Raw genomic sequence first — 72089 nt, 5'->3', positions numbered from 1 at the left:
CAGGTTGCCTTTCATTCAGAAAGAGCTGACTGGAAGGGCTGGTGTTGGCTGTGTGAGTGCGTGGGTGGGAAATGACAGGGGGCTGCCTGTTTTTAATCACGAGCATGGTTTTAAGGCCTATTTTAACCACTTGCATTTTGACGCGCGGTCGCAGATCATCTAAAGAAGCGAGTGGGGATTTTTTGGAGTTCTATGGAATTTCTTAATTGTTCCACTTCCCACACGGAGATTATATGTGCCATACATGAGAAGTAATAGTTTTTCTAGGGAAATTGAGTGAAAGCAAGGGTTTCCCTCTCTGCTTTCAGACTTAATTCAGCAGAAAGGGCTTTTAATTCCCAGTGGGAGGGTTATATTCTCTGTGAAAACAGAAAAGGGACTGTTATAAAGGTGCATCGGTGGGAACATGAGGACGGGAGGGAGCTGTAAAGTCTCCTCCCCTCCCCCTTCCTGTACTCAACCCCCTATCCTCCTTTCTTCGGGGTTTGATGTCACTCAAAATAAGCCAATCGCATCTCATGGACTTCCTAGTTCTCCGGACCTTGCTCCTCCCATCCCCTCTGTTGTTTAAATATATTCCCAGGCACTACTATGTGCAGAGTGTACAATGTGCAGTCGAAGAGCCAGCAGCCCGTGTAGAGCGATACCGCCAGAGAGGAAAGAAGAGAGGAGGGAGCGCGTGAGTGGATTTCAGGGCTCACTGGAAGCCTTTATATGACATGTTCCCGCGATTACAGCTCAAGTAATCTCCTCCGTCTCACACAGACCTTCTTCTTACCGTTTTTCTGCCTCTCTTAATCTCCTTCTTCTCCAGGCTGGTGCCTAAGATCAGCGCTTCTGATTCAGTCGGGATCGGCTTACTCCCGCAGTCAGGATGGGCTGTACAGCGGGACAATTTGCCTGCCAACCGCAGCCCCAGATAAACTCTGGCCAGGAGAGTCTGTCCCTGGAGGCGGGTGGCGCTAAGGTCCCCGAAGTTCTCTCCTCCCTGGAGCGTCTGTCGCAAGCTACGGGAGGCATGGAGAAGTCGTGGTACCGGTGCATCTTTCCCTTTGGCATCATCTCTTTGGTCATAGGGATTGCTGGAACGGGGGTGACCTACACTTACAACGACCTGCCACAGACTAAAGTTGTGTCGGTGGTGCTACTTGTCATGGGCCTTGTGCTGCTGTTCATGGCCACTGCTTGCTGGACTCTCCACAAAAAGAAGAGACGGAAAAAGAAGGAGGGAGAGTCTCTGACGTCTGAGCAGTGTCCCCTGTGAAGCACACGGAGGGAAGCAGTTAGAAGAGACTGAAACAGAGTCAGGTTAAGGGTTTGCCTGCGCTCAAGGTCCGGCTGATAAAAGCCCCCCCTCATTACCTTCAACCAAAACCAAATCCCCTTTGTTATTTATCACGGAGCTGAGACACAGTTTAGGTCAAGAAATTAGAGTCAAAGGACAAGTTCGAGTCTACCGAAGGTTTTGGGATCCCAATTCCTCGAACGCTTTGGTTTTCCGACAGCAGGTGTGTCTCGTGTCAAAACAATAACGGCGGAGATGCACAAAAGCACGCATAGCACACAGCTTGCATATATTTACAAGCACAGAGGTACCCTTAGAGTTGCAGCGCTGACACCCAACACGCTATCCAGGACCGCCCGCTGGAGTCACTGCTGCCGTCACCACCGGGAACGTCAGTCGCAGCATTCCTCTCACCGGGGCAGGTGACTCTCCGAGAGGCCAGAAGTGGGCCAAAGACTGCAACCCGATTCCCGGCCGAAAGAGCAGGGCACCCGCGTCACCCGCCAACGTCACGCGCTCGTCCTGTGACACTGCAGCAATGTGCGAGGGGCTTTTTATACGCAACAGGAGAGTGGAACACGAGTCCGGCAGGAGCTTTGCTGGCATGTGCAGCCGTTGACGAGCCCAGAGGGTAGAGCAACCCGCTGGGATGAGATCAATGTTGGTGGTGTGAGAGATTTCTTTGGAAGCCGGACCTAAATCCTGAGGAGAAATGAAGTTTTGCACGTATGTCCACGTCCAAGAAAGAACAAGAAAGAAGGCATACTTACAGCAGCCTTTGTGTAGCTTGGGGGGGGGGGGGGGGGTCCATTGACTTTTGGTCTGACTGATTGCCTTTCTGTCAATGTGGGGGTATTCACGCCCAGCCTTATGTCTATGTGAGGTACTTATTGAAGGACACTGCCTTGGGGGGGCCATGTCGCTGCAGGGACACTTTGACTCATCCTGCTCCTCCATCACCCCTCCCTCTCGGTGCCTTGAGTGCTTATGGTGAAAGAAGCTCTGTCACATTCCCCTATTTCCATCTGAACTTACCCAACTAATGTCTCTCCCACAGTTGAAGGGAGTAGCGTACAAAGCTGCTCTCTGGCGATCACTGACTAATGTTTGGGTTCTGATCATCTCCTGGGTTTCCCCTTCCCCACGTATTTTCTTTCAGAGACGAACTGCTCGTGAATGGGGGCATTCAGTGAATGCGCGAGACACGCAAGGCTGTTTTATCTGTGCCTCCAGCACTCCTCCTTGTGACCGAATGTAATGTGAGCTAAAAAAAACAACAACAACAACAACCAAGTGATATCATAGATGGATTGGCGTGCAACGTACACAGAGTGAAAAGATTAAGCGCCGCTTGTCTCTGTGTGAATGACTGAACTAGCCCTGCAGGATCTCTTAAGAACCTTTTATTGATCAGAAATGCATTGATCCTGGCTTGGAGGATGCCGGGGGAAAACGTGTCTATACATGCAGGTTGAGCAGAGGGCGTTAAAAAAAAGGCACAGACCATCTCAAGCTTCAACTTACCTATCGCAAACCGGCTTTTTCCCCTTGCCGCCTGCCTTCCTAGATGGTCAGTCCTCCTGTTTTGGAGCTTCTTTGTGCGTTAGCTGCTCATTTTGCTTTGTATACTGATGTTTACCATACTCTGGTTGTGTAACCAGCAGCAGCGAAGGGTTGAACAATAGTGGTAGTAAACAACAGGATGTTGGAAGTCATTGCTTTGGAGATTTATGTGGGAACAAGGAGGTACGCCCCCCTAGATTAGGATCACTCATCTTTAAAAGAAAGTAATTATTTAACAGCCGATACGTTGCACCACTGGAGGTTACAGGGAAGATCTCTGCTGAACCGGAGCGGTGTAGCTCTACTCCGACTCTGCTCTCACTGCCGCATGTGAGATATAACAATTTCCAAAAATACTCCAACAGCAAACCCCTGATATCTTTCATTGGACGTGTCAGTTTTTTTTTTCGTATGCGCGCAGAGCAGCGGCGTCCTTTAAAACACCGAGGCAAAGCAGAAGCCCTGAAATGACATTACGTCGGATGATAAAATAACAAGCTGTCTGCCTTTGCAGTCTGTGTGTGAACTATCTTCAGATTTGTTTCACTCAGGGGATGCCCTTAGAAAAGCATGGTATTTGGAGCCTTTGTTCTCTTTCATACATAGCAACTCTGTGTTTATAATAGGGTAAACAAAAATGTGATTCATAAAGACCCCCTGCCTTATATTAACATTGATTGTAGTTAAAGCTGTTCACTCAGAGGAGCAGAAGCATAGAGTAAGATCATTGATGGGTAATTGTCTTGGGGGGAGGTGGTGGCATCACAAAAAATAGAGACAAATGAGGTACACAGTGTTATATTCCTGACTTGGCTTGTATATCACTGCAGTTTTCCCATGTACAGTACACACTGACTATATTTTTTTGCATCATTATACTTAAATTTTAATTCTTAAGCTATATTGTGCCAGTATAAGTTGGTGGGCCAGATATTGTTTGTCTGAGACATAAAGTGATTTCCCTTCTGCCTTCTGAATTTTTAAAGAGAAAGTCTACCTCTCTCTGCTGCAGGGACTAATGTCCCTCTCCTACTAGACAGCAAAGCTGTCAGTCTGTTTGCTGTTCCTCACTTGACTTTATATATTGCTTACTGTGCCCTCATTTGGTGCTGTAAATAGATTTTTTTTATTTTATTTGAATTATGTATTTCTACTAATGTGTTAATTTTCACTCTTTCTGTTTGTATCGCATTAAATAAATGTCAGTGGTTTGTGTCTTGAAGAAAACCCTCCTGGCATTTCATTGAAAGATGAAGTCGTTTACTTTGTGAACAAACTGGGCATGGCTTTAAACACTGAAGCCTTGAAGGCGGCGGACACGTAACAGATCACATTTGTTCTTGTATCTTTTTTGTCAAACACATATGTGTGTGTATGGCGGAACCACCTCGGCCTCCTATTTAGTTGCGATACCTGTGCTAAACTGACACTCTGTCACGTGCTGCCTTTGTTAGACTGGATTAATTGCAGAGAGATGCGGTCATTAAGTAGGAAATTAGCCTGGCTGGTGTGAATAAATACCTCCTCTTACTGGCAGGCCACCCTCACAGAGCTATTTCAAATGCTACTCTGTAAACGTATACAGAGTCAGAAGTTTACATACACTCCCCATGGCTATGAAAATGTGAGGTATTTGCTTTTTAATGATGCTTTTAAACCTGTTTTCATGGTGGATTTAATAAACAACTTACTGTACTGCAAGGATTTTTAAAATCAGGCCCATGTTGCACAGGTTAGGATTTCTTGTGGAATTTCAGAGTCTAAATTATACACACAGACTCCAAATACATACTTAAACCCCCTCTAATACTGGGTTAAAAGTCCCTTAGTGAGTTGCACTTGTGCTTTTTATAGACTCCAGCAAGATTCAGGCACCATTTTGACTGGATGTTTGACCATTTGTCTTTGCAGAACTGGTAGAGTTGATTCGGACTATTTTGTTTCCCGGCATATACTTGGTTTTTAAGCATTGCCCACGAATAATATTTTGCTGATAACGTGGGAAAACTATGCGGATGTGGAAGGGAACCGTGTTTGGATCTGTCTACAGGGTGGAGTGGCCAAACGGGGCATAGTGCAGACAGGGCTGGAAGTGGTTATTTGGATTTTGACCGTCAGCACAGATCACAGGAAACCAGTTGGGAGCAACTCATCCGCCTCTGAAACCGCAGGACTTTGGCCTCCAACCAGAACATTCAGCACCATTTGCCCTCTATCAAACTTTGAATTATACAAAACTGACATTTTGGATAAGCGAGATGCAACATGCAGCTCATTGTGACGTTATTAAATCTGGATTGGAGCCATCTGCTGCCTGATGGCTTTATTTATTCTTTATTCAAATGCAAAATCAACAGCATCTGTGCAAAATAAAATCTGTATCTAATTAGTCACCGCCTGCAGCCAGCTCCGAATGATACCTTTGTAGAGCGGACGGGATTACGTTTCAATTCTGAGTCTGCTCAGATGTGATGACGGCTGTTTTGTAGACAGGTGTAGACAGAGATTACACACGCAAGGCCAGACAGTCAAACTGAATCATAGGCGAAACGATGTTAAAACGCCATCTCAATTATTGTTATTCAGATGTGATGAGACATATTAGATCTAATGAGACTGGGCAATAACTGATGAGCACTGTCACACAAACTCAATTTGGATCATCTTTAAATATTTTTATATCCACGAAGAAAGTTTTGCTCTTGAATGAATACGTCATGGCTTCCACATCAAACGACTCAGGAGGAAGAAGGTCAGACTATCATTCTTCTTCCATGACACCTCTTCATGTATGATACTTTACAGACTATGTAGTTTTAGTCCTTTAATTATTTGGTTTAGATGCAACAAGTAATTGCTTGTCCCTTGCCATTCAACCTATGGTTTTTACTGAGAAAGTGCTTAAAATGGGTTGCCGTTGCTACGGAAACAGGGTATTTAGTTGACGATGTCAGAGCCCTTTGCCTGACTGAGGTCACTCCGGCGATCTACTCAGATAATTTGATCACTCTGTACCTCTAGTGTGGAGTGAAAGAAGAGTTAGGTTCCGCAGTGAGCCTAAAGATAAATAAGAAAATGTTTTAAACTTGCCAGGAGCTTCTTTGTACCATTCTGTTGAGTGCTACTTATGCTAAGCCCTTGGTCTCATCTGTGATGAGGAGATTGGTTGAGCAGGTGATGTGCAGATCAATAGAGAGCCTGAAAGGAGCAAATGATTGTCATCAGTGTACTCCGCTTGTTTATGACCCCTTTTAAAAGACCAGCAATCAAGAGGACACTACTCGGCTGAGAGATAAGGGATGCAACACAAAGGTCTTAATTATGTCAGTCCCTCTATGACTGCTGCTTCAAAGAATGTCCCAATCAATCTGTTAGCCCATTTTTTATCTATCTATCTATCTATCTATCTATCTATCTATCTATCTATCTATCTATCTATCTATCTATCTATCTATCTATCTATCTATCTATCTATCTATCTATCTATCTATCTATCTATCTATCTATCTATCTATCTATCTATCTATCTATCTATCTATCTATCTATCTATCTATCTATCTATCTATCTAGTCTATCTATCTATCTATCTATCTAGTCTATGCTTTGAGTTGGTGCAGGGTGACCTTAAATATGCTACTTATACCATAAACACTCTAGTGTGTCTAAATTAAAACAAATTTTCAAGGAGAAGTGGGTCAAAATTCTTCCGCAAGGATATAAAAGACCCGTTGCCAGTTACCGCAGCTGCCTGATGGCAATTCAGCCTTTTGTTGAACAACAGTTATTAAGATGATGGGGAGTTACTTTCCTCTTTGGTCCAACATTGTTTGAGAACTTTTTTTTGTCAATAAATGGGATCATCAACCCAAAACTAAAAAAAAAACACCTAACTGTATTGTCCAAAATAGAATCATATTGGTCTATGTTTTAAATACTCAGTTACACATTATAATTTTTAGCAACAACAAAAAAGAAAGCAAAACCTGTGTGAGGACTCATTGCAAAATAATGTGTTATCCGTATGAATTTATCCGTTAAAATTCATAAATGCAGTAAATTTAAACTATAAATGTGGTACAAGAGCAGGTTCAATGCGATTTGCTCCGAAACTGAAGTATTAAACACGTAGCTGCGTGTCCCTTTAAATAAGGTACCTTTAAACAGTGTTATTGAGCCCAACTACATTTCCCAAAGTACTCCGCAAAAATGTGGAAGTGCGTCATAATCAGGTCAACCAATCATATGTTCCCACACGCGAGCGCGTACTTCGAAATGGCGTTCCCTCGTCCAATGACCTTTCGCCATTTTACAATTTATATGATCTAGCCAACCGGTGCTGTCGTTCTTCACGGTGACCAATCAGCGGGACGCTTTGTTGCGTAGAGACGTCTTCGTTCTCCGCTAATCAAACTCAACGCAGTGTTTAAACCTAGTGCGCGGGCGGTCCTAGGACGCTTTAGAGGCGGGTCCAAACGAGGACGCATGCTTCGATTTGAATTCAGGAAAGCTGCTAGTTACTTGTTTAGATACTCGTCAGCCACAGTAACTCAACATTAGCTGTAACGCTTTTCTAAACTTTAATCCGCCTAAAAAATAGTATCGTCCATGTTTTACGTGTGAGTAATATTAGCTTGTACAAATCGCAACGTCTAAACAAGCTGCTTAGTTTTCGCATCTACATCCTGCTGAAGGAGAGATCAGTCTACTTGCAATGAAAGCGGACGGTAAGTAACTCGTCTTATCTTTTCCTGTCTCATTTAACATCAAATGAAAAATAACCCGTAAAACGAATGTTTAAAGACAGCTTTTGGTCGTTGTAGCTTCCGAGAATTGATTCGTTTCCTGCTCAAATGTTTCATGAATTAGTGATGGATTCGTCTGGAGTTTACTGTCACTTTAGGGCAAATTGTCAAAATGTTAAAGAATCAAACCGCTGCACCGTTTTAGAAATGTGCTTTTTTTTAAATTATTATTTGTGGCAGCCACTGCAAACTGAATCCGAGGTTTAAACTTTGTGAAACCGGGCAACGATTGAACCCAACTTTTACTTGACGACGGGAGGGAAATTTGGGCGCTCACTTGATTCGGCTTCTCACAGACTGCAACTTAGTTCACCCTCGTCAGACTTGTTCCAAAACGCAATAGAGACATAAAAAGGGTTTGTTTTAAAATCATAATTAGATAAGCACCTGTAGTTTCATTTCATACTGTAAGTTTAAACAATTTTGCATGTGTTAAGAGGACCCTGCATGTGTCTTACCAGGGAGCTGTTAACAGTCTTGAGATAGAAAGTAGTGATTATCAGGAAACGCATACTTGTATTAAAACGCAAAAATGGGATTATATACAATATAAAAAAATAGAACTACTGATCAAATATTTCACTGTAATTATTTCAACTAAAGAACGGATATTTTTTTTTCAGCTTCTGGTATTTAGTGCATCTATAATTTTGCCTCAACACATGCTGAATGTCCTAACTAAATATCTTGTGTTGTAAAGTGAAAACATTGCCTTTTCTCTCTGAAACGTTCAACAGTAAAACTGACATCAAATTTGTACAACGTGTACTCTGGAACACTGTTCGTTTTAAATAGAAGTCCATAGTAGGCATGGACCAGCATGAAGTCTCATTATAACTTTGGGTAAAGATACCAATGTATCATGGTATTTGCACACATTTTTACGAAACTACACTGCAAGGTGATAAAGTTACAAGTAAAAAAAAAGTACTGTTGGTATAAATTGTAATCTATTAGAGGACAATGATGATGCTGATGATAATAGAGGTTCAATTGTAGTAATAACAAGATAATAACCCTCTTTCAGCCATCCATACCTTTATCTGGTACCTCTTAAGGGACTTGGACTTGCACAATTGAATATATATATATATATATATATATATATATATATATATATATATATATATATATATATATATATATATATATATATATATATATATATATATATAAATAAATAAATAAATAAATAAATAAATAAATAAATAAATAAATAAATACATTTTGTCAGAATGTGTAAATGTGGAGTGAAATTTAGCTTTAAAATTATCATCATATTTGTATGTATGAATTCAGTCAACTTCAATTTATTTATATAGCACCAACTGACAATAAATGTGACCTTTTGCAAACTGATCTGAACATATTTCAGATCAGTTTTCATTAGATTTGTACAGAATGGCACCGTGTAGCACTCCAGCATCGGCCATTTTCAATGTCTGTCCACAGTTTGCTAACATCCTGCAGGAGAAGGCTGCAGACTGGCTTTTTAATTAAGTGTAAATATTGATTTGGCATTAACGTGGGAATTGCTGTGCCAACTTTGCTCTAAGACGTGAAGTGTTGTTTTGTTTTGCTCACACTGTGAAGTAAAGTGTTTGCCGGCTTTTGGATGGGAAATAAGGAGTCCTACATGGTAAAAGTTAAATTGTGTGACTTTTAATTGTTCTTTTTTTACTTGCAGTCATCCACTGCCGTTGTTCAAAATGCTACTCTGTTCCGGCTCGGAAGCGGGTCCGTAAGCGATCGTCTACCCTAACTCTGCTGTCGCTGCCTGAGGAAATTCTTCTCTATGTGCTCCAGTGTCTGTCTGCGGAGGACCTCCTGTCTGTCAGAGCGGTAGGCCAAACAACTGCGTGCGCTGCGTCGTTGTAGGGCTGGGCGATAAATCGATTTAATCGATTAATTCGAATTTACAATTCTTTAAGATTTCATTTTTGGAAAATCTGGATTTTATTTTGCCATTGGGTTTCCATGAAGAGAACAGCATGTGATGCTGAATATATGTTTAGGCAAATGTATTGTCAAAATATTGTTAAGTGGAAACTTTTTTTTTACCATAATACGAGGTACTTCATTTACTTATTTACTTTTTTTTTTTTACTTAGTCTGATGTTCACAAGTGCAGTGAAGTCTGTTCTTAGCTCAATGTGTAATACCACTAGCAGCAAATGTTTTGTTATATTTTCATTGTTTATAATGGCACGGCTGCCATCTTGTTTTACAAGCATGTTTCACAGCTTGTTTTTAGTTGCACTTTGAATTCAGGTCAACTCCCTGACGAAATACTTGACATAAAAAGCAAGGTTTTAAAATAATTTCTTTAATTTCTTTTTATGAAACAAAAAGGAGGAAAAAAATCGATTAATCGGATTTGGTATGATAAAATCTGAGATTTATTTTTTAATCCATATCGCCCAGCCCTGCGTCGTTGCGTGTTGGACAACTCTTGCTGATTCGTCTAACGCTTCGGTATCTGTTGCAGGTTCATTCACAGCTCCGGGACATTGTTGACAGCCACAACAGTGTATGGGCCCGGGTCAGTTTCAGAGACACGTGGCCGTCTCCTAAAATTTTATGGCTGTTTGAAAGGTACAGATCCTTTTTTTTTTTCTGGAGAAAAACGAAACATAATTGCTTCCCCTAATCGATTTTATTTTTTTACTTTAATTCTTTCGCTTATATCAGGGCTGCTGAAAAGGGGAACTTTGAAGCTGCTGTGAAACTTGGCATTGCCTATTTGTACAATGAAGGACGTAAGTGACAGTAGATCTGCTTATCACATTGTGTTAGTTGACCGGATGTCAGCGACAGACGTGAATCTTCTCGATTTAAAAAAAATGACTGCAGCCCTGCACTCTCGCCTCCTCTCCCCTCCAGCTTTGCTGAGCGACGAAGGGCGAGCGGATGTATGCGGTCGGAAAGCCTCCCACTTCTTCAGCTTGGCGGAGAGCCTGCTCTCTCCCAAAGCGGATCCCTTCACTTGGGTTTTCATCCGTCCTCCGTGGTCGCCCACCGGCAGCTGCTGCAAGGCCGTGGTGTTCGATCACCTAAAGGCCGAGTGCGAAAGCAACATGGTAACTTCTGCTGCTGCCAGCTCAGCGGAAGCGAGCTCGAAATCTGACGATGAGCTAAAATGCGCAGAGCTTGATGTTGTTGTTGTTTTTCTTCCCCCCCGCCCTTTCTCTGTAGGAGAAGAAGGGCCTGCTGTTGCACTGTTTGGCCCGGGTTCTGCTCCTGTTCGAAGTAAGTGAAGGTGTTTTTCTGGGTGGGGTTCGCTTGTTATCGTCGAAGCACAATGGTAATGCGCCTGCTGTTGTTTGGGCGAGTCACCAGAAACAGGCCAAACGATCCCGCCTCTCGTCTCTTTATGCAACTGTTACATGAATGTCCCCCAGTGGGCTTCGCTGTTTGACAGCATGACACATCAGGAGGCCTTCGGTGTTAGCCAGGAACAATGCGTGTCAGGCACCGCCGAACAGCCGCTTTTTCTCAGAAGCGCCAGAACAAAAAACCTTCTCCTCCAAAAGACGTTTCACGAGCATCTGGAACTGTGCTGCACTGTTTTTTTTTCAGGGGGAAGAAAGGCGATCGGAGGCCGTAGCCATGCTGGAGGAGTCGTCGCAGGCCGGCTGTCTGCAGAGCTCGTACCTGCTGTGGGAGCACAGCCGTAAAGCAGCTGTGAGTTTGCTTCTTGTCTCCAGTAGAGCCTGGGCTGACCGCTTATGTTTACACTGCCAAGCAAAAGCATTCACAGCGCCTTTCACATCTTTAAACATGTTTTATTAGGAGTTTCCAACATGGGACAGGGATTTTAGAACGGTGAGGTATAAGGGAAATGATTAACGGCGTGGCTATCGCGAAGAAGCCGAAAGCAGAAAACAATATTGCTGCCTTTTCACTGCGAGTATTATTCAGATGCAGCAAAGGGACCCAAAGCTCAGATGGAAGACTCTGCTGTAAGGAAACCTATGGGGGTTTTGCGTTTCATTAAATCCCACTTTGCGTGTCAGTTTTTCACATAAAACACCAATGAAATGTATTGGAAGTTGGGCGTAAAGTGGCAAAATGTGCAAAAAGCTTTAGGTTTAGCAATGTTTTTCAAGGCATTGTAGCTCTATTTGTGACAGACTTTCTAATGAAGTTTTTTTTTTTTTTTTTAAGCATTTAAAGGCATAAATGATGTTAAATGTGTATAAGACGGTGATTTGTGTTTGTTTAAAATGCAGATTTCGGACCCAGGGAGGTACCTTCAGTGTGTGAGAACCCTCAGGGACTATGCTGGCAAAGGATGCTGGGAAGCTCAGGTGATCAAAAGCTGTTTAAATATGCCGTGATTTTTTTTTTTGTATTTTATTTTATTGTAAATCCTTTCTGTGTTGCTATGGATTTTTTTTCCCCTCCATTGCTCCTAAAACGACAAAGAACCAAGCCGTTAAAACGCTTTTCTGACACCATCTAATTTCTCCTTTTGTTGTTTGTTTTTTTCCCCCTCCATTTTGAAATTCTTATTGAAGCATTTATCATAATGTGTCAAAAAGGGCCTGACAGATGCTGACATGATTTTTTTTTTTTCCTTCTTCTTCTCCCCTCCCCCCCTCATCCCCATGAATCATAATAACATGACTCATCTAAATCACTCTTATTAGAGCAGTAAACTCAAACCAGATTGTTGTCATTATGGCGCAGCACGGTTCAACAAGCTGTCAAGATCTCTAAAGCTATTCTCAAACACATTTTTAACATTTGGGTCTCTTTATTCCCCCCCCAGTTGTCTCTGGCTAAAGTGTGCAGCAGTGGCAATCCGCTGGGTTTGGAGTCCAAGGCCTGTTCGGAGATGGTGGCCCAGGTTTTCAGTCCCTCCAACTCGGTACAGCAACGCAGCGCTCAGGCTCTGCTCAGACGAGGCATCAAGGACACTATGAGGTACAGGACAAAAACAAAACTTCACCATAATATTATAGAAATGTTGCATGTTGGGGGATGAATAAAATCCTCTTAGATTATCAAAGTTTCATGATAATTGCAGACATGCAGCGGCAGCTGTATAGTTATATAATTTTTTAAAGGTTAATCTGAAAAATACGGAGCCCTAGAGGGGTCATCGCAAAATGTTTTGCATGTTGAGAGAATATGCGCTCGTTTAACTATATTGTGCACTCGTTTTACTAAATCGTGTGCACAATTTACTATATTGTGCTCTCGTTTTACTATAGTGTGAGCTCATTTTACTAAATTGAGCATAGTAAAACGGGGGCACAATTTATTAAACGAGTGCACTATCTACTCAAACGAGGGCACAATTTAGTGAACATGGTTTTAGAATATTGTGTGCACGATCTACTTAAACGTGGCCACAAAATGTAAAACGTGCACTCAATATTGTCTTTACACATGTAAACATGAGCACGTTATAGTATATTTGAGATCTCGATCTACCAAAACGCACCCACAAATAATTAAAACGTGTGCTCGAATAAGTTTTATTAATTTGAGGACTCAATTAAAAGAAAACATGGTCACGTTTTATTAATTCGAGGGCTCAATTAAAAGAAACGTGCTCACAAATTATCACGACCTGAAAAAAAAAAAATCACTTAAAGTGAGCTCTCCCGGGCTCCGTAGAAAAATGCTGACGGCTACTAAGATTTTTCAGATTTTCGCTCCATTATGACAAGTGGCTTTCATCTGTTTTGAGTTGGATTTTTTTTTTGATGGCCCAACACAAAGTAAAGCGTCATTTTTAAAGTGGGGATAAATTCTACATAGTTTACATAAAATGTAAGAGTTAAACATCTGAAAAGTCTTTTTGGGCTATATGGCCATCTAGAGACTGAACCTTTGGCCATTTTATGTACAGTACAGCTCAACTTCATTCTGATTGGATGAAGGGCATCAGGAACTTCGGATTCAGGACTGGCCACAGATTCATGGCTTGCTTTAGGTCAGGACTTTGACTAGGCCATTATAACACATGAGTTTGCTTCTATAGAGGTTTTGGCTGTATGTTAAGTGTTTTAGTGCTCCGATCTCATGGGTTTTTGCTGAGTCTGGCAGGTTGCAGGTGTTTCCCTCTATGTTGCTCCAGTCATCTTCATATCAGCTCTGACCACCTTTATGCGCCACTTTGTGTTAGTCTGTAATATAAAATCCCAATAAATTGGGAAATTTATGATGGCCAGATGTGGTAATTCAAGGGACCTTACAAAAATACCTTTTGTAAGAAACTGTATTGTCTGTTTGTTTTTTTTTCACTGCACAGCTGGAATATTATAGTTATTGAATGGAACGTGGCACGTGTGCAGTATTCAGTTGTAGAATAAACGGTAAACCCTTTATTATTTTCCCTTCCTGTTGCTGCAGGTACATCCTGGTGGACTGGCTCGTGGAGGTGACCACCATGAAGGACTTCTCCAGCCAGACGCTGCACGTGACGGTGGGTTGCGTGGACCGATACCTGGCTCTGCGCTCCGTCCCAAAGGCCCGCCTCCAGCTGCTAGGCATCGCCTGCATGGTGGTTTGCACACGGTGAGGGCCTCCGCACTTCTTTCCAAGTTTTGTTTTTTTCGTAGCTTCCTGAATTACCGGCCGCGCGTTACGCTTCGTTTTTAAAAGCCCGCCCAACTGAAAAAAAAAATCAATTTTTCAGATACATAAGCAAAGAAATCCTGACCATCCGCGAGGCCGTTTGGCTGACGGACAACACCTACAAATACGAAGACTTGGTGCGGATGATGGGGGAGGTTGTGTCTGTGCTGGGGGGAAAGATAAGGGTGAGTGTTGCCGACTATCTAACTGCTGTTCTTTAGCTTTTAGTCTACGGTGAATGCTTTTAAACTTTTTTTTTTTTCTAATCCTCTGTACTCTCCATCAGAGCCCCACGCTGCTGGACTACGGGGACGTACTGCTGTTTCTGCTTCCCCTGGAGAGGCGGTCCACTCACCTGTTCAGCTACGTCTGCGAGCTGTCGCTGCTGTACTCGGCTCTCGCCACACTACCTCCCGCCAAGCTGGCCTGCGCCGCGCTGCTCCTCACCCGGGCGCTGCATCACTATGGTAATAAGGCCCTGCGTTAACACGCGCGCGCAATAAAACCGCCGCGACGTGAACGTTTTATGCTTAGCTTGATCTGTCTGCTGCTCTGCAGGTCCCGTCTGGCCCACTCTGTTGAAGGACTACACAGGATTTACAGAGGAGGACCTCGTTCCCCTCTCTGTGCTGCTTTATGTCAAATGGTGAGTGCGTCAGTGTGCTTTGATGGGATTAAACGCTCCTGCGCTCCTCTGTTTTTGATGACGCGTTCATTTTAGGGGTAGTTTGCATTATTGGTTTACTTTATCTTGCCTTCATGGCTTGGGAACAAACTTCTAGCGCTGCATGATATCAGAAAATGGCATGCGGTTGTGGTGCCGTTGAATGTAGAGATGATGACGATATCAATTCGGATCAAACCCACACTTTCTCCGCCCTTTTTGTTCTTTTCCATCATCACAATGTCTCCAACACCGCTTGAGCTGTAGCATCTCAGTCAGCGAAACGCTCGGGGGGAAAAGCCTGATGATTGATTTAAGTGTTTTCCAATGTTAGGAGTGTGGAGGAGCAAAATGATAACGGAAAAATATCTTTATTAGAGATTTGTCTGTCTGAATGATGTTTAGAGAAGCGCTTTAAAGTCTAGTAAGATATCAAATTTGCTTTGATCAATTTCCAAATCTAAAGTAAAATCTTTTTCTTTCATTCTTCCACTTTCTAAAGTACAATACATGCAGCAAAGCTTAATAGATACATTTTAATATAACCCTTTTTGACGTACATCAAATTTTGACTTTAACATTCTGCCCATTAGTGTTTTATTTTGCCTTTTTGACTCGCTCACTCATATTCAAATTCAGAAAAAAAGCCCATTTCCTACTAAGTCTAGACAACATTATTATCAGGTTGATCTGGAGCTTAAACTGGGTAAAAAAAACCCACTAAAGCTGCTGCTTTTGGTCATTTATAAGTTCGCAAACCGCTTTAAATTATCAACATTTAATGTTTGATACTCCAGTCAAATTGTTAGTCTTTATTTATTATTCTAATAAATGTAAATTAATCCAGATAAAAACAAAAAACTGTGGACTGGCCCAGTACCACTCAGAGCAGTATTGTGTTAATTCCTGATTTGTTGACCCAGCTACCATAGCAGGTTCATAGTTCATATCTTTAATGTCCAGAATGTTGCAAAAAGTGCAAAAAAAAAGTCTGTACATTTGAGTCTGTACATTTTTTACATATGGAAATGCACAACCAAAGAACTCATGGCGCTGTGCGCTGCTGATCAAGTGGCTGCAAAAAAGTTCCAACAAGAGACAAAATCAGGTTCTTCTGAAATACGTCTGCTTGTGGAAAAACAGAAAAAGGGCCATTATTTGGATCCTAATGGAGCGCCAGCAATCCCCCTTAGCAAGTTAACTCTTGGTAAAACTGCAAATATGAGCGACTTGTTACACTGCATGGTTAACTAGTTGTAGTTAACTAGCTAACCAGGTATTTAATATATTTGATACCTTACCAGCATGTGACACTATAAAAAGAAGCAAGAAATATATAACATCCAGCTCAAAGTGCATGTTTACTTGAAAGCTGCTGTATTTAAATTATTTTATCTACATTTTTGTTAAGTCTAGATAAGAAAATTAAAATAACAATAAACCCACATAATGCAATGTTAATTATAGCTGCATAATATATTGAATCCCAATAATTTTTGCATTATCACAATTGCAGAAATTGCTTTGATTGCATTTTTTTGGTAGGATATTAAATATAAAGTTGGCATCCAAGCAAATTCTTCACGCCAGTAATATATTTTAAAGGCTGGTTAGTGTTTCCCTGCCTTTACACTTGATGGATATTTTTAGTGGCCGAGACGCTAAAGCTCACAAAGTGGTTAGGACGTCGTAATGAAGTGAAGATAACAGACGGAGGAAATGAGGGTTGATTGTAAATTTAAACTTTATTTAAAAGGAAATAATGTACATTTCAAACACAAATGTCGCCATTTGATGCCCTGCACCAGATTGTAGCATAAGCTAATTTGCATCTTCCGTCCCTTAACAGATAACGAGAATTGATATACAATAATAAAATAAAGCAACACTACAAACTCTATTCTAATCACACTACATAAGCAGACACACATGCACGGACATAATCACTGGCACACACACAGTTATTCAATTAATGATTACATATCTGAGCAGTTTTTAACAACTTTTTTTATTATTTTTTTAATTAGGTTTGAAAACTCTCTCCTCACATCATCAGGCAGTGTGCTCCACTGATTAGTAGCTTTTACAGAAAAAGCAGATTGCCCGGTAACAGTGAGGCGAAATGGGGTGGTACAGTCTCTCACAGAAGATATTCTTGTAGATCAAACTGTCTCTAGGCGGCGAGTATACACAAAATCAGACAGCAGTGGGGGCAAACCATTTATGATTTTTATAGACAAGACACGAGTTACAAAATGATCTAAAATTGTCAAAGATCAAGTCTCTAGACTTCTAAAGTGGTGGTAGTGCACTGGCTCTTATCCAAGGCTTTTAGAGTCTGTTTATATAAGTATCACAGTAAAAAAATAAAATCATAGCATGCATACATGTCTTAGCTGCCTCAAGTGAGAGACAATGTCTAATATATGTTTAACATTTTATATTAAATGCAATGCCTTTAGCCATGTTCTTAACATGTTTCTCAAAATTCAAATTTGAATCAAGAATCACTCCTAGATATTTAAATTAAGTGACTGCTTCATTTCCCACCCCTTTTCATCGAAATATCAGCGCTAGGATGTTGTACCATGGTTTTAGAAAAAACATACATTTGGTCTTCTTTACATTTAGTCATACATGACGGATCCAGCCAATAGGTGATGTTTTGCAGAGCAGTTGTTAAATTAGCAGATGCTACATCAGTTTTTTCAGCATGCGCATAAATCACAGTATCATTAGCGTACATCTGCAAATTCACATCGACACATTGTTCTGCGAGATCATTTATATATAAGCTAAATAGTAAAGGACTTAATACTGATCCTTGTAGAACCCCCATGTCACACACCAAATTACTTGACCAACTTTTACACGTTGTTTCCTGTTTAATAAATTGGAAGAGAGCCACACCAAGGCTCCAGGAGAAAAGTTAAAATAGGAATGTTTTGATAGTAAAACACCACACCCCCGTTTATCAAGCCTAGATTTAATTTAATTTGATTTGGTTGGCTCTAAAACCAAATTGCCTACAATGTAAACCTAAATTGCTGCTGTTAAGGAATGCAGGAATCTGTTCAACTACAGATCACTGGAGAAAAAGGCCTAGTTTAAAAGACAAATTAATTAAATGAGCGATAGGTTCAGACAAAATATCTTTAAATGATTTTAGAAACTTAGAATGAAGATAAAAAGCGTCTTTAGATTTAGAGCCTTTCAGGGAGCTCATCATTTATTTTATTTTCAATGCATTTGTTTTCTCCAGCACAGAGATTGGACTTGTTGTATATAATGGAGAAAAATGTTGTATCCTTGTTGAGAAAGCTTTTTCCAGTTCATAAACAGACTCTGAAGTATTTATTGAGAGCACAGTCAACTGCACATTGATCTTCAACTAACTCTCCCTGGATTTTTAGAATGAGGTTTCCTGAGAGTTTTCCGGTCCTCGTAGTAAAAAATATATTTTTTCCCATATCAGTGTATTGCTGCCTTTTGCCTCACTCATAATAATAAAAAAGTGAGATTGAGCTAGCGTTTTTTCTCGTTTAACTTTGTTCCTTAAGCTTTTTTAAAGCATCATGCCATTTTCTCTTCCAGTTTTAATTGCTTTCCCCAATGCAGCGTCTCTGTTTTTCCACAGTTTTGTATTACACCATGGTAAATTATTTTTTGTTTTTAGGTTTACAGTCAACATTGACATAGAATCTATCCCTCAGTATGAATTTTTTTGGCAAGAACATTGCACCCGTTATCCAAATCATCAAAAATCAGTACATGATCGCAATTTGAATAAATAATTTCACGAATAAACTCCACCTGTTTGGCTCTAGGTATACATTGAGACATTTTCCTTTTTATTAATCAGAATCCTGAACCGAGACACAGGATTTCCATCATTACGGATTGCTCTGGTCAGGTGACACTTGAGATGCCACCGTTAAGAACAATACTCCAAAAAACACTCCATGGAACACATTACCAAGTGTCAAAAAATTGCTTAGCCCTTGTAATTATGGGCCTACAGGTTTTTAGATGCAATAAATAACCTGTTGGTGAGAAAAGATGCACAAGTCTACGGGACTTGACACACTGCAGCTGCGTGCTGCCGCCATATCCTTGAACTTTTATATTGTCATCGCAGTATTCTGTAGCGCAATGATGCCGATGTCATGCTACCCTCAAATTAATCAGCATTTGTAATATTAGCAGCAACATGCCAACCATTCTTCGGATTTTTCCCTTGAATTTTGTTCCACAGTCAGCAATTATTGGTGGCTCTGCATTTTAAGCCTGATTCCTGTAGAAATATTCAATAATTTTATGATGAGTTTTTGTTTTTGTACTTTAATGTACTTTAATGTTTAATGCTGCAAAATTGGAACATAAACCATGACTCTGCAAATCTGGAAAAAAAATTAAGATTGAATATAAAAATGTAATTGTAAGCATATAGTGGTTACAAGGGCTGAGCAAAAAATTAACTATCGATTAATTATAATTTGCAATTCTTAAAGGTTGAATTTTTTATAAAATCGAGTTTATTTATTGCCCAATGCACTATTAAGCTTCCATGAAACTTTGTATTATATCAGTCCCGAAAGGGGAAATTGTTTTACTGATAGCATTTAATGTTGAATATATGTTTAGGAAAATGTATCAAAGTATTCCAAAAAGGAAATTTTACCTTAAGACGAGAAACTTTATTAATATATTCATTTACTTATTTAAGTTCATTTAAAGCTATGCAAGTGAAATGAGGCCTGTTTTTAGATGTGCAATACCATTAGCAGCAAACATTTAGGGTTATATTTTCATTGTTTACTATGGTGGAGCCTACCATTTGGTTTTGGCATGTTTCAAAAGCTTATAATTAGTTGCACTTTGAATTCAGGTCAACTTCAAGATGTTATAAAAAAATATTACAGTATTTTTTTATGAAATGAAAGGTTAAAAACATTGATAAATTGGATTTGGTAATATAAAATTAGATTTTACTTTTAAGTCATATCACCTCACTTTTTACATGTGTGGCATCTAAAAAAATAAATAAATTCCTAAAGAGACAGAAGAGATGGGTTCATTAGGCGGATAAATCAAGTCAAGCTGATTTTGTTTAGCACATTTCTGCAGCAAGGCGGTTCAAAGTGCTTTACATCATAACTGTCATTATTCTCTCCATTCACTAGTATGTTAATATTTTTAACAACTTATCTCATTTCCATTAAACGTCACTGTATACTATAAGGGTGATAATGAAATGAGCATACTCGCTCTATTTAACTGTGTTTTTGTTGATTGCGAAACAGTCTGACAGAAACCCACGTCCTGAAACTGGAAATGGCTCCTAAAAAACACTGCTGGCCTGTGACTCACACATGACCATCACCCAACTCTTCTCCATACAGCGAGATAACAGGAATTGGTCAGTCGCGAGTCCGGCTGTTTCCTGCTTGCCCGCATTGATTATAGAAATAGGATGTCAAAAAAATATCTGCTTAGCAGGGAAATAGACGGCCATCGGGGCTTTAAAGCAAACAGGAACAGCGGAGCTTTAATGTCATAAAGACGGTGGGAGGCAGCGCCGGGTGTGGGTGAGAAACGTGCCTCGCTGTGAGTCACTGATAGGTCAGCGGCGCGTCGATGGGCCAATCCTCAAATGGACAACTAACAAGATTTGTCCTCAAGAGTTGATTATACTGTTGAAGAAAGCAAAGTGGTCCCAGCTTGGTTATTTTTTTTTTTTTTTTTGTCCTTTCTCTGATTTATTTCTTTTTTCTCCTCCTCTCACTCCCATCTGTCCTCAGTTTCAGTCAAGATGTGCCCAAAGACTACAGGCATGTGTCCCTGACTGGAGTCAAGCAGCGCTTTGAAGACGAGGCCTATCAGCAGATCAGCAAAGAAAATGTACGCCATTCTAAATGTTTTCTTAGTTTTCTAAATCTGAAGTGTTATAGATAGTTTTATAAATTCTATTTTTTTTTTATTAATCTCTTCTCCACAAGGTTATGGATTTTAAAGAGCTCTGTCAGATCTTGGAGATTCCTGAGGTGGAGCCTCAGATGGAGCCTCCTAGTCCAACTAGCGGTCAACCAGCAGACATCCACACCTTCCTGGCTTCTCCATCCAGCACTGGCAAGAGGTAAGGCAGGGACCAATCTCTTCCCCCCCGCCCCTCTCACACATGTTGCTTATTCTAATTCTGAGCTGGGAAAAGAGGAGAAAATGTACCGTTCCTACAGTTACATGATCAGGGGAGGATCTTAATGCGTGGATTAAAGATTCACTGCAAAAACAGAACTAAAAATAAGTAAAATATCCTTTAAAATTAGTGTATTTGTCCTTGATTTGAGCAAGTAAATAAGATTATCTGCCAATGGAATGAGTATTTTACCCCTAAAATAAGAAAATTAGACATCCTGCACTTGAAATAAGATGATGGAGATGAGTTGTTCCTATTTTAAATGCAAAAATCTTATTCCATTGGCAAATCGTCTTATTTACACGCTCAAATCAAGGACAAATACACTAATTTTAAAGAATATTTTACTTATTTTTATTTCGGTTTTGCAGTGTTGAAGGATTGATTAATTTTTAGATTTTATTAATTTCGGGGTTGGCACGTCACAACTGTTGTCTAACAAAACCTATCAAATTAATGAACACTCATCAAATTAAATTAACAGGGGAAAATGCAGTTTGGTGGTTTCGGCTTCTCAAACAAAATAAATGTATCGCGTATCATTACATATGCTTTAAAGAATCTCCGGTCCCTTTCACGTCGCTCCATAATGGATCCCTTTCAAAATCATATAAATCGATCCATGGAGCTCACGGAGCCTGTGAGCCTCTGCATAAGACCTGTGGGATATCCTCTAAGGGGTCTCTGTCACACACACGCCACATAAATGTGCTGTGGTCCTCATGCGGGTTCACTGTCCAAAGCAAAGCTGTTATGCAGCATCCATCGGGATGCAGATTCCTCTGATAAAGACGATGTCTGCTCACTGTGCAGCAGCAGACTCCAGCTACTGCAGCTGCTGTCTTGTTTTTGCGTTGTACTACTTCACGCTTTCTCCGCAATCCCTTGTTTCCTGTTTTAGTCCGTATTGGGGCCCTAATTTGGTGCGGTGGACTTCCAACGGCCCCCTCTATGTTGAAACCTTTCAGGTAATGGGTTTGTAATAAATCCGTGTTGATTTTGGGCCAAAAGGGGTTTATATTCAATATATGGTAATCCAGTACGGACTTAAAACTCCACGGATGACATTTTAAAATGAAAGCATTAAAAATGGGATCTCCCGCAACATTTTATGCAACAATCCGACATCTCTTTTTATTAGGGGTCCAGACAAATATCGATGATGCAGTCATTCTCTGTTGGCACGTTTGCAGGGTGAATAATTCTTATAAATGGTTAGCGACCGGGTGTTACAGTTGATGTAATGCCATGAGAAAGTATTCATAACCCCAGCCTCACCTGAGCCAGTCAATTCTGACCTGCTTTCCTGTCCATGCTGAGTGAGATCCCTCCCTTAGCGTGACGCAGCCACCACAGGAACTGCTGCATTTGTAATGAGGGTCTGTTTCACCCAGGTAAACTTCATCGACTAGTGAGAGGATGTCTTTAATCAGCGTGTTGCACTGGGGTTTGCTAACGTACCAAAAGGAAAACGACCACTGCTCCTCTGCCAGTTTTCCTGCTCATTTAGCGGTGCCGGTCGGCCCCTCGTGACAAACAGCCTCCCTGGACCGTCCAGACGGTGTTTTTCTTTGTGCCATCTGCGACAAGCTCCTGTGACTCACTGTGACCCCCGCCGCTCGTCCACTTTCTCTGTCCCAAGGAGACGCGACGACGGCGCGCAGGCTCACCGGAGCGGCCTGGTGGCCACGCCCACGGCGGAGCTGTCCAATCAGGAGGAGATGCTGCTGGGGGACATCCTGGACTGGAGTCTGGACTCTTCCTGCTCCGGTTACGAAGGGGACCGCGAGGAGGAGAGCGAGGCCGAGAAAGATGGGGACTGTGAGTATGGGAATGAGCTCACCGCCAGGCTCCTGTCTTAATGCATGTAAATGACCTACTCTATATGCAGAGGAGCAGAATAATGCATCAGCCCTTCCTTCAGTAGGACATTATTTCTCTGGAAGACACAGAATCGTCTGTCTTTATGTATTTTTGATAGTGAAAGCTAAATGGGGTCATGACTTTATAACATACCTTCGTTGTCTAAATAAGTTTTTAATTTGCTTTTATCATTCACTGAATCTGGATCTGACCAGATAAATTAAAATGTGATTTTATGACATTTTTATTTTCAGCTTTTATCATCTAGATGCTAATGAGTGTGTTCTTGGTTTGCCACACCAACTCATTGATCTGTTTGATTTTGAAGTTGCTGACTGATGAACATTCATTCAAAAACAATGTTAAAAAATGGCCTTTCATGGCTTTTCTTTTATTGCTTCTACATCGTTTTACTTATAGTGTTTAAGACGGACCCTAAGTACGTGAACCAGATTCAGTTTAGATTAGGGCTGAACGATTTTGCAAAAATAATCTAATTGCGATTTTTTTTTTTTTTCCTTAATATTGCGATTTAATGCGATTTCAAATCAATTTGTTTCCTCGCCATGCGGATTAGTTGCTAAAAGACCAACAGCATCTAAACTCTGTTCTGCCTACAATATATTTCAACCACAACTTATATTTAATTTTGACTTTTCTCTGCATTAACCACAAGCAACAAAAATGTTCTCTAACAAAAGATGTTTGTAAAGAAGGACTATTTAAAACAAGAACTTTTAATGTTTCTATTAATCAGAATATTATTCAAGAGAACAGCTTTTAGTTGATCAATCCTTGTTGGACATAAAGTGTAACCAGTCAATGTATTAAACTGATTGACCAGAACTTAATACTATGTATGATTATATAAACTCTAAAACAAGTAAAGTTAGATTATCTCACTGCTGCAACTGTCTTCCCTTCCATGTGGAGCAAACCCACTTTAAACATTTTACCGACACCTAATGGACGTGTCTAATTCACTAATTGTTACATAGCCAAAAATTGCAGACCTCTGCAATTTGGAAATTGCGTTTTTTTTTAAATCACGATTATGTTGAAAATGCGATTAATTGTTCAGCCCTAGTTTAGATGCCAAACAAAGCATTGAAATGCTTATTTTTAGTTTTTTCTTTAATGAAGGTATTATTGATCACAGACCTTGACTTAAAGGATTTGTATTTAATTTATGATGTTGAAGTCCAGATTATTTAAAAAAAAAATGATTGAACTTTTCCACGATATTCAGATTTTTCAGATGTACCTGCATGTTGGGGTTTACCTGACTTTTAAGTACGAAATGCTCCGTCCTATTCTGACATTTTCACACAAGAGGGTTTTTCATGCCCACATCGACTGCCTATGATTTAGACTAATTTATTAACAGATAATTAAACACAAGTGGCCGGATATTTTGTTTTTTTAAATGTCATAAAAACCCATGGCTTGTTGCAGCTCTGCACGTCTTTTTGATGGTATCTGTGCGTTGAGCCTGTTTTTTTTTTAACTCGTCTTTCGACAGCTTCCATGATCTCCATCAAGCTGCTCCCCGTGGCTGACAGAGACGACAGACCGGAGCACTGCCGAGCTCTGTCCAGCGACGACGACAGCTTCTGTGAAGCGGAGGGCGACGGGGGCCGGGGCCACGAAGCGCCCGCCTCGTCCGCAGACCCCCACAGCTCCGGGTACTCGTCCGTCCAGAGCGTCAGCCCCTCGTCCACGTGCTCCTCGTCCTCGCCCGTCACCCGCACGTTCCGCACCTTCACCGCCTCGCTCGGCGCCGCCTCTGCCAACGCCCAGCCGGGTTTCCGCCTCCTGGTGCCCATGCAGAGGCCCCGCGGCACGTCCAGCAGACAGGTGAAGAGGAAGAACGTCGCCACCCACAGCGGAGGCGAGCTGGAAAGGGAGGAGGAGGATTTGGAGGAGGGTTATCCGGCGAGCGCGGGCTTCCTGAGCCTGTGAGTTGTCGCGCCTGCCTGCCGTTCGGGCCGCTCAGTTTCTAACCCTTCAGCACTTTTCAAGTCCTCCCTCTTCAGCTGCGCCGCGAGTCTGAGCTGTTCCCTCAACCGCTAGAAGATCAAAGAGAGTTTAAAGATTAGACGGGGAATCTGAACCGCTTAGAAGCTTTCCTTTTTCTATCTGTTAGATGTTTACAGACACGGAGGAGTAGAAATGCCTCTCAGGAACCACGGTCGGCTCCGAAATCACTGGAATTACGGCTCGGCTTCCCTCAGGAGCCCCGGCGTTCTGGCTGCCACGTCTTTTGCGCAACAACCTATCTCAAGATGCCGTTTGAAAAGAAAAGGAGGAAAAAAAACGAAATGATTTATCGTTTTCAGGGGGAAGAAGTGTTTGTTTTTTTTAGTTTAAAAAAAAGCATAGCTGTCATGTTTATGTGGTCGTTTTGGTTGCATCACCTCTGTTATGCACTGTCTGTACTGTATTTGATGATTTAAAGGGGACTACTGTTACCCGTTTGTAATATCTGCATCCGAAGCCTTAACAAAAAAGGTCGTTTTCTTCTTACAATTCCTCAGTTTTGTTGTCTTGCAGCTTATCCAAAGGTACTGTGTTGTAATTTATGTTCAAATAACAGAGCTGTGAAATCAGTCACTTTGTAGCCTTTAAATGGCTTCAGCTCAGCTCCGCGCAAAGCTGTGTTGTTGATGAATCATTTTGTTTACCAGTGGCACACTAATCCCATCTGGAGCCCCATACAGATGTTATCTCACTCACTAACGGGCTGTGATGATGTAAATCAAGTCGCTTGGTGGAGCTTTACATTTTCAGAGCACAGATGAAATGCGAAAGGGAAGTTTCCTCCAAACTGAATCAAGTTAAGCACTTTTCTCATCACCTGTGTGCGTAGGAACGTACCATCCTTTCCGGATTGTCCTTTCAACATTCAGTATTGAATATTTTTTGACACACTAGAGGAAACCCAAAAGGGTTTTTGTGCCTCTTTCAGGATACAGAAGACATGACGTCTAAATGACTGTGACTGACTGTAAATACATTTTTAAACTGTTACTCCAGGCTGGTTGTATTTTTCTTTTATAAATGTCTGTTTTGTTTTATTATGTACATATTGTTATATGTATAAATGGGAATAAGACAAAGACAATGCCACTACTACTTGAAATCATATTTGCCTTATTTCCCAAAAAGTTGTTGTTCTACAGTTCTGTTTTCTGTCAGGTCTGTATGTATTTTTTGTACTAAGTTTGAATAAAAAAAAAATGTTTTTAGTCAACCTTTTTATTACTTTGCTGCTGTATTTTAATTTTAGAAAGATAAATAGTACTGTACATTGTAAATGTACAATAGGTCCTTCATAACCTCATAGTTTTCCACATTTTGTAACTGTCACAATGATCCCTTCTTTTTAATGGGATTTTGTGACTGCAGATCAGACAAACACAAATTAATGTTTGTCCAAACTCGAGGTGACACTACATCGGTTATAAACAATTTATTTTTTATTCTACAGATGAAAATCAACCCAATGCCATGATGCTGCTTACCGCCATGGTCCACCACAGCCAATTTCATTTCAAATTATTTAAGTCTGGAAAATTCTTTTCATTCATTATTAATATTCCACCCCAACACTAAAATATAAAACAGAAAAATGAAAACCAAACTACGTAAATCTGAAACGTGGGGGAACCAAAAGCATCACCACAGCATTAAGCTGCCACTGCCTTGCTTCGTTGTAGGGTTGATAATTCAAGAGTGACTTACAGTCTTGAGAAGTTTAGAAATTTAGTATTTCACTTAAATGATCAAGGTATAAATCATAAAATTAAAACTATTTTTTTTTATTTACCTTTTTAAGTGTGCTTCAGTATGGAGTAAATATTCATTCATAAAAGCACTAAACCCCAACCCAGACAGACAAACCAAAAAGAAAAAAAAACAGTTTTTCTTACTCTAAATCATATACTTGAACACAAAGTTTTACGGACATCTGGAAAGTTGGACGAAACTCCCATTTCACCTCTGCCAGGTAGTGTATTTAAAGAGATAAAAGTAGATTTATTTGTAATTGCATACGTTTTTCTTGTCCCCTATAGTTAAAAACATGTATCCATCAATCTTTAGTCTCTGGTTTTGCAAGTTCCTTTTTAAAGCCTGGCCACCATAAATATATCTGCTCTATATTAACAATAAACCTTTTTTTTAAACCATTGAGAAATTCTGAGAATTCTGCACTTTTAAGCCTGGAAACGAGGGAAATGTTCAGATGGAAAATGAATAGGATCCCTCATAAGATCACTTAATTTTCAATCAAACTGAAACGCTGACAAGAATTTTTTTGTAGCTAATTTTGGCGAAATTATAAATATCAAGCACATCCTGCCAATATCCTCACTGTCCATGTGAGAGCACCAAATAGCAATTATACTGGTAACGGATATGACATGCAGATTGCATAATTGGAGGCCAGCAATCAAGACGCATTATGGAAATCAACTGGATCTGGTCATTTGATAATGGGAACTAATGTATTAATGGCTCTCCCTCTGCTGCAGGGTTCTATTTTTTTTCCCCTTCCATATTTTTTGTATAATTTTTGCTGCAGCTATTCCCTTGTTATATATTTCAGCAATGGTAAGATCATAACCCTTTTGCTTAAATTGGGCATCATGGTTGGAACGTCATTTCTGTTTTTGCAGCCAATCACATTATGTGATCTCGTTCACCTGCTACAATGCAGGTTAGAAATTTACAGAGCAAAAACATCCTTGTAAATTTAACCTGGATCAATAACAGAAAGACAGGGGGAAAGGCTGAAGATAAAAGTTTCATTGTTATGGATGAAAAAGGAGGTTTTAAGACAGAGACAGCTCTGGTCAAGTATTTTGGAGACAAAGAGACTATTCGGAAGATGGAAAAGATAAATACCTTTATTGTCCAACAATGGGGAAATTCAGGCGTGGCAGTGGCGAAAACATGTAGACAAGTTACACAATGGGTCAGTGATGAAAAACAACCTAATCTAAAGCTCAATTCTAAAGCAACAGAAAGGTAAAAAAAATTAAAGTAAAAATTTCACAATTGTTGATACGGATAGTAGGTTTGCTTTACAAATAATGTTGAAAATGGATCATTCAGGGAAGAGGAAAAGCAGGTGACCAAACAGAAGGTTCATGGGTACGGAGTAAGACACGGGTGCAGTGAAAGAGGATATGCAGAGGGCAGCTGCTTCATCTAGGAACCACCGATCAGGGCTGAAATCTGGGTGTAGTAATGGACTTCAAAAGCATCTAAACACAATTACAAAGTTGGCCTTCTATCGCCTGAAGAACATTTCCGGGATTTGAAGGATTTATGTCTGAGCAGGATCTGGAAAAGCTAATCCATGCATTCATATTTAGTAGAATTGATTACTGCAACGGTGTCTTCACAGGTCTGTCTAAAAAGTGGATCAGACAGCTGCAGCTGATCCAGAACGCTGCTGCCCGCGTCCTCACTAAGACTAAGAAAGTAGAGCACATAACCCCAGTTCTAAAGTCCTTACACTGGCTCCCTGAATCTTAGAAAATAACTTCTGTTAGTCTATAAATCACTGAATGGCTTATTACCAAAAAAATAAAACCAATAACTAATTAATTTGAATCTAAGTTTTAACAACCTACTGCATATCAAATACCTTAAGCAATTTTACATCTCAAATTAATGTAACCCTAATTAATAATAAGGCTGTCTGCTGCTGACTGCAAACAGATCATTTTTCAGATGGTACAACACAAAACGAGGAAGAACAGAGAGGGCACAGAGATGACAAACCTGCCTTTTTGGGCAGTTTTGATTGAAAGGGCAAGTACTTTGATATTTTCCAAGCCTTTGTTTCTTGCAATTTTGATTCTTATAATTTTATTGCTTATAGCTTAAAGATAATAAAATCCAACATTCAGTGTCTCAGTAAAGTTTGAACAGTGTGCAAAAGTAAATCATCGCAAACTCATGCTGCCACGCCCTGATCAGCAAATCAATTAACTCAAAACACCTGCAAATTATTTTATTTCTTTCAGTCTTTTAATGGTCTAGCACTCTGGGTCAGTACACAACACAATCATGGGGAAGACTGTTGACTTGACAGATGTGTAAAAGACAGTCTTTGTCACCCTTCACAAGGAGGGCAAGGCAGAAAAGGTCATTGCTGAAGAAGCTGGTTGTTAACATACAGAGCATGTTAACAGAAAATTGAGTGGAAGGAAGAAGTGGGGTAGAAAACGTGCACAAGCAACAGGGAGAACTACAGCCTTGAGAAGTTTGGCAAGTGAAATCCATTTAAGATTTTGGGGGAGCTTCACAAGAAGTGGACTGAGGCTGGAGTCAGTGTCTCAAGAGCTAGTACACACAGACAAAAGCCAGACTTGGGCTACAAATGTCACATTCTTTAGGTTAAGCCACTCCTGAACCAGTGACAACGGCAGAAGTGTCTTACATGGGCTAAGGAAAAAAATGGGCTAAGGACCAAATTCCTGTTTTCAAATAAAAGTAAATTATGCAATTTATTTGGGAATCAAGGTCATAGAGCGTGGGAAGAGAGGTGAAGCACTTAATCCACATTGCCTGAAATCCAGTGTGAAGATTCCACAGTCAGTGATGGTTTGGGGTGCCTTGTCATCGGCTGGTGTTGGTCCTCTTTGTTCTCTGAAGTCTACAGTCAATGCAGACATCCAGCAGAAAATTCTGGAGCACTTCATGCTTCCCTCTGCTGACAAGCTGTATGGAGATCCTGATTCTATTTTCCAAGTTTTACGTCTTGGGCCAGTACATCAGGAGACAGGGAGGAGGCTGTAGGAGGGCAACAATCCTGCAGCAGGACCACTACCTCCGCCTTTGTGCAAGGAGGAACAGCAGGAGCACTGCCAGAGCCCTGCAAAATGATCTCCAGCAGGCCACAAATGTGCATGTGTCTGCTCAAACGATCAGAAACAGACTCCATGAGGGAGGTATGAGGGCCAGACGTCGACAGGTGGGAGTTATGCTTACAGCCCAACACCATGGAGGACGTTTGGTATTTGCCTGAGAACACCAAGATTGGCAAATTCACCCCTGGTGCCCTGTGGTCTTCACAGATGAAAGCAGGTTCACACTGAGCACATGTGACAGAGTCCGGAGACGCCGTGGAGAACATTCTGCTGCCTGCAACATCCTCCAGCATGACCTGTTTGGCAGTAGGTCAGTAATGGTGTGGGTGGCATTTCTTTGGGGGGCCACGCATCCCTCCATGTGTTCACCAGAGGTAGCATGCCATTAGGTACAGAGGTGAGATCCTCAGACCCATTGTGAGACCATGTGCTGGTGCGGTTGGCCCTGGGTTCCTCCTAATGCAAGACAACGTTAGACCTCATGTGGCTGGAGTGTGTCAGCAGTTCCTGCAAGACGAAGGCATTGATGCTATGGACTAGCCGCCCGTTCCCCAGACCTGAATCCAATTGAGCACATCTGGGACATCATGTCTCACTCCGTCCACCAACTTCATGTTGCATCACAGACTGTCCAGGAGGTGATCAGGAGCATGCCAAGGCGTTGTAGGGAGGTTATACAGGCACATGGAGGCCATATATGCTACCAAGCTTCATTTTGACTTGTTTTAAGGACATTACTTCAAAGTTGGATTTTGAGTGTGGCTCCAAATCCAGACCCCCATGGGCTAATAAATTTGATTACCAGCACATTCAACTAAGTATTTAATGGGACTAAATTAATTATTTTATATATATATATATATATATATATATATATATATATATATATATATATATATATATATATATATATATATATATATATATATATATAAAATATATATAAAATATATAAAATATATGTATATATAAAAAAAAAAATATATATATATATATATATATATATATATATATATATATATATATATATTTTATTTTTTTTATTTATTTTTTTTTTTTAATGCGGAGGAACTACATATGAAAAAATCCGAATCCCAGATGCTGAAATCACGTGACGCTCAAACTGTGATCACGTGTTTCGTGTTTTGTTGACGTTTGCTGGTCGGTGGCTTTTTGTGGATGAATTTACAGACCTCATCCAGCCTCTGGTGCAATGTCATTGGCCTCTCTGGAAGGCAGCAAACTGGAAGGGACACAGCCGGCCAGGCTTCGCTGCAAACGCGCTTAGCTCCTCCAGATGCAGCCGCACATCGACGGCGAGGGCGAAGGAAGAAGGCTCGCAGTGATGTTTGACGCTCCGGTGTGAGAAAATAAGCAGGAAATTGTTTTCACCTCGACTGGAGGGGAGGCAGACAGAGAGAAAGACCCCCGTTTTTATGTTCCGAACCCGCTCCATTTTAAGGTAAGCGTACATATTACTTTAATGAAACTCAAAAACATAATTTCCATTTCTATACCGGTGGATAAATGTAAAGATAAAACTTCAATATTTCGTTTTTTTTCCAAGGTTTCTACCTTAGCTCTATCGTTTGCAATCGCTAGATCCCATAGGACTTGATGAGCAGGTTTATTGTCCAATCAGATGAGCGAGAATTCGGCCTCTGGCCAATCAGAGAACAGAACAGCCGCTTTTTTTCTGTTCAGGAAAAGGTCCACGTCCTTCACGGCATTATTGTTTACAGGAACAGATAAACGGAGAAATCGTTGTTTTTCGAGACATAGCACACGGTCTTTTGAACTGAATTACACAGCGAATAGGTGAAATAATCCCATTTGTATCATTATAAATGGAATCAGTGTGAAAGTTAGATGAATGCTGCCATTGTCAGCGTTATTACACGTTCAGACTTAATTACGTGATCATAAATAGTCACAAATAAAGCCAAAAGTGCTGTTTAATAGTAGTTAATTTGTGAAAAATGATTTCAATCGGTTTTGTTTTATATTTCCCGATTACTTTGGTGTGTTTTTTTTTTTAACATCTAACGAATGCATCTCCATGGCCTGGTCACATTTGCATAGGTAATTTTCCATTGTGTGTGTAAAAAATATCGACAAAATGGTTGAAAATAACACTTTTCTGACCATTATTTCTGCTGTTCTGAATGTCACTTTTAAATATTCCTTGCTTGATGTATAGTTAAAAAAATATTCACAATCTTTTTTTCACATTAACCACAACTTGTCTATTCCACTGAGATTTCACAGGGAAGCCCAAAATTATTCATACACCTGATAGATTTACAGTATCTTTAATCTAACTTTTTTTTTTTAATTTTTTTATACATTTGTTTTTCTTTCTGACTGGAAATAATCTTGAGGGTTGGTTCAGCCAAAGTCCCGACTTCTGCTTTGAGAATCTGTGGAAGGAGCTAAAGATTGGGTTGATGGTAAAGAGGCCTTCCAAACTTACCACCAAAGATAATTCTTCAAAACACCAGTGGAAACATTACAAAGGCTGCTCAGAAATGATGAGAAGGATTTGATTCCTGTATGTGGTTGACCAGAATAACATAACACATAATTGTGACGTGGAAGGAAAACATTGCATGGTTTTCAGCCGTTTCCTGGGAAAGAAAGTGGTATGTTTAGGATAATTGTCCTGCTTGAAAGTGAACCTCCCCCCGCGTCTCAAGTATTTTGCGTTGTCAGACATGTTTTACTTCCATGATCCCCACAGCCTCATGCAACCATCACCATGCTTTCACAGTTGGGATGACCACACACTTTGCATGTAGGGTTAAAGACTAAAAATTGTATCTCGTCGTACCAGCTCTACACGAAGGGGACTTTTGTCGGCTTTCCTTTAACAATGCAGTAGCAACCACTTTTGGAACGCACCATATCTGCTAGAGATGACTAAGATGATTCGGTAATTTTAATACTGCCGATTGCTCAATTTCACTTCTCCTTTTCTGTTTTGTTTTCTTCGGTTATTGTGAAGTAGAAACTGAGCGATCAGAGGAATCTTTAAAAGATTTCAAGTCTCCCCCCCCCCCTCCCCTCCCAAATAAACAAATAAAAATAAAACCCCACTAAATGCCAATGTCTTTTGTTTTCCAGCCCCTATAGAGAGCCGCCTGGTTGCTGCCTTCTGTCTGTTTAGATATGGCCATCATAAGACAATTTGGACTGCTGGTGTGGAAAAACTATCTTCAGCAGGTGAGTTGGACATTCAGTCTGTTTTCTGTCCTTATTAGGTGCCGTGAGGGTTTACAGCTGCGTACTGTCACTTATTGGCTGAGTTCACAGAGGGAGCAGCTTGTATAACATTATTAAACTAATAGGCATTCGGAATACCATAAATAAAATAAAGTGGCTAACATTTAGCATCAACAATTTCAGGTATGTTCCAGCCACCTTAGAATAAATCTAGATTTTTTTTTTATGCCGCATCATGTCACCTGGTTTCCCCCTTCCTTATATAGCTTTCGCGAACACTCATCTTTTCTTTCATCATTAAAATTTTCTGAAAGTGTTATGACACAAATCATGAGGCCAAACCCAGTCAGATGTTTTCCCCAGAACACCATATCATCAGATTCATGGTTCTGACAGTGTACAGAAGATAGGAAGTCATTCCTTTATTTAACAATGTTTGATTTCTACCCACCCACAGAGAATACTGGCACAGAGCTCTTTTTGTCTATTGCTGATAGCAGCTGCTTGCATAAAGCTGAACATTAATATCAGGCAACGGTTTCACAATAACTTAGATTGTTGAGCAAAGGAAAAAAATTTGGTTGTGAAGCCTGCGTGCTTCAAAATCTTAACCCCTCATAGAACAATTGCTTTGAGATTTTTCATCTGATAGCAAATAAAATTACATTTAATCTAGAGGCGTTTTTTTTGGTCTGTTTTTTTTTTTTAATTCAACATCAAACACAGACATAAAACTGCCATTGGTTTCATTTTAACCCCAAAGGAACAAAAAAACAAAACTGTTCCTCTTTCCTTCTCTCTATATGAACCTCAAAGCAGAGCATTTCAACTATTTATACTCCATATATATATATACTGTCTCTATATATACTGTCTGTATATATACTGAGATAATGTCTCAATATCAAAGTTACAAAGACAATGGATTTGGCTTAACATAAATTATTGGTTTCAGAAGCCGGTTCAAGCATCATACTGCGTAGTGAAGTCTGATTTTATTGATTCTACATAAATGTGATCTAATGCTGATGTCATTTCTGGTTATGTCACTGGGGGGGCTTCGATAACGAGTATATAATGTCCTTAAACTGTCCAAGTCACCTCATGCTTCAAATAACAGACAGGAGGAGGTCAACAGTTTTTTTTCCCCTGAATACTAACAATAAATTGATAATGTAATCTGACGTGTTTTAAAATAGTTTGGACTGCTTGCGTTTTTAAATGCAAAGTCCAAAATTTCTTTTTTTGTACTTACGTTTCAAGTTTTCTGACTTTTGACACGTTTCAGCCTCAAACACAAGTTTATTTGTATTTCATGCGATAGACCAGCACAAAGAGAAGTTCGAATTGTAAATAAAGCAGATTATAGAGAGCATACAAACCAATTTTTTGTACATTTAAAAACATTAAAATTTAAAGATTTGGTTTACTTTAAGACTGCTCAATTTATGTACAAAGTAAAAAATAATTTGTTGCCAGCACACATTCAGGGTCTGTTTTCGATCAGGGACAGTGCTTATGATCTCAGAGGGTATAAAATGTTCAGAAAACCAAAAGCAAGACCAAATGTAAAACAACATTGTATTTCTTTTGTTGGGGTTGATGTATGGAACAAATTAGATCAGGAGCTAAAAGATTGTACAAGAGTAAAAAAGTTTAAAAACATATTTAAGAATAATACGATAAAAAATTATGAATCATGTGAATGCAGTTAAGAGCTTAGATACTGGGTGCGTTACCTTTTTTTTTTCTGGCAATATGTTATTATTGTAGAATAATACTTTTCCTAAAATCATACGTTGGTATGTATTATAAACGGTAGCCATCTTTTTATCTTTTTATTTTTTTTCTTTTGCTTTCTAGTCCAATGTAAATTTGCTTTGCAGGGTGGGCATTATAAGCTTATTGCTTCTGCCAATACACCCCTTTTTAGACTGTTTTAGTTTGTTAGATGGACATATACTGTCGTTATTATATACTTGTGCTTCTGAAATAAATAAATAAAAAAAAATAAGAGAAGTGGAAGTAAAACGATATGGGGTTTCCAGATTTGCTTCAAATAAATTATCAAAATACTTGCATTCTGGTTGTCTGTTCCCGCTGAAGAAAAAGACTCCCCACAGCGCGTTGCAGCTACCACCATGTTGCCACGCTGGGGGAACGGTATTCACATGTGCTGTGTTACCTTTTCTCACGCTCATAATGTGTTGCATGTTGGCTAAAAGGTTTAATTGTGGCCAGACCACCTTTGCAGTGACCCACGCATGGCTTTTTTTATAAAGCTTTCCTTCAAGAACGACTATTTCTTAAATGGCAGATTTGTTGGAGTCCACTACTAATGTTTGCGTTGCGCTGGTCTGTCACCTGAAATCCTAATAAAGTGGATTTAAGTTGCGTGCTACCTCAGCAGGGCACTTTATTTAGAGAATCTTTATTTCCATGTGTTTCTGTTTAAATCTGTATTTTAAGTCGCCTTCTTCTTTTCTCCACTCTAGAAACGTCAGATCCTTGTAACGCTGGTGGAGATCCTCCTGCCGCTGCTTTTCTCCGGCATCCTCATCGTGCTGCGCCAGAAGGTGCCTTTCCAGGACTACCCAAATGCCACCGTCTACAGGAGCTTTGCCGTCGACAGTTTGCCGCGAGGCTTCCTGCGAGAGCTGCAGCTGGGCTACGTGCCCGGCAACTCCAGCGTGGTGCGTCAGGTGGCGGAGGACGTGCGAGCCCGACTGTCCCTGGCCTCAGGTGGGTAATCATCAGACGGGGGGGGGGGGGACAGGCAGGGGGACCACCGCCGTAACCAGTTAGGCAAATACTTGCAAATGTTTGTAGATCAGGACAGAGCTGGGGATACCGGTTCCTCGGGAAACAGCTCTCGGGGGAGAAAACGGGCCACGCCCTATTCCTGTATCAGCTAGTGAGGAAGATAGGGACATAAAGGGAGCACAAACACTGTATTATGTCTGTCCACACCCTCAGGACAGCATAACTTCCCCCTGCTACACTGCAAAAACGGAACTTAAAATAAGTAAAATGTTCTTAAAATTAATGCATTTGTCCTTGATTTGAGCAGATAAATAAGGTAATTTGCCAATGGAATAAGATTTTTGCACTTAAAATAGGAACAACTCATCTCCATTGTTTTATTTCAAGTGCAGGATGTCTAATTATCTTATATTAGGGGTCAAAATACTCATTCCGTTGGCAAATAATCTTATTTACCTGCTCAAATCAAGTACAAATACACTAACTTTAAGAACATTTTACTTATTTTTAGATCTGTTTTTGCAGTGTACTCCTGTACTCACACACGACTCCTCTGCGTGCCTAGTTATCCAAACAACCACTCAGGGCATTTGACAGCTCCGCAAACAGGCTGACCTATTTGGCTTCGTTTTGACAGGAAAGGTGGACATAAACTGTGGCGCGAAGCCAAGATGGCTGGACGCACTCGCTTTTGCAACTGCAAGCTGTGCTGTGGTCAGTCATGTGAGAGCCCAGCTCAGCTATTAATGAATAATTTAAATGGGGGGGAAGTTGGAGAGGAATTATCTGGATTTGATTTTTCTTGCTGTCATGCGTGCCCGGGATCTCAGAACTTGAAGCCTAAAAATCAAAGGTTGTTTAAGGTGTGTCCCATAATGTTTAAAAACTGCCTAACTAATACAGCAGCCGCACAGTTAGGCAGTCAAGACTGAGTAATCTAGTTAGAAATGCGGCTAACGGACATGTAAACCATTAAACGGTGATGCAATGATTATTTCAGCCATAGCATTCTTTTGTTAGGGAATTGATCATAGGTGGCTTCTATTTTATTCATTTATTTAGTGTCACATTGCAGCCACAGACGTCTAAATATATTTTACAGAGAAGTTTTGTGAGAAACCAACACATTGTGGATAGTCGTTAAACAGAAGGAAGAGGATACATGATTTCCAATTTTTTTTAATTTCCTTTTTTTTTTTTTTTTTTTTTTGGCTGTGTAAACCAGAAATGGCTTGCATTTCTAATAATTTATATTCAGCCCCTTTGACTGTGATACCCCTAAAAAGAAAGCCACCTGCTGTGGGTAATTTATTTTTAGCACATATACAGCATAAAGAGCGAACATTATTGAACAAACAGCCTCCGATAGACCAACGTACATAACAGACGGGTCAGGGAGAAAATTTAAAGCAGGGTGAGGTCACAAAAAAACATCTCGCCTTTTTTTTTTTTTTTTTTTTTTAAGAAAAGTAACGTGAACATTGCCCTTTCTGATATAAAGCTGTAGGCAATTCTGTTTGCACTTGTCATAAGCCATATAAGGGGGGACATAAAATATGGTTAAGTATAAACGTTGACGTGACTTTCTCTTGACAACGAATTTTCTTTTATTTTCTAGCTATAGAAAAATACATTTGCTTCCTTTTTTTTCTGCCATAGCAAAAAAAAAAAAGCAATAATCTCCAGTTAAGCTTTACTGAAACAGCCTGCAACTGTTTCAGCAGCGACCTCCGTGATTATTGTTTAAGCTGGTGAGTTTGGCAGCTCCTTGCTTTCCTGGCCGTGCCCTCAGACTGTCTTTATGCAATGTTTGCTTTATGAGGCTGACCCAGATTCGACCTTGGCAACACAATGCTTAAAGTTTGCGCCGCACTCACAATGTCCGTGTATTCGTTGAGATGGAAGAATAGAAAATCAGCAATCCAGGAAATGGATCGATTTAATAAACTCTGCACAGAAAACTAAAAATAACAATGAGCTATTGTGGATCTCTCTGTTTGGGGACGTCCCTGTATTCAGAACGGCGGCCGCGTCTCGACCGTCAGAAACCAAGAGGCAGGCCTGGATACAGCTGAACAGGAGAGGAACGCCACGCCATCTAGTCTGACGGGCCTTTTGTGTGCTTGTTTTTGTCCCAGTGCGCGGCTTTGAGACAGAGGAGCAGTTTGAGAAGCACATCAGGACCGACCCCCAGTCGCACCAGCTGTTGGCGGGTGTCGTCTTTGAACACCCCTTCACCCACGACGACGAACCCCTGCCCCTGCAGGTAAAAAGGCATCACAAGCGCATGTTTTGTTGCACGTAAATGCCCCGACCAATGATCCTTTTACCGACGCGTGAGGAGATAAACCAGCCATGCTGGTTTAGGCCGTTTCGGGAAACTTCCTTAAAATGCTGTTAATTGACTGGTTCAGAGCCGGCAGTTTGAACAGAAGGAGAAATCCAGCCTGGTTTTCTTTGGCTTTGGTGTGAGTAGAAGTTGTGATGTAACATATTTTCCTGTTCAACCAGAAAAACTGGATGAAGATTAAAGCCCCATGCTGCAAAGAAAATAAACTGGCAGACTCACTGTCTCTATTCTACCGATGCTAACAGTAAAAGGAAATGAACCTCAACTACAGAGTAAATCACCGTTATAACCATTGTTCTTTTCAGTGTTATTGCATCTTCAACGTTTATTGTTTTCACTTCAGTTCACCTAATCACCATAAACTCACCATCAACAAATGCAAAAAGGAATAATGTAAAACAACTAATCCTTCACATGCAAGCCTTTGTTCCTTTCAGTAATTTTTGCTTTTGTTTAAAAAGTGTTACCTCCAGAGACTAATTAATTAAAGTACAAAAACGTAATGAGGTAAAAAAATGTTTTGATAAAACTCCAAACCTTGAACTATATGACAGTTCATGACTATTTGTACTGTATAATGTACAAATAGTCAAATGAGATAAAACCCTGAGCTGATAAGCTGTCTTAGTGATATAGCTGATTTTGCAGCTAAACATAAGAATATTGAAATTATTGTGCATTGTCATATTCAATTTTCCCCCCTATTTCTGTTTGCTAAGTGCCAGAATTATTGAGAAAGAATTTTGTAGATGTTTAAAAAAACAACAGATTTTTTTATTGATTTCCTTAGTATTTATTAGAATTGGGTTTAAAACTGTATGAAATGGGTCAAACGTTTTGGGTGTCCTTCCGGCCTTTTCACAATGGTTTGCTGGTTTTATGACCCGTTGTTCCTGAATGAAATGGTGTAACTGTGTCAGGTTTTCTAGGCCGTTCTGCTTGCAGCTGTGCCTCCAAATCTTCTGTGGAATCAGGGCTTTTGTAAATGCCACCCCATAACATTGATTTTGTTGCCCTTAAGCCACTTTGTAACTAATTTGGCAGTATGCTCTCGGTCATTGACTCCCTTGCACCTTCTAAATAAATGTCTTGGATTGTTGCTCTAATATTTCCACACGATGTTCTTTCCTTACGATGCCATCTGTTTCGCAAAAGTGCACCAATCCCTTCTGTAGCAAAACACTCCCGCGGCAAGTTGCGGATGCTGCCAGCCCTCTACTTCACAGCCGAGGTGGTGTTCTGGCACCTTGCTCAACCTGAGGGTGATTAGTGTTTTGCTATTTTTGTTTGATTTTTGCTCTCTTGACCCACAGGTGAGCTACCATCTCCGCTTTACCTTCACTCCACGCAACGCCCCGTCTAGGGAGAGGTCCGAACTGAGCCCGAACAGCGACCTGGACTGGCACACTCTCAGCCTCTTCCCCCTTTTTCAGCTGCCAGGCCCAAGGGAACAGCATGAGAAGGAGGGTGGTACGCCAGGTGAGATTCTGCGGTTTTGATCGATGAATTGTTTCTTCAGCCAATTTCAATGATAGAAGAGTCATATTATGAACTTTGTGTTGCCTAAATGTATATTTTTTATACCAAGGTTATTACCGCGAGGGCTTTCTGGCCGTCCAGCACGCAGTGGACCGAGCCATCATGCGATCCCACAACAGAACTGGAGCAGATCATCTGCTAGGACAGACCAGGGTGGTTGTGTCACGCTTTCCTTACCCTGACTTTATATATGACGTCTTCATCCTGGCCATTCAGAACCAGCTGCCTCTTCTCTTAGTGCTCAGCTTCACTTATACGTCCCTCAACATAGTGCGAGCTGTGGTGCAGGAGAAAGAGCGGAAGCTTAAGGTGTTGTTATGAGTCTCTGTTGGAGAATAGCTAAAATTATAAATTCTGCCATTAAACATATACATTACCTTTACCCTCTTTGTCCATTTTAGGAGTACATGAGAATGATGGGCCTCAGCAACTGGCTGCACTGGAGTGCATGGTTCCTGATGTTCTTCCTCTTCCTTTCCATTTCAGTGTTTTTCGTTACTCTGCTCCTCTGCATCCGGGTAAGTTGGTGACTGAAATGGTCTCTTCTATTGTAATGTAAAAGTAACATGATCTTGTAGTATACTGCTGTATCGTTTACCTAAACGTGTTGATCCAGTGTAAGATTAATTTGTACATTGAGCGTGAGTTTTCTGAAAAGTGCTCAAACATACAATGCATTATTATTAATGTAGAACTAAAAAAGCTAGGCCCTTTAACGGTGTGATTCAGTAACAAAGTCCTCAGTGAATAATTTACAAACATCTGATCCCCAGGAGAAAAAAAGGAATAAAGAGTCAGATTTGCCGAAATACAAATAATCAAATAATTTAATCAGATTATGTTTTATAATAATTAAAGTCTAAATTAATTGTTCATGCCGTAATCCACATTTTAATTTGCATTAAACTCAGCACCACTATGGCCTTGTTTGTTTCTTTTTGCCACAATCTTGGTATTGGATAATTATAATTATTATTTTAGAAGAAGATTTGAATATTGATTCTGTTTGAAGCCTATATTGAGTCTCTAGTCGGAATAAGTCTAGCTGTTTTTAAGTCACGTATACTTTATATGCTTTTCTAAAGTAGTTAAGAATGTTTTTAGAAAAAGATTGAACATTATCAAGGGAGCAGAATTGGAACAGTTTTTAAATGCGATGGAAAAGTTACCAGCTCTTATAACATTTTGGTTTCTGCAGTGGATTATTGGCCAGACAAGAAAAAAAGTCAACCTTCTCTGCTGGAAAATGATTTTACATTACTGGCCAGTTTTCTCACATTTTATGTTTATTACACAACACACCACAAATACATTATATAAAATTTGTATTTGTTTAACTTTATTAGCTTAGTTAAGTTTAGCTAGTTTAGCTAAGCTAGCATAGCTTAGCTAGCGTAGCTTACTTTAGCTTGGATAGTTTAACCTACAGTATATTATCTTAACTTTGACTTAGCACTCTTCAACTTAGTTTTTCTAAGGCTAATGTAGTGAAGATTGCTTTAGTTTATCTTAGTTTACTTTATTTAGGCTTGGGTTATGACGAGGCGGCCTCTCGATCTTCCTGTCTCATTCACTGAGGCCGGCCTCACTCGGTTCGTAAATTCGGCAGCAAAGGAAGAAAACAATCATCAGAGACAAAACACTTGGAATATACATATATTTAATTACAATTGGAATTCCAAGGGGAGACACACACTTGCAATTCTATCCTGAAGCCCCCATGTAGTAAAACACAGAGTCTGCCTCCTGGGTCAGGCTGCATGCGCGTGTCTGAGGAGCAGCCCTGGAGCGCATCTATTAATAGCCGGGCCCCTCACTGAGTAAGTGAATTAATGATCTCGGGCGGCTGCACAAACACCCACTCTATCTGTGTTTGTCTCCCCACAAACAAAATAGATCCGTATTCCAGTGTCAAATAAGGAGTTGGCTTCTTGATACATTTGCCAGATGTTTCTTGGAGTCTATCAAGATAAACATTCCAAAACAATGTAAAGCTTTTAAACCATAAACCTTCGTGAAGCGTACCGACCATAAAACATCATGTGACCCTTACTTGCCCTGGTATCCCACTAGAAAATTGGATGGATTTATAGCCTGTCAGTGACCCTGCAGATTCCATACTATGTGTACTGCCAGGCCACAAAGTTAAACATTAGTAGTTAAAACTTAGGTAATTTACTGCTTAATAAAAATACATGATTATTACAAAAACTGATTATATATTTCCATTACAGTTACCTATGCTAGTTAAGTTTTGCATGGCTTAGGTAACTTAGAGTTTAGAGTTCTTTATCTTGTCTTAGTTTAGTTTAATTTTATTTAGGCTTAGGATAGGTTACCTTAGATTTGTGGAGCTTATCTTGGTTTAAGGGTTAGGGTTAGTTTGGGCTTATTTGTCTTAACTAGTGTATCTTGTCTTAGTTTAGCATTGATTAGTTTAGCTTAGTTTAGTTGCGTAGATAAGCTAAGATGAACTAAACGTAGATCAAGTAAACAATCTCAGCTTAATTTTACTTTACTTGTTTACTCCAATTTAGTTTAGTTTAATATAATTTAACTTAGCTAATTTTAGTCGAACCAGCAGAGCCTCGATTTCTTTAGTTCAGTGGTTGAAAACAGAATTTGAGCAGCTTGGCATTCAAGTGAGCTCATAGAAAACAGGCATCTACCAATCACAGAAAAAGGAAAGAGCAACAAATGCAAACAGTAAATCTGATAAATTAAAACCTTGGCTGCCGATATTTTCACAGTAGTTGCATTTGGAAAGGACAGAAAACACGCAGATGAACACCTCCACACACTCCTGTGGGAAGGTGCTACATCTGTGGAGTTTATGTGAAATTTTACAGTTAATTATGAGCATAAAGTTAGACTTGGATAACAGTTTGTCTTGTTTGTTTTATATATATATATGTCTAAATTATGCAATAGACGGGACACATTTTAACAGTCCATATTATTGATGTAGGTGAGTCCAAATGGTGCAGTGCTAAACTACAGTGACCCCACACTGGTCTTTGTCTTCCTGCTCGCCTTCACTGTGGCCACCATCAACTACAGCTTCATGATCAGTGCCTTCTTCTCACGAGGTGGGTGCTTCTGTTGTTGTCTTATGGCTAATTAGGTTTCCTTTTAACCAGCTTTTTTTTATACTGTACGTGGATGCAAAAGATTTTTCATGACCCTCAATGTTTCTTAAAAGTACAGTTTGTACAACAGCTTTTGGTTTATCAGATTGTCTAGCTTTGTTCCAACCATGAAAGATAAAACACACCAGAGGTATAAGAACATCTATCCACAAAATAGGGGAGTGTAAAGGCAAAATGAATGTCTCATCATAATTTTGCTGAGCGTTTTCTTTGAGGTCACAATTTTTTGCTTACAGTAAATCTTTATCACTCTCCTTTTCTCCTCCCCTCTTTGCTTTTTCAATCATTCAAAGTCCATCCATTGAACCAGTATCCATTTTGTTTAATCCTTTTTTTCCCCAATAATGCAGTTAAAATTGTAAATGTTTTTTCAGACCAATTCTTGCAGAATTATTCAAGGACAGATGCACACAAGTTGTTTATTTAATAAAACTACCTTGACTATTTCACCCCGCAAGGATTTACAGGTGTACAGTCTCAGAAATCTTGAGCTTAATGACGTATACTGTTAAGACTCTGACATTTGTGCATTACTTCTTTGTTTTGAAAGCTGGTTTCACTGGAGTATTTGACCCGTTTCTCATTTTTCTTATCTCCTCTGCAAAAGGAAGTTTCACTTGTTCACCTTGACCTAATTTTCCTCTCCTACTTTTGTTTCCTGTCGTCATCTCTGCCTGCCCTGTCTATGTCCTGTGTATGCAGCTGTCTCAATTAACTTTATATGTTATAAAGAAAACATAGTTTCCCGTAGGTGTACAAATTGAAATTTTTTATTTTTTTTTTACCCTATAAAGTACGGCTAACAAGAGAAACAAGGCCTCCTTCTGTGACTTCCTTTGCCATTTTTTCCAACAAAGACTTGATCTTTTTTCTCGTCTTTGTGTTCGCAGCTGTCTGCGCCCCTCTAGCCCACCCACAGATGTACTTTTTGAGAACAGATAATGGCACTTGATCAATGCAATGTTCCAGCCGAGCTCAGAATGTCATATTGACTGCTACAAGTGGTCTTATAAGAGTTCATGTTGTGTTTCTTGGAAATGGAAACAGAAGCTGCTCTTAAAGTCTGTCGCTTTCGCTTCCTCCCCCATTTTTCCTCCCTTAATGTTTCTTCTCTTCCGAACCTCTGGGTAGATTCATGCTATCAATCAAGAAAACGACTTTTTGAAGAGCTCACAAAAAAAAAAACGTTTTCCTGTCATCTGTTTGCTTTTATTCACGTTATGTTGTTTTTTTATTAGCCAGCCGTGTGAACCTGCAATCTTTCCTTCACAAGATTCCTCCCATTTTTTTTTTTTAAAGATGAATTTTCAAATGTGTTTCTGATGTTTTTAGCCAATGTGGCGGCGGCAGCGGGCGGCTTCATCTACTTCCTCAGCTACCTGCCTTATTTGTTCCTGTGGCCTCGCTATGACTTACTGAGCCACGCTCAAAAGGTGTCGGCCTGCCTTATCTCCAACGTGGCCATGGCCATGGGAGCACAGCTTATTGGAATGTTTGAAGGCAAAGGTGAGCCTTGTGGTCAAACTCCGGCTCATAAATACCACAGTTTTCTGAGGCATTTATTGTAATTTTTCTTTACTCCTTAGGTACTGGAATCCAGTGGTCGAACTTGTTTGACTCTGTGACGGTGGACGATGACTTCTCCATGGCCCAGGTTCTGTGCTTGCTGCTGTTTGATTCGGTGCTTTACGGCCTGGTGGCCTGGTACATGGAGGCCGTGTTTCCCGGGGAGTATGGAGTGCCTCTTCCATCTTACTTCTTTTTACTGGTACGCCAACAGCCATGATGGCAAACACAGAAAAAAACTTGTGAGGCTTGTCAGAGACTGACAAGAGATGATATTTCAGTTATTTTTTTTACAATCATGTTTTTAATTTGTCTTTGTATTGTTTAAAAGAAGGCTTAAAGATATAGATCTAACTTTTGATAAAAAAAAACAACCTTTTCTCTTTAAAATGCATGACTATACACATTTGTGCTTGGTCTTCAGCAGAACATTTATCAACAGTTCTTCGTTCGACTAAAGTTGGACCCAAAGTTATTTATTTTATTGAAATACGCTTAATTACACCTGCTTTAACCTATTTAGGAGCTTGTGTGTTCGCCACTGACATTTGTCAGTGTGTCGAGAATATGAAATATACCAGCTGATAGAAATAATTCCTAAAAATTAAACGTAAGGTTATAATGACAAAAAGGATACATTTTCACAATAAAACTGAAATTTAGGAATTGTCATTAGTTTAAGTTTTTATTCAACAACAGTAAAGTAATTTATAGAGCAATTGGAAACCTTTAAAAGTAGTAGTGTGTAGGAAAGTGGAAATACCGTATGGATAATTTCAAATGGCGTCGCACCAATAAACAATCGTCTGCACCAATCTTTAGACTGGTGCAGGCGATTAAAGGGCAAAGCTAACACTGAAAGTAGCGTCAGCATTTTTAAAAATGTAGCATAAAATTTAAGATAATGTACTTTAGGGCTTAAAATCTTAAAGGAAGAAATCATTTATAAAACAATTCAAATGGTTGGCTGGTTTAAATTGAATTGCACCCTACGGAGTCTACTGTAACATAAAATATAATGCACCAGTAACATTTTGGTGGCTGCGAAATATAGTTATTCAACCCATTAAAGCAGAAGAAGAGAATATTTTCCGTTTTAAAAAAAATGTTATAAAGGTTAGTAGTGGCCTCATTAAAGTGAAGAACAGAAATAATAAAAAAAAATATAAATCAGAATTTCCTCTTCGTGTTTATTGTAAGCTTCTGCGCAGCTTGACTCTGACAGAACTTAGAAAGGCAACATTTCAAAACCCCTATTAAAGCTATTGCTTCAAATAGACATAACATGTATTTGTGTTTATTGATTTTTGCACTGCAACCACTTTTATGAGTGTCCATGTTTGGAGAGGCAGTTCTTTAGCATTTAGAGATTGCTGCATTAATGCTGGCCCTCAATAGCTAATATAAAAAAAGGTTCCTAGGGCAGTGACCGATAAGCTGCCAGTGTTTAGCTTACTGGGAGCTCTGCAGAAACAACGTGGGATCCATTACTCTTAGAAAGAGAGCATCCTTGCACACATGGAAAGAAGGAGAAGAGATAGAGTGTATGAATTTGTCAGCCGCCTCCCTGTGGGGAGAGCTGTTGTTGCACAGGGTTCGCTCTTCTCTACAATTTGGAGTTAAGCACTCTTTGACGGGTGTGGATTATGCAGACTTTAATGCAGATTGAGATTTGAGGTGATCGTTTTGGTATTTTTAAGTGCAGTTTTGCTTCTTCCAGACACCAGGAGGGGCTGCATAGGAGCCAAGAGAGACATCCGCTTTCAGTGAAAGTGGTTTTCATACAACGGGAGTGGAAGGGATTAAAAACAATTAAAAGATATCGGCCAGAAGGTCTTCAGGTTCAACTGGTTACAATAACAGGAAACTACAGAGTCCTTACCAGCCAACACAAACATGGTTTATCTTTACAACAACTTTGCTCGATCACGAAAAGGGTGAATTCTTTGCACATACGCACTCGTTCTTGCACAAATATAAATGGATTTGCGCTAATCCATTTCCCAGTCGTCAGGATTTCACGGGAGCGGCAGCAGGGTGAGGTTCAGACGCTGACGCACGTCCGTCCGAATCCATTGTGCGTAAGGATGCTGAGCAGAAAAGTAGATTTTATTATGGTTCTCAGGAAAAAAAAACTCTTCTTGAGTACAAAAAATATTAACCATGCTGGTCCGTTGCGTTCTTCTTTTTCGTCTGGTTCACCGCTATTATAGACTAGATACATTTCTGAGTGAAAATAAAATGTTTTGCTCTTTCAATCGGCAGCCTTCCTACTGGTGCAGCAGCCCTCGCATGGCTTCAGTAAGCGAGAAGGAGGAAGAGGAGGATGCAGAAAAAGCTATGAAGGGAGAGTTTATGGAGGAGGAGCCAGCTGGAGTAGTGTCTGGGGTAAAGATTAAACATCTTTCTAAGGTAAGAAGCAGAACACTGGCCCTCTGTTGGGTATAAAAGCGTCCTGGTGTCAGCTGTACAGATGTCATGGTAATGGTTGCACTGGTTCTGGGTGTCTCTCTCTCTCTCTCTACCAGGAGTTCAAAGTAGGGCACAAGACACGGCAGGCTGTGCGAGACCTGACGCTGAACATGTTCGAGGGGCAGATCACAGTGGTGCTGGGACACAACGGCGCTGGGAAGACCACCACGCTGTCCATGCTTACAGGTTCCCAGCCACAGACGCGACAGGAAGGCAAACGCTGCCCGTGCACGTTAAACCTGCCACCTGACCAGGTTCCTGTTCCCCTCTCTTTCACGTCGCAGGTCTGTTTCCGCCCAGCAGTGGCAGGGCCTACATCAACGGGTACGACATCTGTCAGGACATGGCTCTGATCCGCCGCAGCCTGGGTCTCTGTCCCCAGCACGACGTTTTGTTCGACAACCTCACAGTGAGAGAGCATCTGCTCTTCTATACGCAGGTATTCAACAAAAGCAGCAACGTGCAGAGGCACAAAGACGCCTAACTCGTTTTTAGGTGTGTAAATGTCCAGATTTTATGGTTGTTTTCCTCACACCAAAATATGAACCAGAAACTTGTGGACTAACCGTCAGAGACCAATTATCCCCTAGTGCCACCGCTGCCTAAATAACGGCTAGCTTAAAGTGTCAGCTGCTGACATATGGCAGCTTAAAACAGTGACCGGAGTTTAAAATTATTTTCTTGCCTGCTGGCTTAAAACATAAAAATGTGACGATACACTGTAAAAAGAAATCCGTTGTTTTTACGGAAAAAAACTGGCTGCTGTGGTTGCCAGAATAATCCTGTAGAAAATACTACAAAAATGTTAACAACATTACGGAACAACTTGTACATTTTACTGGGATTTAATGTACAATAAATGATGACTAAATGTACATTTTGCAGTTATTCAATGTACAATAAGCAGTTTTAGGACGAGAAATTTACAAGTTGTTTTGTAATGTTGTTTACATTTGTACTGTATTTTTAACGGGGTTATTCTGGCAACCACAGCTGCCAGTTTTTTTCCGTAAAAACATCTTTCTTTTTAAAGATGTTTACATTTGTACTGTATTTTTAACAAAATCATTCTGGAAAAACAACAGGATATATATATATATATATATATATATATATATATATATATATATATATATATATATATATATATATATATATATATATATTACAGTCTTACTATCTACATTGCTTCAAATTACTTCTAAATGAAAAGTCAGGCTGTAACAAACCACTCGTCAGACAATATACAATTCACAATAATGCAAATTTATTGTTGAAAAAATAATGAGAAAGCGATCATTAAAGTGTGTGTGTGTGTGTGTGGTCGCACTTGTGTTTGTGAGAGAGAGGGATTGTGAGTGAGGTGTGGTAGTGAGTGAGTGAATAAATGTGAACCTTGTTAATATCGAGCCACGAAAAAAGGTGATATAGGTGTTTATCGGCTCCATCACTTTGAAGGAACACCTAGGGGAATAGAGAAGAAAAACAAACACAATAATCTCCATTAGTTTCATTAGCAAAGTCAGCAATAATCAAAGATAACAGTAGCACACACACCTTTTTAAACAGCTCGCCATTCATGGAGAGCTAGCAAAACAGAAATTGATAATTTTTTTTCTTGTAATGTCCAGCTGAAAGGCTTCCCCAAGGAGCAAATCCCAGACGAGGTGGATCGGATCATCCGCATCTTGAATCTGGAGGACAAGCGACATTCCCGCTCCAAGACTCTCTCTGGCGGCATGAAGAGGAAGCTTTCTATCGGCATCGCCCTCATAGGAGACTCCAAGGTTATAGGAACTTTGAAAACACTTTCCACGTCATTTCAATTCGTCTCCTCCTCCTTCACTGAGTGTCTCCTCTTGCTCCTGCCTTCAGGTTGTCATGCTGGATGAGCCCACGTCGGGTATGGACCCATCAGCGCGACGGGCCACCTGGGACCTTCTCCAGGGAGAGAAACGAGGCCGCACCATCCTGCTCACAACTCATTTCATGGACGAGGCCGACCTGCTCGGCGACCGGATCGCCATCATGGCAGGAGGCGAGCTGCAGTGCTGCGGCTCGCCTCTCTTCCTGAAGAACAAATACGGTAAGTCAAGAAGGAGGTGCGAAGGGTTGCAGCAGACCTTCATCTCCAGGTTAAAAAAAAAAAAAGGATAATAATAAAAAATAGAACAAAAGAAATTATCAACTACTTCTACATCAGGGGTGTTAAATTTATTTTGGTTTAGGGGCCGCATACAGCTTAATCTGATCTCAAGAGGGCCACACGAGTAAACTCATTGCAAGATTAAATAGAACTAATAAAGTGGACTTGTTGTTAATTTTTATATTAAATGAATTTCACTTTTACACAATATATTATGAATAACCTCAGCGTTTTTAAGAAAAGTATGTGCGATTTCAACAATACTTTTACTCAGTTAAACATTTACTTAAGTGCATTATGCATAAGAACTGATCACAGTGATTATACAATGTTGAAAAACCTTTATTCACATTTTTTGGAACTTAAAAACACTGTCCTGTATGACAAAATACATCAAACTGATAAAAATTAAGAAATTATTTAAAATCAATTTTCCACATCTGAAGCTCAGTGCTACCATCTGCTGATTAAAACACAGCGCCCCTCGTGGACAATATAAGAATTGCAGATTTTCTATTAAACGAAGTACATGTTTTTTCAATAATTGTTTTATCATTCTCTTCCTTTTATCTCCTCTTTCTTTCACCTTTTTTTTTTCTTCTTGTTCTTCCTTTCCTCTCCATATCATTTGAGATATTCCCCGCATGAATCATAATTAAACTATTCAGATTCATAAATCAAGCGGAGCACTATGGCGAAAGCTGTACTGCTCCACTTGTGAAAGTCAAATCTGATGAGCTCTTTTTGGCATTAAGACAACAATTCTTATTGCCACGTTGCGAGACAGGACACTGTCTGTTTTTTTTTTTTATAATGATAATGCATTTAGCCACCGGGCCGGATTAAATTGTTCGGCAGGCTGTTTGACACCCCTGTTTTACATGCACAGTAATGGTCTTATCCATAAGTTTTAATATATAGATTCATTGATTTTAAGGATTTGGTTTGGTAACCTAATGGTTTTGGCCATGTGATGTTTTAACCTTTGTTAGTGAAAGAAATGTCTTCCTATGTTGTGTTTTACTGAGAATCATATTTAAGTAGCTGTAAGTTGCATGAATAATAGCATATTATGTTATGATTGCTTTTGTGTGCCAGGTGCTGGGTACCACATGGTGATCGTCAAGGATCCACTTTGCAATGTAACCGAGATCACACGCCTTGTTCACTTGTATGTTCCCAACGCCACACTGGAGAGCAGCGCTGGAGCCGAGCTCTCTTACATCCTGCCTAAAGAAAGCACCAGCAAGTGAGTTTTTCTAGCCTCAGATCACTCCTGCATATATAGTTACAGTGTTGTGTGTAGAGTATTAGTTCTGTATTTTTTTGCAAATCTAAGTGATAATTGCTCTTACCTGTTCCAGAGATGGATTTTGTCCAGAAATGCAGTATAAGAGTTAATTTTGGTTAATAAACAAAGCTGGTAATCAAAGATCCAATTCTTCTCTCATTACATGTAAAATTAACATTATTACTTTTTATTTTTGCTCTTTCTAATGCTAACTGTTTTGTACATCAGTCCTAATCAAGTGTGAGCTGCTATGAGACTCTGGTTGCGTTCACACCAGGAAAGTCCTTTAGTCCGTTTATTTGGTCCGGACCAAGTAAGCGGACTTCATTTTTATTCTCGTTTGGTGCAGTTTGCTTTCACATTGTACTTTTTACAAGTGAACTATAACTTGTAACGAAGCCACGCGTGTGACGATCGTAGTTTCCTTTGGACAGAAAGGACTTGAGGCGAGACAGAGCACAGACCTGGAAATGAAGGAACGCTGTTATGGGAATCCTGCGTGTGGCAGCCCTGTTTACATATCTGTGCTGTTATTACATAAATAGATGATAAATCATTGTGAGTGTCAACAGCAGCTCATTCAACGCAGGTTTCCAGGCATTTTATTTTTCTAATTTTGCTGCAGTCGCTGCTACGGTGGCGTGTTAAGTCCAAAGAGTCGTATGTTTTCTGTAGGTGGGTCAGATCAAGTCTGTTTGGTATTTACATCAGAAGTGAACTGCACCATAGTCCGTTTGGAAGCGCACCAACACCAGTTAAAAAAAAAAGGGTCTCGGCCTTGTTGTTTGGTCCGGACCAAGGTGTGTGTGTGTGGGGGGTGGGGGGGGGGGGGGCAGACCAAACGTGGCTGGTGTAAATACACCCTCTGAGTACAACTATCACAGTTTCACGATATTTAGAAAAAAAATTAAATATGTACAACATGATACTCATTATTTTTATTAAAAAGAGAAAATTAACAACAGCAGCAGCAGCTGTAATATTATCTAGAAGTAGTTTTGCTCTTTATAGAACAGCTCAAGTTTACCAAGCTAATATTAGTTTTAATTCCTGTCTGCTCAGGTACAACCTGCAGTCAGATACACAGCTTGTAGTTTGCCAGCTGTAGTTTTAGAGCAGTTTTGCTGTTTTTTTTGTGTAACTAGAAATTTCCAAACAACTTTCTTTTTTGTAAGCTGGGGTGATTCAGCCAGCTGACCAACAATTCATAGCAACATGTAGAGGAGGGGCTCCTTGGTTCTGGGCAAAGCTCTAGATATTCTGGTATTTTCTGTCCTCTCACCGTACCGCAGGGACGGCGTGGCAGAAACATTTAGTGGCTCTGAAGTGACTTTTTCTACCGTGGTATGCCTTGATCCTGGTAACCAGCTCATTCGGTCGGCATGTGAGAGACAGTGTAACACATCTCCTCTCTTGTTTTTTTCCCCCCCTTGCAGATTTGAGCTGCTGTTTGCCGAACTGGAGATGAATAAAGAAGAGCTGGGTATTGCAAGCTATGGAGCCTCAGTGACCACCATGGAAGAAGTCTTCCTCAGGTAGGACATTTCTCCGTGACTCTGTGCCACGGATAATGGAAATCATTGCAATAGAGACACACTCTAATGCATTATTGGTTTTATGCAAAATGATGATGTTAGCATCCCTTCTTTGTGGATATAACTCCAGTTCCTGCGGCTCGTTTACATCTTCTTTCTGCTTCCTCGCGGGATTGAGTCTGTATCTGTGGCAGCGAACACGCAGCCGCTTGCTCTGTTGAGAACGTACCTCTGTCCGCTGGTGAAACAGGCTATTTAGTAATAAATTTGCTGTTCCCAAAGCCTTGTTATTTACCAGTCACACTGAGACTCTTGCAGTGCCAAAAACATAAAAAAATGGTCAGAGACTAGCTTTTGGTTTGGAAATTACGGAAGTACTGCGTCATGATTGGGACTAAATTCAATTTTTAGCAATTAAACTGTATTTATACTTTGCATTGAGTGTTAGGAAGAAAGCTGGAGAACCCAATATCAGCCAGACAGAAAGTTTAGTTCTAAAAAGTTTATTGCAATAATAAGTAGTGGATGATGAGGCAGGCAGGCAGTAATGGTCTGGAGCCCAGAGGATGCAGGTGGGGTGACTGGCAGAACCAATGCTGAGCTGGAGAAACAGGAAGTGACAGACCAGAACAGAGATGCAGACCCCGACGGCTCACCAGAGCGGGCAGAGCAAGCAGCAGGAACTCACAGGAAACAGGGCAGATAAGCAGCGCACAGACACAGTGAGGGCTGATCATGAGCAGAAAGACCAACAGGACCTGGGAGCATCAAAGCGGCAGTGCATACGAGTCAAGACGAGACGTTCTGGCAGCGAGGCAGGTATATGTAGACAGGGGAACAGGGGAGCAGAGTTGGCAGTAATTAATTAATTAATTAAAAACAGGTGGATCTGGTCTGAGGCGATTGAATGGTGGCTGAGAGGTGACTGGTTCTAGAAAAGTCCAAAACAAATAAACAAAAAAAACCTAAATCATGACATTGAGGTGGTGAACGCCTTACACTAAGCAAAGCTGAACGTCTTTGTTGATTTGTAACTTCAAGGTCAGACAGCCAGAAGTGTCCTGATAAAGGATTAAAACATTGCATAGTGGCAAAATGTTTTAGTATCATTTTAGCAACACTCACTGTACTGAGGTCACAGTGTCTGCGATAAAAAATTTAATAAATATTGTGTAATTTCTTATTTTTCCATTATTCTATATCAGGGTTCTGCAACCTTTACAGTCTAAAGAGCCATTTTGCCCACAGTCCATTTGAATTAAACTTGTTTGGAGCCGCAAATGTTGCCTGGCATTTTGAAAAAAAAGACACGTTATAATTTGTGATAAACATCCACTATAGGAAATATGTTGGCATCGTTAAAGAAACGCCCTTTTATGTCTATTTTGAGGTTTTAAAAAAAAGAGGATGGACGGGATGTTGATATTTATGGATAATGATGTAAAATAAAATTCTTAGTTTCCAACAGAATGAAAAAATATTGATTTAAAATTCAATATTACTGGCACTTTTAGCATCGTTCTGTTGTGAAAATTAAAAGCAATTATTCCAAGAAAAAAGCCTGCATTAATTATCATTATTACATTTAAATACCATAATAAAAACACAATTTGTAGCCAAAGTTATTAAGAGCCACTAGTTGCAGACCGCTGCTCTATATAGATATAATGAGACTGTCTCTGGGGGGATTGAGTGTTGTGCTGGTGACGTTTATATTCACTGCCAACTGCTTTGGATTTGCCTTTGAAGTCAGAGCTGGGAATGACGGCACATGTGAGATGGACAGTTTCTAGTCCCTAGCGGGATTAGCTAATTGCTTTGCTCCCTCGCCAGGCTGCCCGCAAAAGCCAGGCAAGCGTATTTCTCTGTGTTCTGTGCGTTCAAACTGTAAAGAAACATGCTGTCTGATAGAGATTGTGCAGCATCGCTTGTGCACGTGAGAGAAACACTGTCAAAAGTGCAACTTTCCCTCTGTTTCAAACACATGTTGATTGTGAACTCAAGGATGACTGGGGGACCTCTGACTTTTCCAAGTCAAGATTTCGACTCTGTGAAGCATTTTGTTTGGAGTCTGAAAACTTTCTTTGCAGGGTGGTTCTCATCACTTTACCAAGCTCTTAAAAGCAGGGCTTTGAACCGATTTTTTTTCCCAATCGGTTCGTTCCGAACAGAAACGTAATTATAACGTTTCTGGTTATGAGTTCCACCAATAAATTGACGGTTAGAATAAAAAAATACTGTTCCCGGAATGGTTAATTTCGTTCCTTTCGTTTGACAAATATAGCTATTGATATTGTGTCTGGAATGAGCGTTTTACTTAACGATGGATCGTAATTTACCTCTTATTTAAGATGTGTAGCTCTAGTGGAGACACCGCTCTCTCTCCATTCAGTCAGCGAATGTGTGATGTGATGTCACACAGGAAAATAATTACTTTTTTTTTTTTAGTTAATTAGGCAACGAAAACTTTGAGGAACGAAATAAAACCGGTATTAACCGGTTACCATTATTTTTAAATAAGTGTTCCAGTTCCAGAACATAAAACATATTAACGTTGCCGGTTTCGTTTCTGTTCCCTGTAAAATACAAAAAGTTCCCGGTTTTCGTTTTCGTTCCTTAAACCGGTTCAAAGCCCTGCTTAAAAGTAACTATTTTGCTCTCGGACTAAATCCATATTTATTTTCCTGGCAGTAAAAGAAATCAAATCAAATCAAGACGAGACATTCTTTTGATCGATTTTGCAGAGTTGGAAAGCTGGTGGATTCTAGTTTGGACATTCAGGCGATCCAGCTGCCAGCCCTTCAGTACCAACACGAGAGGCGCTCCCATGACTGGACCACCGACGACGCCAGCAGCATCAGTGGCCTGACAGACGTCACCGACTTCACCGACAGCGGCACGCTCATCTCTGAGGACGGCTCCAACATCAAACTCAACACGGGGGTAAGGTGTCAGCGGGCTTTTGTTATGTTCAGCAAAATGACAGCTCTGTTTAGAGTTTCGCACGCTTTGCTCCCAACAGGTGAGACTCCACCTGCAGCAGTTTTATGCCATGTTTCTGAAGAGGGCGCTCTACAGCTGGAGGAACTGGAAGGTGATGGTGGCTCAGTTCTTGGTTCCTTTGATCTTCACCGTTGTGGCCTTAGTGGTGGCGCGCACCCTTCCCAACCACCAGGACGCTCCGCTGCTGAGGCTGGCCCTCAGCCGCTACGGCGCCACCAAGGTCCCCGTGGCCCTGCAGCCTGGGGCGGGCCCCCTCGCCTCTTCTTTAGCGAATGCGTACGCCTCCCAGCTCCTTGCCCAGCTGGGCGAGCTCAGAAATATCACAGGTGAGATACGCCGAAGAAAGAAAACGGCAATGTTTCAGTACTTAGCTAGCACAGCTGTTTCTTTCTTAAATGTGAATCAAACTACCAAAAAGTGGCACACAGGAACCTCAAAGACTCAAAGCAGAAACAGACTCTGAACAGTCTGAGCACAGGACGGACAGAGTTGTAAAACTGACCCAAAGACTTTACCAATGGCTGCAAATGTGGTCAGGTAGGTGCAAAATGTTAGAAAATAATATCAACAGGCCTCCCTGTGAGGATCAGAAGCAAATCCACAAGACTATGGAGAAATATCCAAAATAAAAAACATATAAATTGATGGAAAAAGACAAAAACACTATTTGGTTATAGAAGGCAGGTTTATTGTTCCTTCCAAAATAACTATAACCATTAAAATGTTAAGCATTTTCTTGTTAACACAAACTTTTTATTGAGATTTAATGTACTGTAATTGATTATCTCAGTGTAGTGGTAGGATAATAATCCACGGCTGAAGCACCTTTTGCTGCAAGTTTCTTGGGGGTATCTCTTCTAGCTTTGCACATCCAGAGACCTAAACCGCATTTTTCATTTCTTTTCTTTTTTTTTTTTTTGCAAAATTGCTCCAGCTCAGCCAGATGAGTTGGCGTAGTGTCTGCGAACATAAATTTATAGTCCTGACACTGATTCTCAATTGGATTAGGGTCTGGACTTTGACTGGGACATTCTCACACATTGAAATAGTTATATTTAAGCCCCGGATGTATGTTTAAGGTTTCTGTACAGCTGGAAAGAGAAACTCCACCTCATTCTAGAGCATTTCTGCGTGTAAGTGTTTTTTTCTTAAAGTATTCTTCAGCTATTAGTTCTTTCCATTTTCTCATTGACTGCATAAGAAATGCCTCCCCACATCCTGATGCTGCCACCATCATGTAAATGTATTTGTAAAAATGTAAAAAAACAAAACAGGTTCATAGTGTTAAATTCACTGTAAAGCATAAAGACAGAGGTGTACTTCAAATGAACAATCTTAAGCCGTATATCATGAACAAATTAAATCAGTCTGTTTTCTTTGTGTTTGACCCTTCAGACTTCACTCAGTACGTCCTGACCAATGCGAAAGCAGAGGGCGGCAGCTTCAACGAGCGCTGCGTGGTGGGTGCTGCCTTCCTGGGCAGGACCAGCCACTATTCAGAAGCAACAGCCTACTTCAACAACCAGGGTTACCACACACCTGCCACAGCCCTCATGATGGTGGACAATGCCCTGTTCAAGCTTTTAGCTGGGCCCAACGCCTCCATCCTGACGGGCAACTACCCCATGCCTAGAAACCTGTCTGAGGCTGCAAGGAGCCAGCTCACAGAGTGAGTAACAGGACAGGACATCCCCGACTCGATGAAACAGAAGCCTAAATAATACTCTCCCTAATAATATTTGCTTTTTTTCCTTCTTCTGTCTTCTGTAGGAGTAAGACCGGGTTTGCCATTGCCATCAACCTGATGTACGGCATGGCCTCCCTGTCCAGCACTTTCGCCCTGCTGCTTGTAACCGAGTCGTCCATCAAGTCGAAGCACGTGCAGCAGGTCAGCGGCGTCTACCTGTCCAACTTCTGGTTCTCCGCCCTGCTGTGGGACCTGGTCAACTTCCTGCTGCCGTGCCTCCTGATGCTGGTCAGTGTGTGAAATCCAGCCCCAGTTCACAGAAGAAGCACACTTGAGACTGCTTATGTTTCATAGTGGGCTTTTGAATTTCTACCCCCAGGTTGTATTTCAAGCGTTTGGAGTCGAGGCCTTTGTGGCGGATCACCACCTCATCGACGTCCTCCTGATGCTCCTCCTGTACGGCTGGGCCATCGTGCCTCTGATGTATCTGCTCAGCTTCTTCTTCTCCACCGCCGCCACCGCCTACACGCGCCTCACCATCTTCAACATGATCTCCGGCACCTCCACGTTTCTGGCAGTCACCATCATGACCATCCCAGGTGAAAAATGTTCACAAAACTCGTAAAAACATGCAATTTCTGACTGAACAGGTGGATTCGTGCGACAAGACTTGCCACCAGAAACGCTCGCTTGGTGGGCATCGTTAAAGCACGTTATTAGGAGCAGCCAACAACTGTCTGCAGTAGAGCATAGCTATACATTGCCTTGCAAAATTAGTCAGCGCTTTTCCAGATTTTGTCACAATAAACCACAAACTTTAATGTGTTCTTGAGACTTTCAATAGCAAACATAAGGAAGAGCTCTGGTCAGTAAAACCTCACTACACCTTGCATGCAGAATGTTTTGTGTTGTTGAAAATCACATCACTCTAAACCCACCTTTCCCACGGAGCAACATGGTGGAGGCAGCGTCATGCTGTGGGGATTAAGATAAGATAAGAAAAGATATGCTTTATTGATCTCACAATGGAGAAATTCACTTGCCACATCGGTTCATACAAGAAGGTGCAGAGTAGGAAAGGTGCATTCAGTTATATACAGTGAATCTTCATATATATACAATGGATCAAAAAGGATACAAAAAAAATACAAAAGAAATAGGGATGGGCATATGCTGTCTTATTTACATACATATTAATTTCAGCATGGACAACTTCATTATTAACTTCAGCACATGCTGAAGATTAATTTCTTCAGCATGGACAAATTGATGGGAAGATGGATGGAGGTTAATCCTAGAAGAAAATCTATTAGTAGCTGCAAAAGACTTGATACTGGGGCGTGGTTCTCCTTCCAGCAGGGCCGTAACCCTAAATATACGGGCAGAGATACAAAGGAAGAGTTTAGATTAAAGTATGTTATTGTGTTAAAAAATGGCCCAGTCAAAGTCCAGACCTAACGCAACTTGATATTGTGTGGCAGGACTAGAAGAGTTATATTTATGGACTCTCCGTCCAATCTGACTTGGCTTGATCTATTTTGCAAACCAGAATCTGTCTGTAAGTAGACAAATCTGGTAGAGACGTGATATTACCTTACAACACCGGTGTGGGAAATTGAACAAGAATGCCCTCTTAAATCTGAGTTTGCAAAGCAGCTTCATGTTTAGGATCCAATATGGCCACTGCATCTATAGATTGTAGTGAAAGTTGCAGATATAACTTTTTTTTTTGCACTTCTGAGGGTTTGTATCTTGCACCAGAGGCACACGGTGCTGTAGAAAATCTATTGCTAAACATTGTTTGAACATGTAAATGGAAGGGGGAGCCTTTTCTTTCCACTTCACTGTTAGGACCTATTTTCTGTTGGTGTATCACATAAAATCCCAATAAAAATGATTAAAATTAGTGGGTTTATCAAGACCAAATAAACTGTTCAAAAATATGACTATTAGAAAATATGTACACTATAATAATGTATTACATAGCGGATCTGCACTAATGAACTTTTCCTGCCTGTTACCAAATAGAATATTCTTTATTATCGTGTGGGAAGAGACTGAGGGATATTATTCAGAGTTGGCGCTTGGTTTGTTAAAGTGGGATGTGTGAAGCTTCTTGTCGTGGAAAGGTAAGAAACTGCAGGTGTGATTTCAACTGGATGAGGGAAGGTGTTTGTGTTTGCAAAAAAAAAAAAAGCCTTTAGTTTACCATTGAAAAAATATAATGAAAGTCAATGAGACGATTATACAAATTTCTCTTTACTGTCGTTCTTCGTTTTCCCTTGCAGAGTTAAACCTGGTGCACTTGTCACACTTGTTGGATAAGGTGTTCCTGATCTTCCCAAACTACTGCCTGGGCATGTCATTCAGCCAGTTCTACCAGAACTATGAATTCATCAAGTTTTGCACCTCAGGTCCCATCAGCAAAGGAATCTGCCAATACTTCAGTAAGTCCTGTCTCGGGAAAAAAGCAGAAGACGGTTGAAAAGAGAGATGATAAAAGCCATTTACTTACCCGAGTGTTTGTGCGTTTCCAGACATCACGTACCAGACAAACTACTTCTCAATGTCTGAGCCCGGTGTGGGACGCTTCCTGGTGGCCCTGTCCGTGCAGGGCGTCGTCTTCAACGCTCTGCTCTTCGTCATCGAGCTGCAGTGTGTCCGCACCGTCTGCAGGTTCTTCACCTCTCTGTGCAGGAGACGCAAACAGGTTGAGGCATTAAATAACACCTCCGCGTGACGCTTTTCTTGATTTAAAATGTCTTCAAACTGCACCTTATACTTGTTTTATGAGGTCAACTAATTGGAGCTAATGCGCCCAAATGGCTGCAGTCGGTGGGTTTTGTTAGGTTTGTCAAACCTTTAGACTACAAAGACAACCGTGTTGAGAAGATAAAAGTACATTTGATTATGCTATGGTTCATACATTTATGAACGTCATAACTTATCAAAATTTATCTGAAGGACATTTCTGTGTGCTTTTCAGAATTCTGAATGTAATCAAAATTAACATAACAGCTAAAACTTTAGTTACAAATGTTGAAGAAGATTATTAGACCTTCAATTAGCCAGCAGTTAATTGAAGGTCTAATTAAAAGGCTTTTATGGCCTAATTATTTGTTCTTGCAGCCAACTTGCAGTCCAAGATCAGAAAGGGGCCGGATTGCTTATATAAACTGTAACCCCCACCTAAACAAATGTACGTTCTTAAGATGAGCGTGAATGGAGGAAAATATAACCTTACAAAATCTTTACCCCCCCCCCCCCCCCCCCCAAAAAAAAAAAAGGTGCCATCTTGAAAGAAAGTGAATTATGGGATTTAGGCACCTGACTTCTTTCTTAGTGTCAGTGAAAAAGCTTCTTTTTTTTTTTTTAACCATTTGCTCGCCCATCCAAATGATAGCCTTCAACAGGACAACAGCCAAGCCACAAAGTGTTAGGCCATGTGTCTTGAGGAACCTTTAAGAAAAATTTATTAATATAGGAAAAAATTAGTTAGTGAACACTCTCCTAAACCTGTGCAAAGTCGCCATAGAAGAAATGAAGCTGTTATACATGCAAATATGCACATCATGACTGAGTTAATTTATTTAGTTAAAGCTAAAAAAAAGTAATCTAAATATGTAATTAATAAATGTTTTCTATTGTGTTTTGCAAGTTTTCCGTTTACTTTTGTAAGAATTGTTGGTATTAAATTGAAGAAAATGTGACTTAAGAATCAAATTTAAATAACACTGCAAAAAGGGAACTAAAAGTAAGTAAGATTTTCTTGAAATTACTGTAATTTTTGGACCATAAGGCACACCGGATTATAAGGCGCATTCATTATTCTTCCCAAGTGTAATATCACTCTACCCCTCCACGTACACCGCTCTCTCCTGAGAGGGAGAGCTATCCGTCTCTGTCGGGAGGACAGAGTAGTCGGACTACACTGCCCTGTTTCTAACAAAAGGCCAGAATAAACATAACTTTTATATTGAATTAACTTACTAGGTTTATTGTTGCTAGCACGTACTCTGAGCGTGGGAGGCCTTTACATGAAAGCGCTACTCGTTTCGACATTACCGTCAGGCACTCTTGTAGACAGCTAAGGGGTCTGATCAGGTACTGACACAGTGAACCGTATTGCTCCGAATGTCCATGAGCGGAGCGGCTTCGTTGCTAACTAAAGTGGTACTTACACATTTTAACAGATCTCTGAGCGCATTGTACCACATAAAATCGGTCAGTAAGCACAATTATGGTAATCATATATAAAGCGCACCAGATTATAAGGGGCGACATCAATTTTTAAGAAAGGATTTTAAGTGCGCCTTATAGTCTGAAAAACATGGCAGTGTATTTGTTCTAGATTTGAGCTGGTAAGTAAGATGATCTGCCAATGGAATGAGTATTTTGACCCCTAAAATAAGATAATTTGATGTACTGCACTTGAAATAAGATGATGGAGAGGAGTTTTTCCTATTTTAAGTGCAAAAATCTTATTCCATTGGCAGATCATTTAAACCTGCCTGCGGAAATCAAGGACAAATAGACTCATTTCAAGAACGTTTTACTTACTTTTAGCCCCCTTTTTGCAGTGAAAAATGACTAACTTATGTTTCCATCTCACACGTTTGCTTGGCTCTTAGATGCCTCTGTTAGACGATGCGGCGTTCCTCCCAGAGGACCGGGATGTGGCTGAAGAGAGGAAGCGGGTCCTGGAGTGCCAGCCCGTGGTGGAGTCCATGGTCGGCAGCCCCCTCATCCTGCATGAGCTCAGCAAGGTGAGTTGCACAGCTGCCTCGTTGTATACATGCCTGCTGTGGTGAGATAAGAGAACGTGGGCGAGAATCTTGATTTCTGTCCTGCTCAGGTTTACAGCAGCGGGGAGAACCTTCTGGCTGTGGACAGGCTGTCTCTCGCTGTGGGGAAGGGTGAGTGCTTTGGCCTCCTGGGCTTCAACGGAGCAGGAAAGACCACGACGTTCAAGATGCTGACCGGCGACGAGAGCGTGACGTCAGGCGACGCCTACATAGACGGCTACAGCATCCTGAGGGACATTAAGAAGGTGAGACGGACGAAAGGGGAAGCTACTTCAATGAAAGAACCTTTTTTAGAATGCTGGAATTTGACGTGAACTTGTGTTTCCGTGGGGTTGCAGGTACAGCAGCGCATAGGTTACTGTCCTCAGTTTGATGCCGTGCTGGACCACATGACCGGAAGAGAGACGCTGAGCATGTACGCCCGGCTCAGAGGGATCCCGGAGAAGTACGTGGCTGGATGTGTGGAGAACGTCCTGAGGTCGCTGCTGCTGGAGCCACATGCTGATAAACTGACCCGCAGCTACAGGTGAGCGGAGTCCCGTCCTGTGCAGACAATAAAATTCCACAATTAGTGCGTCTAGTATTAATCAATACGCTTGAACTCATGCAGTGGGGGTAACAAGAGGAAGCTGAGTGCCGGAATGGCTTTGATTGGTGGGCCTCCGGTCATCTTCCTGGATGAGCCTTCCACCGGGATGGACCCTGTGGCCCGGAGGCTGCTGTGGGATGCAGTGACGCGCACCCGGGAGTCTGGGAAGGCCATAATAATCACTTCTCACAGGTCAGCTCTTTAAGAAAAATGATTCCATGTTTGCTCAAAAAAAAAAAAAGTATTTTCCACACGTTGATTATTGTAAATTGATGCGTCCTCGTCCCAGCATGGAGGAATGTGAGGCCCTTTGCACCAGGCTGGCAGTGATGGTTAACGGTCAGTTCAAGTGCCTCGGGAGTCCCCAGCACCTAAAGAGCAAGTTCGGCAGCGGCTACACGCTGCTGGCTAAGATACACAAGGAGGAGGATATGGAGGACAGCGACCTGCAGCTTTTTAAAGACTTCATTGAAAGCACCTTCCCAGGTCAGAGGTGTAACGATACACTTGATAGATCTCTCTGTGCGCTTTAGTAGTAGTAGTAATAATAGTATCGACCGTTTTTTATGTTGTGCAAGCAAGCAGATCTCACATTGATTTTTTTTCCCCCAACAGGAAGCCAACTCAAAGATGAGCACCAGGGAATGGTTCACTACCATCTGACAGATAAAACACTAACCTGGGCACAGGTACAGTAGCTATGATTATGGCTAAGCAGCTGCTGCTTCAGTTATATTGGGCTGTGTTAGGGCTCCCTATAGTGGGCAAAGAGTGAATGAATAATAAATAACAGCAAACTGCAGAGGAGTTTATACCGAGATGGCTAAAATAAAATCCTGAGAATAGTCTTCCCATGCAGCCCAGGTTGACCTCTTATAACCCACGTAGATACAGGGGGGAGCTGAGGGAGGTAGATAATGGTCCCAGAAACTGAACTAGACACTAGAAAAGGTTCCTGATGTGAAGAACACGCCTGTTTGTTACTGATGTGGGACCAAAACTAAACATCCAAATGACAAAATCAACACATTTTAGGAAATAAAAGAAACTTGACAAAATAACATAAAAAACCTGTTTCTAGTAACAGGAAAAGCAATTACCAAATAAGCAAAACTTTTTTTCTTCTTACTTATTCTTTGAATTTTGAGTTTACACATGTAAACCGTTCAACACAAAATCTTTAAAATCCATCATGCTTTCATATAAATAGTCCTTGTTTTGTCCATTTGTGATTCTTTCAACCTGTGCGTCAGTTTTTCCTTTAAGAATACGTCCCCCGTTATTAGTCCATTGGCTCTTTGATTGTATAAAATGAAACAAAACTTTTAAGTAGAATTGTGCACAATCAAGGAATTTGACGTTGATCACAGCTCCCGCGGCTCACATATGTTTGGTAAACATGTATTGCCATACATTGCGTACATCAGGGAGACCGCTTGTCCATGTGGCGGCTGGTTTTAAGCGCTCTGTAGCGCCAGCCTGGGGGTAAAAGTCTATAAACAGTTTGTGTCCAGGATGAGTGGGGTCTGCAGAGATGCTAGCTGCCCTTTTTCCTGACCCTAGACCTGTACAAGTCCTGGATGGAGGGAAGGTCAGCCCATATGACCCTCCCCGCAGACCTAAGTGTTTGTTACAGTCTGCGCCTGTCATTTTGTGGGTGAACTAAGCTACACAGGGATGGATGGGCACAAACGGACTGAATCATGGCAATACAGAAGATGATCAGCGGCTCCTGTGAAAGATTGTACTTCCCGCATCTGCATGTAAGAGGACCGTCTCATGTCCTGAGGGAGGTTGGCTCCTGGGAACCGGGAGTGATCCACAGCACAGTATTATTGAGGATGGTTAAAGGAGGCGGTGTTTGGGGAGTTCCACAGAAGTCCACCATTGTCTCCACAGTGGGTTAAGCTCCAGGTGGTTCTGACCCCACCGGTGGACCAGCTGGTCCACTTCCTGTCTGTATGCCAGGGATGTCCAAAGTGTGGCCTGGGGGCCATTTGTGGCCCCTGGCCTGATTCTGTGTGGCCCCCAATGGCAATTTAAGAAAGGTTTGGCCCACCAGCACATATGGTTGATGCAGACAGCATTTTTTTTTAGCTTTAATTAGAGCAAATTTATTACAGAAAGGTTAAAATCTTGTAAAATGGAACACAAAGTAATTGTCTTTTAATAACCTCACTTTTTACAATCTCTTTAATCTCATAGTAAACTAGACCACATATATTCAGTGACGTTTACTCAAACGCCGACTTTGATGCACCAAACCCGCTTTTAATGCGTTAAAATTACCTAAATTACTGCAAGTGTCTTCATAGAAAGACTGACTCAATTTCTATTTTATTGCTGAGCAAAGACTCATTTTCTTTTTCCAATCAAGCACAAAAGAATTTGCCAACTGGACGCCATATTTCAATAAGGCAACTAGGTAAACCCCTCATAAGTTTTTATCTACGATGATTAACACATCCCTTTCCTAAAGAAAAACTGACTAGTTTTTTAATGATAATATTCCAAGGGTTAGTAATTTTAGTTTCTTTATTTTATTTTTTTTGGCCCTCGATTACTTTTGACTACACAATTTAAATTTGAAAGCAATTACAGGAATTCAAGAATTTTTGTATTTTTGATTATAAAATAACAAAAGTATTTGTTAATCAGTCTATTGAGACAAATTGATAATGTTTTAAAAATAACATTTAGTTTGTTACTGTTGGCAGCTCAGGACCACCCCAAATATGCTCCAAGATACAGCAAAAAGAAAAAAAAGAAAATACTTTCATAAACATGAAGTGCAAAATAAATGCAGATTTTTCTTTAAAAAAAAAAACAAGACACAGTCTCATCACAAAGATGTGCTTCGTCGCTTCTTTCTGCCACGCTTCACCTTTCTGCTCTCCTGTTCAGGTGTTCGGCACTTTGGAGGCAGCCAAAGAGAAGTACCGCATCGAGGACTACTGCGTGAGCCAGATATCCCTGGAGCAAGTATTCCTCAGCTTCGCTCAGTTCCAACACTCCTCACAGACTGACAGGAAGTAGGCGAATAGAGGCGAGGAATCCGTCCAGTGCTGACCCAAAACCTGTCTGCAAGGACACGCCGGTGCAAGCAAGAAAACCTCCCCCCCCCAAAAAAAAAAAACGTTGACTTGAACATCAACACTAGCGAAGTCCGTGGTCCAGTCCGAAACGTTGCCGTTTCCGCTGTTTCACGAGACTTTGATTGGTCATTCACACTGTTTGTTGTTGGCGCGTGAAGTTAGGAACGCCGACTCTCATCGTAGCTTTTTGGATTTCGATACCAAGTAATGAACTCTTAGATCTGCACCTTCTTAATTGAGTCAAACGCAATGATGACCCTCAACCGCTACACTGAACTGTGTGTGACAGGGTTAGTGTGTGTGCGTGCGTGTAAGCGTGTGTGTGTTTAATATTTGTACAGATTTTGTTTTTTCTTATTTATGACTTTTATTACTTATGTTTCCAAGATGTTGTGCTGATTTTCATCACAGGAGAATGAACCACTCTGATGATTGTGAAGTTGCTGTGCACCTTCGAGCCTTATCCAGCAAACTATTTGATTGTTTTTAGGTTGCCCTCAACCGGAAGGATTCCAAGATGCTTAAGAGCCTCTGGACGTTGTGACCAGATGTACATATTGGGACACCTTTATGTGGGGCCTGTACTCGATTCAAGACTGTTTTCAATGTAATGCATGCATGAGGTCTGAATGAAGAAAAGCATGACGCTCTGGGCGGTTAGAGCTAAAGGGAATCAAAACTGAAGAATAGTCCTGAGATTACATTTAATCATCTCTGAATGCGGTCTGCACTGCTCCTTTTTTCCAGTTTACGTGAATCCCAGTTTTCTGCAGCAACGTGCAACAGGAGGGATGTTGTGATTGCTTTGAAAATGGAGTAGATTCACCCAATGATTCCTTAATTAGGCTAATTTGCGATATGAAAATGGTGAATTAGTCACCAAACAACTAATGAATATCATTTCTAAGAAGACCAACCCTCGTTTTCTGGGACAAATGAATCCCTGCAGCCTTTTAATGTCTTGTTCTCGTGCTTTTGGTTACACATTAAGCATCAAATCATGTTAACATTATTACGTTCCTAAAATCAAATCTGTATAAAGGTGTATGTATTGTCTAGAAAATACCCAGAGCTACATTTATTGTTTTCAAAAGTAATCTTTCCCACACATATTATTGACAAATGTAGTCTCCTGCTTCTCCTTAATGGTAAACGGACTGAATTTATGTATCGCTTTTCTATTGACATGCTGACCACTCAAAGCAGTCGCTATGTTACAATCTAGGACAAGTAAATTTCCTCATACTCGGACCAACAAATCACTTCAGTGGTGTGACGAATGTACGCCTTCTCCATGCCGTCCGACATTAACGAAAATAATGCATTCTCTTTTATTAACCTCTTCATTTACACTTCTAGGACGTCTTTGTACTGTTTTGCACAATTCATTGCCATTAAGCAAATGACTTGAACGAGTTACAGCATGAACATTTGACATGTGTGCACTGCTGCTGTTTTAAAGACCGAGTCCTGCTGAAATATGGTGTGTCATATTTTATAAAAAAAAAAAAAAAGGGAATTCACAACATTGTGACTGTGTATTGTACTGTACCATGACAAACTGAACCCGTCAAATCTGTGTGCATCCCTGTCCTTTTTAAATTAAATGATGCTCCCGATCAGAGCGAACATCTGAGTCTTGACTTTCTTTTTTTCACTGAGATAATGCAAACTCTATTTTCTTTTATTTTTCGCATGCGGACATGTCGAACATGAAACCAGTAAGGGTTAGGATTTCAGTAACGCATTTCAATAACAAACAATTCATAGTGCGGTGCATAAACAGAACACGAGAAGAGAAAATGTTAGAGGAAAGCACATTGCGGTGGAATAGCAGCAGAAGATTAAGATATTAAGTTGGACTACAAACTTCAACATTAATATTCAAAGGTAACTCTAAACAAATAGATTAATAACCTTAATTTAAAGTAACTCGGGTTTTCAGCACGTTTGGTTCTCTGTATGCAGAACAGACTTGAGCCAAAAGACCTGAGTGGTCTGGAGGGTTGATACACTGATAACAAGTCTGTGATGTATTTAGGTGCTACGCCATTCAGTGATTTATAGACTAACAGAAGTATTTTAAAGTCTATTCTCTGAGATACAGGGAGCCAGTGTAAGGACTTTAGAACTGGGGTGATGTGCTCTACTTTCTTAGTCTTAGTGAGAACGCGGGCAGCAGCGTTCTGGATCAGCTGCAGCTGTCTGATCCACTTTTTAGGCAGACCTGTGAAAACACCGTTGCAGTAATCAATTTGACTAAAGATAAACGCATGGATTAGTTTTCCTAGATAGAAAGCCAACATTGTAATTGTCTTTAGATGCATTTGAAGGTTTAGCACTAATTCCATCACTACACCCAGATTGTGGACCTGATCAGTGGTTTCTAGCTGAAGCAGCTGAAGCTGTGTGCTAATTTTTAAACTCTTCTCTAATGGTCCAAAAATGATTTCCTCAGTTTTGTTTTTAATCAATTGTAGAACATTTTGGCACATCCATGCATTTACTTCTTCTAAGGATGTGTGTCATGTGCCAAGTTATGGTAACTTTTTTTTTTTATGATCAGAGCAAAATGGAGCATGTAGATATTGAATAGAAGGGGACCCAGGATGGACCCTAAGGAAACCCTGAATGTGATGTTTGTCATCTCTGATGTAAAGTTGCTTTTTATATATATATATATATATATATATATATATATATAATAAATTATATAATAAATAAATTATATACTATTATAAATATATAATCAGATTTTTTTACCTTCTCTATAAAATGTGATCATTTAAATTAAACAAATTAGTCAAATTTGCTGTAGGAAAGCAATTGGTAAATGAGTTTAGATCCAGAATTTATAAAAGGGCTTTGCTCATTTCCTGCATTAAAAGATGGTCACCCAGTTTGTGAATTACTTTGGGTTTGATTGATTAAAAAAATAAATTCTTTTCATTCTAGCTAAAGAAGTACATAGTTTGGATTGGTATTTCTTTGAAAACATTTGCTGTATTTATTTAGTCAGTTTTGATTAATTAATTCAAAGCAGCCTAGATTATTGTCAGTAATGAAGTCATTGATTAAAAATAATTTTCCTCACAGAGATCTAATCTTTAATAAAGCCAGTTTATATGACTAAGTGGTTAATATTGTCCCTGTGGCAGGTTGTAGCTGACAATTTACAGCTTTTAAGTAGGATTGATTGTTTCTGTTGGTCATCCTTTCAGCTTTATTAGTTCTGCCACGTATCATCATAGATAATTTACAGCTATCTCCCATCAGGGCTCTCTGGTGGGCTTACCAGGGGGTCCACTTTTTGTCCTACTGAGATCTGGGGTGAGTTCACTTGTAATATTGATGAAGTCTGTTCCTGCGTTATCTTCCTAGCTATCTTTACCTTGGCTGTTCGGGCTGTACTGGGCTTATCATCTGTTTATGCACTTGTTGTACTTTGTTTAAGGACACAGCCGGTGTTTCACAGAAAAAAAAAAAAAACATTGGCATTTGGTACCTGACCATTTTAAAGAGATACAGTCTGTGTTGAAAAGTTGTCTTTTCTCTCAGAAAATAATAAAATTGTTCCACAGATCTTGTAGAACATATTTTTTTCCGGAAATTTGTTAAGCACCAGAAGTCTTGAAACACTCTGACATTGAGACTTCAACTCTATTTAAAAGACAAATATAATCAATACTTCTCACCACCCAAGGCTTCAACGTGTTTTATGCATTTTTCTGAGATATCAGACACCAGGTTACAGTCATAAATCATCACTTCTGTGTTTTTCCAGTTACAGATGTGTTTAATCCCATTTACAGCTGCGTTGCATAATATATTAAGCTTCATGGACTTGAGGCTCGATTTTTCTTTGGCAGCTTAGGAGAAGACCATTTAGAACAAAAAATGTTGTCATGAGATGGACTATATTCCTGGGTGTAATGTTGAAGTGAAGTAAATTTGTTTTGTAGTGGAACTCCAACATTTCCAGCTGGCTCACTCCTATCATTTGTTATGATAGGAGTGTTCAGTCTCTGACATACTGACCTTCCTGCAGGAATTGCTGGATCAGGGGCGGTCTCCATCTACCTTAAAAGTATATGTAGCTGCCACTTCCTGTCGGCATGTCGGGCTGAATGGTTGCACAGTGGGCCGAGACAAGGACGTTGTGCTGTTTATGAGAGGTGCTTGGCGTTTGCATCCACTGTCTCACTGAAGACAGCGTTCCTTTTGGCGATGGTTTCAGCAAAGCGTGTGGGTGAATTGCAGGCTCTCTCAGTGGCCGAGCCATGCTGCCGGTGGAATCCTGATGGGTAAGGTGTTACACTGTGGCCTGACGCAGCGTTCATTCCTAAGGTGTCACTGGGGGCGGACGGTAACCAGCCCCTCCATCTTGCTCGGTTTGATACGGGATGCCCCTCCGAACCACTGTGCCCTATATCACGGCATCCTTCCGAAAGACAAATAGCCTTTTTGTTTGCTACGCCGGCTCACGGAAAGGTCAGGCACTTTCTAAGCAGCGACTGGCACACTGGGTTGTGGATTTGATCTCCAATGCTTATGCCTTGCAGGACCAGCCACTGCCGACAGGAGTGAAGTGCCACTCTACAAGGGGCATGTCGACATCGTTTGCTGCCATGACTGGGGTGCCGTTGGATGTTATATGCCGTGCGGCCTCCTGGAAATCACAGAGTACCTTTACTCGGTTTTACAGGGTGAATGTGGCTGCGCCTCATCCTCTTCAAAGAATTCTGGAGCAGCATACATCTACAACACATTAGGTGAATGTTCCTTGAATGTTGCTGATTCCTCGTGACCTTGTTGACATAAGTCATCCAGTGCTTAAAGCACCGCCTCTGGCGGTCAGTAGGGATGAAATATAACTCATCTGTCAAATCTGGTTCTGCTTGCCCGCCTCAGCTGCCACTAATCGTCTTCACAATTAACCGTTTAAAAAATGTAACTCCGTGTCCGGCTGAATATCAGATTTACCAGCAATATTCATTACATCTTCATTAGCTGTTAAGGGAGTGAAGCGTTTTTTGTTTTTTTTTTCTGGCAAAGAAGTAATGCCCTCCCCAAAAATTTCCTGCATTTGTAAGGAACAAACTTTACCAAGTATATTACTGGAATAAAGAAGCTGACTGCAAGGTGCTGAAGTAAATAATAATTATTGCAGTCCAAGCACTTCTTTCCCATATTTAAATGTATACGGCAGTATTTTCATGACTTTGTAATATATTGTGGAGCCCGAAATTATATGACGAGGAAGAAAATCCCGGTGAGCAGGATGGGATGGATATATATATATATAAGAAAAATAGAAAATCATCTTGTGCTTTTGCTAGTTTCAATAATGTTCAAATGTATTGATTATGACTTTATACTCTTATTTTGAAATGTCAGAAATAACAGACAAAACTAAATAAACAATAGATAATAAATATTCAAATTGAAGTAAAGTGGGACTGTATAGATAAAAACGGCATCACTCTCAGATGCCCTCAGATCTTCAGGAAGCCTGTTTCAACAGACCCTTCTAAAAATTGTCCCCACACAGTGTTGCTTAATTCTCACTCTGGGTTCCATCAGAAGACCTGAAGGGTCTGAAGGGCTGATACGGCAAAAGCAGATCTGATAAATAACATGGACTAAGATGATCAATAATTTTAAAAACCTAAAAGAATGTTAAAATTTACCACCATGCACTGGTAGTGAATACAGAGTTCAAAATGGATGAAATGCGTTCATGACTTTCATTGTTTGTCATTATTTCAGCTGACGGTCCTTGACGTTTAGTTTATACCCCTTGCAGATTTAGGTTTAAATAGACCTTTTAATTGCACCAGCATGCGTCTTTTGACTGGAAGTAACATTACGTTTTTGGGGTGGCCCACCCAGGGTCTCGACTTGGGACTGATGAAGGTGGAAGCAGCTAAAGGTTAAGGTGAAGGCGACATAATTTTTGACTTAACTGCCATGAAGAGGAAATGTGCTTAATCTGTATGAAAGGTCAGAGATGTTTGGTGGACATTACAGATTTTTTTCCCTCTGCTGACAGAAAAGGGTTTTGCCCAATAAACTGGGGAAATATAACGCATCTACACAGTGAGTTCAGGAGTGAGCCTCCCTCTGCTCTGCCACATTCTCTGTCCTGATTCAAAACATACAGCCCTAAAGGTGCAGTAATAAAAATACATGAACCATAGTATTTGATCACAAATGTACCAATAATTAATTCCTTTATTTTTCTGAACAATATGTGTTATATGTGATGTTATATAAACTAATTAAACATTCTAAATAAAACATGGACACCATTTTATTTATGCAATATTAGTAACTGAAATATTAATACTGAAAACAAGACAAAAAGGAAGATCTAGGATGATGTTCTATGTTTTTTTTTCACTTTGGTAAAGAGGTTTTATGTGGTTTGTTTTGCCTTAGTTTTAGCTTCTTGTTTAATGTTTGTTGAAATCTCATTCATGGATGTCATTGAAATGCACACATCCTTCCTGTACTGATAAATGCAATAACTGCAATAATTGGTTAACTATGATAGTTTCTCAGCTATTTGCCAAACTCTGTAAGAAAAAATAATTTTGCTCAAATATATAAATAAAATAAATTGTACATTAAGCAACTTCAACATTTTACAATATATCTGGGCACCTTTAACCGCCCCCGCCCCCCCATTATCAGAGTCTCACACCTAAAAAAAGCACCTTTTCACTAAAAAGCATGATAAGGGCACTTTAGTGAAGTATGATTTTGTGCAGTTAAATTGTATCTCATATTGTGCAGCCGTTTTTTCTACCATCCAAACTTCTAATCTGTTGCCCACTGTGACACAAAGGGGGATGGCCTGGGGTGGAGTGTCCCAACACAAACATCATTAAGCAACTTGGCACTAAGTCGCCTAAGGCAAAACGGTGCACAAAGGTTGAGTGGGCATGGCCAATGCAGAGCCAACCTATCAGTGAAGCAACATCACTGTGAAGTTTTCACAGCAACACAGACTCTATCTTTTCTGG

At 40.5% G+C, this 72089-nt stretch overlaps 2 protein-coding genes and 1 long non-coding RNA gene across 4 annotated transcripts; all 3 read left to right on the top strand.

Moving 5' to 3' along the window:
* Window positions 1-283: 283 nt before the first annotated feature.
* Window positions 284-5241, top strand: LOC110368379. Its single transcript, XR_002428040.2, has 2 exons — window positions 284-679; window positions 815-5241. It is a non-coding gene; the product is annotated as an uncharacterized LOC110368379 (long non-coding RNA).
* Window positions 5242-6416: 1175 nt separating this feature from the next.
* ccnf (cyclin F) lies at window positions 6417-26226 on the top strand. Of its 2 annotated transcripts, XM_021315523.2 has the most exons (18): window positions 6417-7573; window positions 9339-9493; window positions 10140-10246; window positions 10343-10410; window positions 10535-10731; window positions 10847-10900; window positions 11231-11335; window positions 11884-11961; window positions 12426-12580; window positions 14018-14182; window positions 14304-14427; window positions 14529-14709; window positions 14801-14888; window positions 20708-20807; window positions 20906-21042; window positions 22745-22923; window positions 24488-24822; window positions 25112-26226. In XM_021315523.2, exons 1-18 carry the CDS (start codon window positions 7561-7563, stop codon window positions 25133-25135), a joined length of 2265 nt encoding a protein of 754 aa, XP_021171198.2. In that variant the 5' UTR covers window positions 6417-7560; the 3' UTR covers window positions 25136-26226. The 2 variants fall into 2 exon arrangements, with proteins under 2 accessions (XP_021171198.2, XP_012716000.2); XM_012860546.3 differs by having other exon boundaries at window positions 24488-26226.
* Window positions 26227-30984: 4758 nt separating this feature from the next.
* On the top strand, window positions 30985-66697 carry abca3b (ATP-binding cassette, sub-family A (ABC1), member 3b). Its single transcript, XM_036147974.1, has 31 exons — window positions 30985-31311; window positions 32973-33071; window positions 35567-35813; window positions 37973-38100; window positions 39498-39663; window positions 39773-40032; window positions 40125-40241; window positions 42692-42812; window positions 44205-44378; window positions 44459-44640; window positions 46704-46850; window positions 46967-47096; window positions 47195-47349; window positions 48542-48697; window positions 48786-48996; window positions 50155-50305; window positions 51784-51882; window positions 54627-54825; window positions 54905-55211; window positions 56281-56554; window positions 56656-56860; window positions 56952-57171; window positions 58861-59019; window positions 59110-59282; window positions 61204-61338; window positions 61428-61622; window positions 61716-61903; window positions 61988-62158; window positions 62256-62452; window positions 62582-62655; window positions 64871-66697. The coding sequence occupies exons 2-31, from the start codon at window positions 33018-33020 to the stop codon at window positions 65000-65002; spliced, it is 5127 nt and encodes a 1708-aa protein (XP_036003867.1). The 5' UTR covers window positions 30985-31311; window positions 32973-33017; the 3' UTR covers window positions 65003-66697.
* Window positions 66698-72089: the final 5392 nt, after the last annotated feature.

Source organism: Fundulus heteroclitus, chromosome 16 (assembly GCF_011125445.2).
Source record: "Fundulus heteroclitus isolate FHET01 chromosome 16, MU-UCD_Fhet_4.1, whole genome shotgun sequence".
Lineage (NCBI taxonomy): Eukaryota > Metazoa > Chordata > Actinopteri > Cyprinodontiformes > Fundulidae > Fundulus > Fundulus heteroclitus.
Note: the sequence above shows the minus strand (reverse complement) of the source record. Positions and strands in the feature narration are given on the sequence as shown.

Bases quoted from the DNA above. Each gene is read 5' to 3' on its own strand.
- ccnf (XM_012860546.3), top strand. The intron at 14,710-14,800 runs GTAATAAGGCCC...GCTGCTCTGCAG, and splicing joins CCGGGCGCTGCATCACTATG to GTCCCGTCTGGCCCACTCTG. The intron at 14,889-20,707 runs GTGAGTGCGTCA...ATCTGTCCTCAG, and splicing joins GTGCTGCTTTATGTCAAATG to TTTCAGTCAAGATGTGCCCA.
- abca3b (XM_036147974.1), top strand. From the start codon at position 33,018: ATGGCCATCATAAGACAATTTGGACTGCTGGTGTGGAAAAACTATCTT. The intron at 35,814-37,972 runs GTGGGTAATCAT...TTTTTGTCCCAG, and splicing joins CCGACTGTCCCTGGCCTCAG to TGCGCGGCTTTGAGACAGAG. The intron at 50,306-51,783 runs GTGAGTTTTTCT...CCCCCCTTGCAG, and splicing joins CCTAAAGAAAGCACCAGCAA to ATTTGAGCTGCTGTTTGCCG.